We start from the raw sequence: 71886 nt of genomic DNA on the forward strand, positions 1-71886 counted from the left end.
CCTCATCAGGCCACAATCTGATATATAATCATAGCCCATATTAATTCATACAGGCCAATAATCAAATTTGTCTGCTGACTGGTCACTACGAAAATCAATACCTTTTGAACAATCCCTTTCAAAGAGTTTCCTTTTCATATAACTGACACAGGACCTGGTTATAAAAGCTTTGAATGAACATTTCACTTCAGTGTACTTCACCAAGTATTTAGCGTTTCCAAATCATTTATCTCTTAGCTGCTACAAAAGAATGCTGATGCTATTTTTAAGTTACAATAAGCCTTCTTTTTATTCTACTATGATATCACATATAAAAATCATGTGTATTTATAGAAGCAGAGCATAATATTAAGATACTACTATTACTATTTAGTTCCATTTTCCCTGATGTATTATTACCTGCAGGGATAACTTAAGAGGAGCCTCTAGAACTCCTCTTAAAGCCTTCCCAAAAGACTGCTTCCAGTCTTGGGTGTTGGGTTGTTTGCTTTTTTAGAAAACTTTCTTCATAACAACTGTATACATGGTCTTATTGTGATAGGACAAGGGGGAATGGTTTTAAACAACAATGTGGGGAGATTTAAGTTAGATATTAGGAGGAAGTTTTTCACACAGAGGGTGGTAACACACTGGAACAGGTTGTCCAAGGAGGTTGTAAATGCCCCATCCCTGGAGGCATTTAAGGCCAGGTTGGATGTTGCTCTGGGCAGCCTGGTCTGGTGGTTGGTGACCCTGCACACAGCAAGGGGGCTAAAACCTGATGATCATTGTGGTCCTTTTCAACCCAGGCCATTCTATGATTTTACGATATGATTCTATGACAAATTCTATGGTTCTCTGCACTCTTCTTCACACTTAGAAATGCAAGATATTTGTATACACAATATCACATGTATGGAAATATTAGCTTGACATTTAGGAATATTTGTTTAATTTGCCTTTAAAAAAAAGTCTTCACCAAAAGTGAAATTCTACCCACAAATGCAAATTCCCATAATTTATATGTAAAAATTATTAATTGAGAGCACTTCTCTGTACATTAAAAAGATTATTTTTAAATGTCATTCCCCTACCTACTGGTGCTAAAAATTGAGTATTTTTAGTATATTTAGCCTAAAGGAGATCCTTGGCTTTTGAAAGGAATATTTCTCATGTTTCTCACCCTGCAGCATTATAGGGTAGCACACTTTACAATCATGTAGAGACATATATACCTGGAAGAAGAGCTATCCAAGGTAGCTTCACAAGGGGAGTATTTTCAGATGAACTGCAAATGTGGAAAAATACGACCATATGAAATGTGAGCAGTGAAAAACCAGAAAACAAATGTTTTTCTTCTTTCTTCTATTGAAAGGTAAATCAATCAAACCTGGGATAGATATATCAGTACATCAGCCTATAAGGATCTAATATACAAAACTGTATTTCCTGTTGAAACAGCAAGCTGAAAGCATTAATTTCCAAGTACTCCAGATATACTGAGCCCCATTCATGCAACTGTAAAAACACATACACTGAACTATTTAAATTAGAAATAACTTATCATTTACAGTGTAAAAGTATTGCTTGTACAATGGCGTTATCATGGTATCTGTATCTGCTGGTATGTAGATACACACATAGGTAAGTGGAAAGCCATTCCAATGGATAGGTATGGTCTCACAACATATCTGTTATCACATAGTAGCCTTGCTGGCAGAAATGGTCCTGTAATGAAGCCCACTGAAGGCTGTACGTGTAATTTATGTTTTAAGTTCTGTAAACATCACCTAGCTGCTTTTGCTGGAGGCTCTGTATAAATCATTAAACAAATACATTCAACAATTTATACAGAGTCAAGAAGAAGGAAGTCTCTATTTCCATATTTAAATCTGCCTCCTTGTACATCATTATTTTATTAACTTGCCACCCCATCTGCATACAGCATTGAAGATAACTGGCTTTCTTGTATCCTACAGTTAGAGAATTTGGTATGGAACCATATAAAAATAAAAACAAGTTGCAGTGATGGTTGTAACCTTTATTTAAATAATCAGGTCAACAAAAGTCCAAGATCAATTTAATAAAATTGCTACTTACTGTAAAGAAACAAGGCAGCAAGTCACAGTCAAATTGGGTCTTGCTGAGCGAATATATAAGGTCTCTTCCAAGCTTACATGGGGCCTGTTCCAGAAAGCTCCAAGTGGTAAAAGCCATCCCTAAAATGGCTGAAGCTCTTGCTTCAAACTTAATCTAAGAAGTGACATTAGCATTAATTGAACTTACTTATTCTTGTGCTTAAACACATGTGCAAGTCTTCACAGGACTGGTATCTAAATTCAAATAGTTGGACTTCTATGGAATGCAGAAATTGTAGAATGCATAACTCTTAAGAAAAAATGTACTTTTATGGTTGATTTTACTCACCTAAACAGTTCAGACTTCTAATAAAAGGCAAACAGAATAATAGTATAAAATTATTCTTATCCCTTATTCTCAGTAGCATCAGTCAATGAGAAGAAAAGACTATAGCCTATCTATATTTAATTATAAAGAAGGTTTCTCTCTGATTAATTGAATCATTAAACATGCACAGATACATTTCATGGTATTAAATATTAGTTACCTTCCAGTATATTAAGAAGTAAAAATCAGAGTGGATTAAATGGGAAGAATTATTCTTAGTGTATGTCTTCCAGTGCATAAAACCACTCACTTGTTTCCCAGGAAACAAAAAGGAAGCACAGATATTCACCACAGAGCAGCGAAATGTGCACAGTCTGCAGAACAACTGGCAAAAAAAAAAATAAAAAAATTGGCCTCTCGTTAATTTATTTATGGTTTCAGCTATTGTACTGTTTATTCTAGCCTTTACAAAAGAACAATTCCAGCACTTCCATATTCCGTTGGCAGTTGGAGTTTTTATTAGAAATACAATAAAATACTACTTTAGGTGTTAGGAGACATGGAAGAACATTTCCAACCAAAATATTTGCAGTATATGTTTGCAATCGGGAAGGACTGATCAAAATATTTTCATTTGGAACCCCGTGTTTTAAGTAGCAAGTACCTGCTTTAACAAATACAGCACCTCAGCCCACAGAATTTTATACGTTCATAAGCACAATTTGTATTCAAAGAATTGTCTTGTATCTGAAAACTTAATTAAAAGACAATATTTAAAATAATAATAATATGATTTTTAAAATTAGGCATCACTGAAATAAATGACAAGGCTGAGCAAATAGTTTGGAGCGAAGGTTTTCCACTGCCATGCTGTGCCTTTCACAGCTGTCTACACTTCATGTCGTTAATAACCAGTAAATAAGATCTGCAGGTGGGCATATAGGGTACCCTGAGCAGAGAAGCTGAAGCTAAGGCTTCTGTCTTTGAGATGGGTGGTCAGGCTCATTTGCACAAGGCTACTTATGTTTCCATAAAGAAGGGTAACCCTACTTAGCATAGCTTCAGGGAAGCCGCCACAATACAGAGAATGCTAATTACTGTAACCAACTGGCAATGATGCATCCAAAATTAAATGGCCTGTGACTGAGCAGATGAACAATTTTTATAGCCCTAAGTTCAGGGAACATGGATATTCTGTCAAATTAACAGACAGTCTATCTGGTCTTAATAGGTAAATTGAAGTCTTTTAAAAGACATTTAGATGTGTTATTAAGTCATCAGTGTGAGTAGAGTTCTTCTAGTTTAAAGGCATCCAATTTAATCTAAAATACTCTTAGCCTATTACAGCTAAAAGCAAAACAACAGAAAAATCGTGGCCCTTATAAACTGCTTTTCCAGGAGAAGACGCAACATGGCCTCTGCTCTTACTCTAGGTTCCTGTTCATCTCTTTGTACTTGGGCAAAATTCCCACTAAAGTCAGCAGGAGTGCTTGAACAGAGGCCTCTGGGCACAAGCACTGCACGCTGCCTCCCCTGAGGTACTTGGGCTTCAGTGCCAGAGAAATGTGGGGGCTTTTTAGGAGAATACTGTTAAGATCAAAGTTATTACTTGATTCTCTACAATAAGCTTTAACAAGCAAATCAAAGCAAAGGCCAGACATAAGTAGTCCTTGATTTTGCTGATCACACTTCATGAATGAATTACCCATACATTTCAGCATGGATAATACACCGTTCCAGCTTTCCTAAGAACACTGCCCACAAATACATGGATTCATCGGTTGCCTTTACTATCCACTTTTAAGTCATGATATCTCTTCCTGAATGGTAAGAAAAAATACTTAAGAAAAGGAAAAAAAGAAGGAAAAAACAAAAAAAACAAAAAAAAAACCAAAAAAAAACCATAAATGAAATATTTACAAGAAAGTTCTGAAAAAGCATTTTTTATTGTCGTAGCATGACACTTTGCAAAGGAAGTTTTGTAGCAAGTGAAGCTTACAAAGGAAACTGTCAGGGCAGTATACCTAGCCTCATCTTCCTCCAGCTGATAAGGAGCTGGATCTAAACCCTAGTGAACTTAGGATGTTATTACAAAAAAGTCACTAAAATCCAGACTTATTCTCAGAGTTCCCTTTTTTTCATTGATCATACTGAATTGAAACACAGATGTCTCTTCATTGCTGCTTCCCAATACTAAGAATGGGAGTCATCTCAGCCGTCTTAAGACACATTTACAATGTCTGGTCTACTTGACCTAGGGTCCCTTTATAGTCAATGGAGAAAAACTAGGCACTTTTAAAATATAATTCACTTAATCTATTTCAGATGTTTATCTTAAAATATGATGTATTGTGTTCCAAAAAGCTCTGTTTCTCTGCAGTTACTCTCAGATGTGTTTGGTGACATTTGCTTTTATGTCAGTGTCTATGTCTTTTGGCTGGGTGAAGAGGAGCCTACAAAAAAACCTCTCCCTCACTTTTCAGATGCCCAAGATGAAAGCTGTACATTTTTCACAAAGGGCTCTTTATATGTTCCTTAAAAAGCAAATGTGATCTGGGAGATGCTCTTTTTGAGGACACCAGGATTTATGCAGGTTCCATCTTCTTCACCCACATGAGCATGAAGGGGTGAGGGAGCTGCAAGGATGAGGCAGCCAAGGAGTAACACACAACAGCTGCAGCCACTGTTGAAGTGGGAACTGATAGATATGGATAACATTGTCTGAATACCTCTACAGCACTCACAGTGGACCCTCTGTTCCCTTCGCTTATTGGCTGTTTTTTCCAATTTCTTCAATCTTTGCTTTTCCATTTTTCCATTTATCTCCTTACATACCCTCCCTGGATAGATTTAAAAAACAATAACACAATGCTTATAAAACTCCAGCAGTTCTTGGATATATGCTATATCCTTCCCTCCCCTTCTCTGTTGTCTATTTAAGATGTGTGTAGCAGTCTATTTCTTAGCTGTGTTTTTTCTGTAACTAGCCTCAGAAGTGAAGTCTGTGTTTATCTGAGTTTGGGGGTTGTGGAGTCTTCTCCTATGGAAATATTCAAGACCTGCTTGGACGCTTACCTGTGAGACCTGGTGTAGGGAACCTGCTTTGGCAGGGGGGTTGTACTTGATGATCTCTGGAGGTCCCTTCCAACCCTTACGATTCTGTGATTCTGTGATGTCCTCAGAACATTCTGAAGTTTCTGAAGTTGTGTCCAACAAGCTATCACGTACTAATGAAAATGGAGAGGGATGTTTCTGTTTTAATCTGACAACATTACTGTAACAAGAAACTTTACTTGAATACATTGCTCTACAGCAACTAAAAGACAGAGAAACTGGGACTGCAGATTTCAGAGCTAAGTCAACCAAGAAAGACCTACAACTGATTTGGGTCCATAGCATCTTTCATGTCCTGCTGACAAATGTTTGGTCCTGCAAGGACACACATACAATGCCTTTGTTACCAACACACTTCATAGGTCTCTGACTCTGAGCCAAGGGTAAATATACCTATCAACAAAATGCAAAGCAACATTTTTACAAGAAAAAAGTATTTGCAGGCTGCATGGGGCTTAGAGTAACTTTGTCTAGTGGGAGATGTCCCTGCCTGTAGTAGGAGGTTGGAATTAGACGATCCTAAAGGTCCTTTCCAACCCAAGCTGTTCTACAGTACTATGATTCTATGAAATCTATTTAAAAGCCTTTCAATTATCAACTGAACTTATTAAATCAACTTAATCCAATTGATAGGAAATTTAGAGAGACAGAAATATCAACTGCACATACTGGCAGGTAAGATGATATTTTTATGTTACATATATTACAAAGTTAAAATTATCTTCACGAAATATGCATCTTTGTGTATTTTGGATTAAAAGAACTCTGGGTATTTAGGGGGATATAAAAGTATTTAGGAAAAAAAAATAAAAAAGTATTTCTATAAACTAGTAGCTCAAATTCAGCTACAGGATTCATTCTCGGAAGTGCTGAAGTTGTTGAGCACTGAGTTAGTAACACAATACTTCAGCGCAAAAACTCCATTTGGGCCATTTCTGCAGGTGTTGAAGGAAAAAGCCAGGAAGAGCTGAGGCACTGTTACAGTCATCTCTCTTTATTGCTTTGCAGCTTTTCCTTTTCTTTTCTGCCAGGAAAGATTGTCCAGGATTGCTGAGTTTTGTGCAGAATGTAACACACTGCTCACATCCACAATAAGATCTGTCAAAACACAGGATAAAGAGACAGCTGGTTCATACTGCCATGCTATTGTAAAGAAGTGCTCAGCGGATATTTATTAGATTTCCTTATCACCCCTCTTATTTGAAGAGATCAACTGCAATTGAACTTGGAAACTGATCCTGACTGTGCAATACACAGAGAACACGTAGGGATCTGTATCCTTTTAAGGCAGTAACTGGAGTAACTCAGTGCATCCCCTGTTGCCTGCACTCCTCTTCTGGTGATGACTGTCCCCATACCAGGCAATTATATGTAAATATTTCTTGATTTGCCACAGTGCAAAACAAACAACTTATGCCCAACGTTTCATGGACAGAGAAAGCTAAAAATGAGTTTGATTTTGCAGCAAATAGATGAGGAGAACAGAGGTGGCAAACAGCTCTCATTTATAAGATATTATTTATAAATCTTATTTATAACTAGCTGCAGCAATTTATAAACAAATGCATTATTTGAATGCTCTCCACGCATTATATCTGACATGAGCCTCAAAGGACAGAAAAGCTCTGTGTACAACTGAGATTTAAAGAAAATGGTCTAAGAATCTGATGTAGTCTGATTCCATTTTTTAATGGGAAAAATTATTACTGTGGATATGCCAAACATATATGAGCATGCTACATTACCTTTCAGCAGAATATGTGGTAAGTGAATAGTATATTTTGACTGGGGAATACGATTCTGAAAAGTAATTTGGATCCAAAGATCTGGAACTGTGTTTTTTTTTCACTCTTAGATACATGAACAGCCACAAAAAAATGCTCAATTCTCCATATTACATGTACTAATGTGAACAAAAATATGGATTGCTGACAAGGGTCCACAAGATGCCACCTGGTACTGAAGCTGAGAAGCACAGCAGGACACTGTTGACCATTATTTGAAGCCTTCCAGAAGAGCAGTCCCAGGATAACCAGTTTTGGAATTATGACAGTAGGTGACTGGGTTTGATTTCAGACATTAAAGACAAGGCTACGCCTTATTAGAAATGTAAAACATATGGTTGCTACATGACAAAATCACTCCAAAGTCCTCACCCAGGGGAGATTTTAGGAAGTAGTGACCTATCTCAAAACACTTCTTATCAGAGAATAAAACAGAGGACTCCAACATGCTGCAGAAGCTATAGGAAGTCTGCCATTCAGATGTTCCTGTCCTGGAAAAATTGGTCATTCTCAATGTGAAGCAACGCATGCAAAGTAAAACTCAAAGCATGGTGGAAAAGGATTCATTTTCCTCAGTGAATACCTCGGATCACTCTTTAACAGAATCACAGAATCACAGAATACACCATGTTGGAAGGGATCAGAAGGATCATCGAGTCCAACTCCTGGCTCCATTCAGAACCACACAAATTACAAACCTTATGTCTGAGTGCACTGTCCAAGCACTCCTTGAACTCTGACAATCTTGGTACTATAACCAGTGCCCTGGGGAGTCCCTACATGTCATTATCTGCTAGTGTTCCTCAAGCTTAAACAGTAAGTACAAACCAAAACAGAAGATTTAATTGACAGAGAATATTAGCTGTAACCAGACCAGGAATGTTAACCAACACAGATTGTGTGTTTCTGCTTTAGTAGTTAGTGTTTCAGGTACAGGGAGAATGCTATGAGAAGGACTGTGTTCACTTCAGGTGCTGGGAAAAAAGAGTCTAGACCCTTCCTCACAACATTTCTTCTTAAAAATCCTTAGATTTTCTCTTTATAACTGTAAGTCTTTCAAAATCAAGTATTCAATTTTCAGCCAGGCACAAGAGAAGACACTGCAAGAGTCCTTCCAGGTACCTTCACCATCCTGGAATGGGTCACTGCCTCTATATGAACTCCATGACAGCTAATACAGCAGGACCAGGGCACATCTGATACGAGCACCCACAAGAACACCTACTCAAGAGGCTTGTCTGCAGCTTGGGTGAGGACAAAGAGCTGACACCACTCTGGATGGCCACCAGGAGGGCATAATTTTTCTGTAGCGGACTAAGAGGAATCAGGAACTCACTCACTGAAGGCAGGATGGGAAACCACAGAGCTCTCCTTTCTTCTCTTGAAATAAATCCACGATTACATTCCAATCACTCATTTTCCCTAAGGTGGCAGTGGCCAGCAACTTCCAACAGAAGCTTTTTAAGGTGAAGGACACCAACCAGCAGGCCTTGCTCTGGCGCACTGTGGGTACTTGGGACCCTTAAGCACGAGGTGACAAACTTGCCGAGAGGTGGCACAATGTGCAGTGACTGCATTGTTAGCGAGCTGCTCAAATTAAATTTTAATAGAACTTTTAAAAATAATTTCAGCATAAACCACAATGTATGTGAGTGAGCCTAAATTAATAAAAAAACTATCTTTCAAGAATGAAAAATAAATGTAATCTGAGATCAATATTTATGAAGCTGTGATTAATTGACTGATGACCAAATGATTACAAACTTCTGTCTGAGGCAGCTACTCAAACGTATTAGCTTTGATGGAAAAAAAAATTAAAAAAAATACAAACTGGGTCAATGAAAGAATGCATTCCTAATCAATTTTTAATAGCACTTAAGATTTTATGATTTTTTAAACTTTCCTTTTAATAATTAATCAGAAAAATGAATCTAATTTAAACAAGGTGCTGTAAGGTGTTCTGTATCTGTTTGATGGTGTTCCTAATGAAGAAATTCAATTAGGGCTGACTTTTCATTATAAATCTCTTGGTTTTAAGGAAGGTTCCAATTGGTTGGTAAACATTCAAGACGGGAAGAGTAACTGAGGAGAATCGCACTGCTCAGCACAAGCTACTCATTAAGATTTTACACTGTTAATTCCTGAGGAGGGGAGGGAAGGGAAGGGAAGGGAAGGGAAGGGAAGGGAAGGAAGGGAAGGGAAGGGAAGGGAAGGGAAGGGAAGGGAAGGGAAGGGACTCTGTGATTCTATGACTCTGTTATTTCAATGATCTGTAACTTGTCCATACTTTTTTAGTTGCAGTTCTTTGCTTCATTCCTTGATATAGACAACCTTAGTGGTCTTTTCCAACCTAGATGAAGCTATGATTCTGTGATCTCTCAGTGCATAAATCTTCAGCTAGCAGCAAACACCACAAGGTGGTGATTATGAGATCATAATGACATTTTAAATCACATGAGGGTCTATCCCACTCAAACATGTATTTTCTCAGTAACATATTTTATGGCACAAGCTCTGGTGGAAGGAAGAACATTCTGTCATAGAATGTAGAATCATTGAATCACAGAATCATAGAATTGCTCAGATTGGAAAAAACCCTTAAAGTTTATCAAGTCCAACCACAACCTAACCATCCTACCCTAACTCCAACAACCCTCCACTAAATCATGTCCCTGAACACCACATCCAAATGGTTTCTAAATCCGTCCAGGGATGGTTTCTCAAACATCTCCCTGGGAAGCCTATTCCAGTGCTTAACACCCCTTTCTTCAAATAAGTTTTTCCTGATATCCAACCTAAACCTCCCCAGGCACAACTTGAGGCCATTTCCACTCATCCTGTCACCTGTCACCAGTGAGAAGAGACCAACCCCACTCTCACTGCAATCACCTTTCAGGTATTTGAAAAGAGCAATAAGGTCTCCCCTCAGCCTCCTCTTCCCCACACTAAATAGTCCCAGTTTTCCAAGCCCTTCACAAGTCATAATGCCCTTCTTTGGATCTGCTCATGGCCAAAATATGCAGAATAATGGCCTCTGTCCTGAAGATGTTCCCTGCGTGGCCAAACAGGAGAACCTTCTCCTGTACGCAGTTTAGTAAGTAAAATAAGTGCAGGATGCAGTGTTTTTGACAGTTGGGGCTCTACTTGGTGCAGTTTGGGGTCATTTCAACCATCCTTCTCCAGCCAGCCCCCAGGCATGGCCTAGTAAGCAACACAACGCTATGTCTTTGTAGGGGTGAGTTAAGGCAATGTAGGCATGAGCAGGACTGCACCAGGTGGCCACAAGATCAAGGCACATGCCCTGATGCTTTGCTTTTAGCAGGACAAAGCTGGCTTTAGTGCATGTCTGTGTGGTGTTGCAAAGTGGCCACAAGCCTGATCTCTGCCTGGGTCTGAGTTTGGACTGAGTGCCATGCTAAGTGCAGAGACACAGCCTCTAGCACATTGTGGGCAGAGCTCAGCACAGCTACCTAAAAAGCCCATGGATATATCCTTAGGCTAAGGCATACAATTACAGGTATGTTAGAGTGTCGGCACAGCGTAATACTCCTGGAACTTCTCACCCTAGGATATCATTTTAATATAATTCAACTTTTTTGGATAAAATATTCATCTGAAAAAGAGTCTGACAGGAAATCAATCTCTTACGTGTGCCTCAAAACAAAAAACGAGGATAGCCTAATCTCTCCTAGTATGCAAGTTGCACCAACTTCAGATATATCCAGCCTTTTTATTTACATCTTTGGCTCCTTGCTGACACATGGCAAGAAATATACAAGTGTTAGAAGAGTAACATCAAAAAATCCTAACGAGGTCATAAAGAACAGGGTTTTACTGGCTTCAGTTTGGATGTCTAAGAGAAGGAGCCCAAGTCTGAGCTAGTAACTTTAAATCCCTTCATGGATAATGCAGCTTGAGAGCAGGTACATTCTACTTTGAGATGAGATAAAGTCAGGGCAGTTAAACTCAAAAAGAAAACTGAACCTATTGAAGTAATTTGTCATCTTTTATTATTTCATGTGAAGACTAATCTGCACTAAGCTTACTGTCTGTCTCAAGAACTACTAAATTGCCAAAGCAACATCTTACTCTGCCCCCAGCTCACTTACCCAAAGGGTAGAGATTCACACCCTGACCTCTGGCACTCTTTTACTTTCCAGTGGCACAACATTCTTCTACCACCAGAAACGTGACATTCTTTTAAGGAAAAAGCTGAACTTCACCTTTATTTTGAAAAGAAAGCCTAAGTGTGAGCTTACAAAGAGCAAAGGTAGTCTACAGAATAGACAGAGGGTACTTCAGAGCCAGGAATTTCTGATTGCCTCTGAACAGCACCAGGAACCAGAAAGGCAGACGCTGCTGTATAGGAGGGCTGTCACTCTGTGGGGCTTGTCAACAAAAAAATCCCCAGCACTGGGAACCTGTCACCCTTTCAGAAAGTACATGGTTTTGTGTACAAGAGTTTTTAATTTAGGCACCAGAATCCCAAGCTTAAATCCTTTACTCTTGCTTTTGGAAAATTTCATTCTGTATTCCCCTAAATCAGATAAAATCACTCGAGAAGTCCTTCATAAGATCTAAGGATCCAACCTTGTTTCTTGAACAGGAAATTCTTAATTCCAAACTCTAGCAGACTTCACTGTTGCAGAAGCAGATACTAAGAGTGGATATTCTGGCTTGGTGCAACCTGGCAGTTTCCAGACATTTCACAAAGCCAAGCATCCAAACACACATTCTGATATTTTATCAGAACCAGTACAGATGCACAAGTTACCTCTCGTTTACCACTTGGGCTAACCAAACACACTGCTTACATCCTCAGTTAGGCTCCTAGCTATCTCTGCTTGACATGCTGGTGGAAAACATACACTGAGCTACAATATAGGAAATTCACACACTTTATGTCAAAAATGCAGTGGTTTTATTCAGCTTCATATATCAAAAAATAAATAAATGAGTCTCAAGTTGAGAAGAGTTAGAGAGCTCAGTTTAGTGCTCTGACCTGTTTATCTTGTCCAAAGTTGGTTTCATCAAAAAACTTTTCTGCGATAAGTAATGTTTTATATTTTTGCCTTTTGTAGTCTCAAGGTTTCTGAAATTTCAGGAACACGTCTCAGCTATTTCACAAAGAAAGCCTTAATCCCGGGAGATCACTGGTGGTTAGGATCTTGACTTTTAACACGTTCTCTTCCATCCTTTCTCTGCAGATTTATTAGCAGCAGTGTCCAGACACCGATCTCCTGCCCATGTGTTTGATCCTTACACCCAAGTGCCCCAGCAGACATACCTGACAGAGAGAGACCAGTCTCTCTGTCTCAGCTCTACAGAAGTATTTTCCATGCTCCTGAAGAGTTGGTAACATCATCCCATAAATTTCAACTAAACCTCAGGCACCACCAGATCACAAACAATTTCTGAAATATTTGTTCACTGAGTAGGCATCCAACTTCAGCAGAAATACACTAAACAAATAAATTTAACCTCCTTAAACAGAAAATATATTCCTTTTAGCAGCTTATTCAGAGAAATAAGCTCCTTTACAAGATATTTTTGCTTAGGAGAAAATATATACATTTCAATAGATCTTGTCCTCTAACAGGTCACTTGCTAGTTACACAGAATGTTTTGAAGCAGTGGAAGGTATGCAGCTGAAAAGTTTACTGCTTCATTCCAGATTTATTTTAAAGGGTTTCGTATATCAGCTGTTTCCTTGTGTTTCCTCATTTTTTATTTCTCTTTTATGTATTTAACCTTCCTGCTCTTCAAAGTTTCAATTTCAATAAAAATCAATATGAGGATAAAGCTAAGAAAGACAATTAACAGGTTCACTGCCTCCCACATGTTTTGCTCACTGCACGATAAATTCACCTAATGTATGTCATGCTCCAGTGGCTCTCTTTAAAGCTCAAAAGCCAGTGATTTTAGATTTCTCTTGTACAAATCCTCAGAGCTCTTTCTCATCTTATTGATAGGTAGATCGTTCCAGGTCTAAAAGTGTCTCCTCACAGCTGATGCCCCCTCACTCCAGCCTAAAACAAATAACAGTATGTCTTCTGTGTCATTAATTAGTCCTCTTTCTAACTGACAAGAAGTCACTTTTCTCTGATATTTACTAAAATATATTTTATCAAGTGAATATTCAATTATTATCAAGCACACCTTATTCTGAACTATCCTTTCCCACCCAGGAATACGTTACCACCAAAGGTGCCGAGTGCCACAAGCGCTGCCATGTCAGAACGGATTAGTTTGCTCACTTTATTTGCAGTTACTCACCTATATCAAATTGAAATGCACCCGTGCAACTCAGCTGTGTCAGTCTAAGATACTTTCCTTGTTAATCATTGCATCCACAACTTTATGCTTGTTTGAATTAGCTGCTCAGCATTCCCAGCATTTATCATGTGGTGCAATGTTAAATCACTCAGGTCTGTAATATTCAGCATGCTGTGGCACATTTACAAGAAACTACAGGGATCCCGGGACTGAGGTCAAGCTAACAGACTCCTATGAGTCCTGTCCCACCAGTACTTCGGTCAGGCAGACTGCAAAGCACTAATACTACATTTGGAGATAAACTGGTGGAAGCAGGGCAGCGTACAAGTTTATACCTATGGGTTTGTTATCACAGAAGCCTCCACTGGGCTTCATTAGGCAAACATTGCTGCACTAGCAGGGCTATCAGCAGCAATTTCCCTTTTGCCCTCACAGCAGTATGGGCTGTGAAAATCCCACCAACAGGCAGCACCTTGAGACAAGGAGCAAAGGTTTTGGCTTGTGGGAGCTGCCAGCCAATGCCAGGCATGAAGACCTGGGAGCACAGGGGGAAATGGCCACCACCAGCCAGTGCTTTGGGTGGTTCACACCCTGGGGAATTTTGTGCGTGTGCAGGTGGCCAAGAAGGCCATGGCATCCTGGATTGTACCAGAATTAGTGTGGCCAGCAGGAGCAGGGAAGCAATTGTCCCAATGTACTCAGCTCTGGTGAGGCCACATCTTAATTACTGTGTTCAGTTTGGGGCCCCTCACTACAAGAAAGGTATAGTGATGTTTGAATACTTGGAGTGAGGAGCCACGATGCTGGTAAAGGACCTGGACACAAGGGTTGCGAAGAACAGCTGAGGCTGTTCAATCTCGAGAAGAGAAAGCTGAGGAGAGACCTTACAACTCTCTACAAATACCTGGAAGAAGTTCTGCCAAAGTGAGGGTCAGTTTCCTCTCTCAGGTGACAAGTGATAGGTCACAAGGAAACTGTCTCAATTGTGACAAAGGAGTTTCAGATTGGGTATTAGGAAGAATTATCTCATGGAAAGGGTCACGCATTAGAATGGCTGCTCAAAGGAGTGGTGGAATCCCTAGCTCTGGAGCTGTTATCCATATAGAATCATAGAATCATCAAGGTTGGAAAAGGCATCCAAGATCATCCAGTCCAACAGTCTACCGACCAGCAATATTTCGCACCAAACCAGGTTCCTTGGTACAACATCTACAAGTTTCTTGAGCACCTCCAGGGCTGATGACTCCACCACTTCCCTGGGCAGCCCATTCCACAGCCTGACCACTCGTGGATAAGAAGGTTTTCTTCATGTCCAACCTGAATCTCCTCACTATAAACTCGGCATTAAGAGACATACATGGTTTAGTGATAGCACTCAGTAGGTCAGGCTGACTTTTGGACATGACACTCTGCAAGGTCTTTTCCAACCTAGATGATTCTGTGATTCAAACCTCCCTGCCCTCAGGACAAGAAAGACGTAGAGCTGTTGGAGAGGGTCCATAGGAGGGCCACGAAGATGGTCAAGGGGCTGAAGCACCTCCCCTATGAGGACAGGCTGAGGGAGCTGGGCTTGTTCAGCCTAGAGAAAAGAAGGCTGTGGGGTGACCTCATTGCAGCCTTTCAGTACCTGAAGGGTACCTATAATCAGGAGGGGTGTAAACTCTTTGAAAGGTCCGATAATAGTAGAACAAGGGGAAACGGTTTTAAGTTGAAAGAGGGAAGATTTACATTGGATGTTAGGGGAAAGTTCTTTACTGGAAGAGTGGTAAGGTCCAGGAACAGACTGCCCAGGGATGTTGTGGATGCCCCATCCCTGGAGGTGTTCAAGGCCAGGTTGGATGGGGCCCTGGGCAACCTGATATAGTAAACGTGGAAGTTTGGTGGCCCTGCCAGGCAGGGGGGTTGGAGCTTCATGATCCTTGAGGTCCCTTCCAACCCAGGTCTTTCTGTGATTCTGTGGTCACCAGGGCTGAGTACAGAGAGACCATCACTTCCCTGTTCCTGCTGGACACATCATATCTGACACTGGTCTTCTTGGCACACTGCTGGCTCATGTTCAGCATGTTATCAGTTGACATCTCTCATTTAATCCACATCACAGTCTCATTTGTGATGTTTTTGAAGAGAAAAGACACACACAGAATCACACAGAATTATCAAGGTTGGAAAAGACCTAGAAGATCATCCAGTCCAACCATTACCAATACTTCCCAGCTAAATCATATCCCTCAACACAACATCCAAATGTTTCTTGAACACCCCCATGGTCAGCGACTCCACCATCTCCCTGGGCAGTCCATTCCAGTGCCTCACCACCCTTTCCAAGAAGTAATATTTCCTAATGTCCAGCCTGAATCTCCCCTGGCGCAGCTTGAAACCATTCCCTCTAGCTCTATCACTGTCTACACGAGAGAAGAGGCCGACCCCAAACTCACAACAACCTCCTTTCAAGAAGTGATAGAGAGCAATAAGGTCTCCCCTGAGCCTCCTCTTCTCCAGGCTGAACAATCCCAGCTCCCTCAGCCTCTCCTCATAAGGCCTGTGCTCCAAACCCCTCACCAGCTTCGTAGCCCTCCTCTGAACACATTCCAGGGCCTCGATGTCTTTCTTGCAGTGAGGGGCCAAGTTGGAAAAAACGCAAAGGAAGGCTGAGGGGAATTAAACGTTAAAAAACAGCCAATGTATAGCGTGGCACAACGCAAACAAAGGAACAGAATCACAGAATGACCCGGGTTGGAAGGGACCTCAAGGATCATGTAGTTCCAACCCCCCTGCCTAGCAGGGCCACCAAACATACACCTTTACTAGGTCAGGTTGCCCAGGGCCCCGTCCAACCTGGTCTTGAACACCTCCAAGGACGGGGCATCCACAACCTCCCTGGGCAGCCTGTTCCAGGGCCTAACCACTCTCCTAGTGAAGAACTTCCCCCTAACATCCAACCTAAATCTTCCCTCTTTTAACTTAAAACCATTTCCCCTAGTCCTGCTATTGTCAGCCCTTTCGAAGAGTTTACTCCCCTCCTGGGAGTAAGTTCCCTTCAGGTATTGAAAGGCTGCAATGAGGTCACCCCGCAACCTTGTCTTCTCCAGGCTGAACAAGCCCAACTCCCTCAGCCTGTCCTCATAGGGGAGGTGCTCCAGCCCCCTGATCATTTTCGTGGCCCTCCTCTGGACCCTTTCCAAAATCTCCATGTCTTTTTTGTACTGAGGGCTTCACACCTGGACACAGTACTCCAGATGGGGCCTCACAAGAGCTGAGTAGAGAGGGACTATCGCCTCCCTATCCCTGCTGACCACCCCTCTCCTGATGGAGCCCAGGATCCCATTAGCTTTCCGGGCTGCCAGAGCGCACTGCTGGCTCATGTTGAGTCTTTCGTCCATTAGGGCCTCCAGGTTTTTCTCTGCCGAGCTGCTCTCAAGGACCACTCCTCCCAGCCTGTACAGGAACGGCAGACTAGGACCCAAACTGCTCTCCCGCAGCCTCCCTCCACCTAACGCCCCTCAGGGGCCACCTCCTCCACGTGGCACAGCGAGGGCCGGCGAGGCCCGGCGCTACGCGGGGGTACGGCCGCGAGGAGCCGTGGGGCACCATAGAGGAGCCATGAGGGAGCCGCCAGGTCGGCGATAGGGCTTCCCGCTGCTCCCTCCCGCCCCCCAGGGGAGCACTTCAAAACCGCGCGCACCGCCCCCCTCTCCCCCTCCCCAGCGCCGGGCGTCACTTGGCCTCGCCGGCTTGCCGTAGCGGGGCTGCCGGCGCGCTGCCTCCCTCCCGCTCGCTCTCTCCTTCGCTCGCTCTTCCGTGACTTCCGTACAGGCGGCGCGGCGATGGCGCAGCACGGCCCGAGCGTCACGCTGTCCCTCACTCTACCCATCACCTGCCACATCTGCCTGGGGAAGGTAACGGCCCCGTGGCGGCCGCTGCCCGGCCCTCTCCGCCCGCACGTTGCTCGGGTGGGGGGAGGAATGCGGCCGGCCCGCGCCTGCTCGGAGATCCCGCCGTGCTCTATACGAACAGAGGGGGCGATCCCATCTGGGGGTGGGAGGAATCGTGGCCCAGGGGCTGCCGGCACCGTGCGGGTGGGGGGAACCCCGCGGGACGTCCCTGCGAGCCGTGAGGGCCACGGGCCCCGAGACGCCACTCCTCCCCCTTCCCTCTTCCACACACACACATACACCGCTCGAAACCCGGACTGCGGGTGTATTGCTTTCGGAGTAAAGATTTTGAGGTTTTGTCTTCTGATAGCTATGGGAGGTGGGGCAGCTTAGAATGCACGGCAGGTATGTGTGTGAGGGCGGTGTGAGGCCAGGTAGAACAAAGAAGAGGTGTAGAACCCGTTCAGCAGAATTACAGCTTTTGGAGTAAACGTGATTTTTTGGCCTGAGAGGGTCTCTGTCACATTCTCGTCTCTCTCAGAGCTGCTGGGTGTGTTTGGCTCTGAAACACCCTGGAGCCAGCTGCCATTGCTGGCTGTTTTGTGGGTTCTTTTCTTGCTCCCTATCGTTTTGTATGTTCCCTCTTAAAACACATCAGCAATCACAAGTGAAGAAATAACCTTCATGTTTGTACTGTGGTATTTACCACCCTCTTTATTCTTCCCCCACGTGGGTGTGCCTCTGAGGCCTGTTCTGCTTGCCCACGAACCAAAGAGGTGTGTTTAGTGCACGCAGCAGGTATGGCACTGGTAGTGGTAGTAGTTGGACACCTCTCTTGATTCAGCTGTCCACCTCGACAGTGCTGCTTCTGTCAACCACATGTAGTCTTTTCTTGCTTTTTCACTGAAGGCCAAGCAAGGCAGGAATGTAGTCCTTCTCTCTCCCTTATCTCTCCTTTTGAGTTTTTAATACAAACAGAGGAGAACATAAGTTTGCTGTGCATGTAATGCAAAGTGGATGCTCTTTGAAAAGTAATTTAAGTCTGATTGTGGTGATTTCCAACATAATCTAAATGTGGATGCCCCATCCTTGGAGGCATTCAAGGCCAGACTGGATGTGGCTCTGGGCAGACTGGTTTAGTGGTTGGTGACCCTGCACACAGCAGGGAAGTTGAAACTAGATGATTTTTGTGGTCTTTTTCAACCCAAGCCATTCTGTGATTCATTCATACTCTGCTGTAAGCCCACTTGCTCATTTCAAGCCATTGCTTCATTCTTTCTCATCACTTCTGGAACTGACCAGGAATTGAGGTAGTTGAGTTTGTACTGGAAGAGATTTCTGTACTTTTCTTTCTTGGTATCTCACACTTGAGATAATGTCTTGAAATTATGTATGCGAATCCAGTGATGACATCTATATTGAAGACTTTTGGATACTTCCTTTATCAGATGCATTAGGTTTTGCCAAAGCTGTCTGCTGTGGCTGTCCTTTTTCTTTTAATACAAATCTTTGTCTCCAGCTTGAAACACCACAGAAAAGAATCAGAAAATAACCCTTCTCTTTTCAAGAGTACTTTTAGAGGGGAATAAAGAGCTATCTAGCATGAATAAGGGAAAATCATACTATCTTATAGAGTAGAGCAGAAGGGGGTTCTGGGGCTTGACAGGTTTTGGTCTTTGGTATTTTGTAACATGAACTTCAAATGGGATATAAAGCCAACACTGCAGTCAGGACATACTTGTTGCTATCTCCAAAACTTGTAGAGGATTAGTGGCAAAACAGTGGTTTCACTGTGTATAGTGGTAAGGGGTTAAAAAGAGGTGTTAAGTAGAAACTCCAGTATTGTCATCCACATGCTGTATCTAAGGAAGCAGAGTTCTTTTGGGGTGAGAACATTAGTGGATTTCGTTAGCACCAAGTATATCTGCAAGATGAGTGAATAAACATAAAGAATTAACTGCTTTTTTGTAATCAATGTTCTTTTAAGGTAGTCTGGGCTAACTTCTTATATTCGTAATTGGCAAGTAGATCAGAAGCTGCATGAGTTCTTCAGGCATCCCTGTTGCAGGTTGACTGAAGGTCTCATCAGATTGATTTTAGCAGTGATTTGCTTGGGTTCAAGCATGAGGTTCTGGGTGCACTGAAATCTCTGAGGGTGTCCAGGGGTTCATTCTCTGATATCAGTGTACTTATTTTCCACATGCCTGCTCCTCAGTTCATACTGCTTGAAGGTCCAGAAGAGCCTTGAGTGTGGTGTAGATGTATATGGGATTAGATTTTGATCCATGTAAGAATCACATTGTGTGGCAGGAAAAAATAGGACAATACTCAAATTCTCCTTAGCTGATCAAGCCTTTTCAAATAAGCTGTAGCCTTTCCAGTCACTGCAGTCAATTAAGGAACTGAAAACGTGCTGTAATTCAAGTAAAATGCTTTTTAGTAATGTGTGTTGTGATCCCCCAACCCCAGGCTTGTCACATGCTCAGTCACTTTGTGAAGGGAAGTGGCACCCCCAGCTTTTATGTTTCCCGATGTCAGTTCAGCAGCAGCTCCTTCTGTTGTTGCAGGGATTGCTTTGTGCCAGTTGCGAGCTAAGACAAGTATAAACCTCAGCCCTGAGATGAAACGTGTAAATATATAAATCAGGAGCACTGTCCTCTGGAGAGTAATAATTGTAACTTACAGTTATGAAGTCAACATTTACTTGCAAGAATACATCCATGTCAAGTCTGGGGTAACTAAGGGTCTCTTGCCCCCCTGGGTAGAGACCTACACTCTTGAAATGTGTTCTTCTGTTTGGGCTACTGTATGTTTTCTTCTGCATATCAGAGCCATTCGTGTAACAATGCTCATATAATGGCTGCTTCTGGATGAAAAAGAAGAGCTACCAGAATAAATACATATTTTTTTTCTTTCAGCTGCTGGTGGAAAACTGCAGAAAGCTTTTTTTCTGGTAAAGAAAGCAGTAAATAACAAGGGTGTATTTTTATGTATCTATATTATTGAAATATTCAGATGTTTACAAAGCATTGCTATGCTAATGCTTGCATTAATCACATAAAAAAGCCTCCTTAATTAGAGGTGAAAATGTACAGATGCTTGCAGAAATCATTTAGTCTTTCTATTCACACCTTCAGTAACTTGACTTTCTGCTTGTGTATAGACAGTCCTGAGGTTCCTAGGTGGTCTTATCAGAAGTTTTCAAACTACCAATAATCCTATAGTGTGTTAGAGGCACAGAAAGCAAATTGGAGAAGGAGCTGGCAGACATGGCTCTTAATTCACATCCGTTGTATATGAGTAGTAGGTGCTGCTACCTCTGAGTATCAGAAGATGTTTACTGGGCAAATATAGTGATGAAGGAATAGCAAATATTTCTTTTATAGAACCTTAATATAGACATGAATGTCAAGTATTGTAAGATTTGAGAGTTTATATTACTGTAAGTTGTAACACATGCCTCTGTGAGGTATGGGTATAAGGAAAAGTCATTTTCTTCTATATTGTAGTTAGTCTCTCTGTCCCATACTTATTTTCAAACTGGATTTATAGTTAATCATAGAATCATTAAGGTTGGAAAAGACCTCTAAGATTCAGTCCAGCTGTCTACCTACCACCGATACTGCCTACTAAACCATGTCTCTGAGTTCTACATGTACTGTTTTCTTAAGCATCTCCAGTGATGGTTATTCCAACACTTCCCTGGGCAACCTGTTCCAATGCTTTAACTAAATGCTTTTGGAGTATAAATTATTTTTAATATCTAATCTGAAACTTCCCTGGTGTAGCTTGAGGCCGTGCCCTCTCATCCTATCACTAGTTACATGGGAGAAGAGGCCGATGCCCACCTCTCCACACTCTCCTTTCAGGTAGCTGTAGAGAGCAATAAAGTGTTCCACGAGTCTCCTCCAGTCTAAACAATCCCAGTTCCTCTCCCCAGCTGCATCTCATAAGACTTGTTCTCCAGACCCAGCTTTGTTGCCCTTTTATGGACCAGGGTCTTGATATCTTCCTTGTAGTGAGGGTCCCCAAACTGAACACAGTACGAGGCACAACCTTACCAGAGCTGAGTACAGGGGACAGTCATCTCCATGCTCCTGCTGGTTGCACCGTTTCTGATACAGACCAGGATGCTGTTGGCTTTCTTGACCACCTGAGCACACTGATGGCTCATGTTCAGATGAGCTTCAACCAACATCCTCAGATTCTTTTCCACTATACAGCTTTTCAGCCACACCACCCCAAGCTTGTAGTTCAGGACCTGACACTTAATACTGTTGAATTCATCCCATTGGCCTCAGCTCATCAATCTAGCCTATCTGAGTCCCTCCGTGGGCTTTCCTACCCTCAGACAGATGAACACATTCCATGAGCTTGTTGTCATTTGTAGTGCACTCAATTTTCTGCATCCAAATCATCAATAAAGGTATTAAACAGGATAGGCCTTAATATCAACCCCTGGGGAACACCACTCGTGAATGGTCAGTAGTTGGATTTAACTCCATTTGCTGCCGTTCTCTTGGCCTAGACATCCAGGCAGATTTTTTTACCCAACAGAGAATGTACCTGTCCAAGCCGTGGGCTGCCGGCTTCTCCAGGGGAATACCATGGAAGACAGTGTTGAAGGCTTTAATGGAGTCTAGGTAGACCACATCAACAGCCTTTCCCTCATCCACCTGGTAGGTCACCTGGTCATAAAAGTAGGTGAGATTGGTAAACCAGAAACTACCGTTTGTAAACTCATGCTGGCTGAGCCTGATCTCCTTCTGGTTGACCATGACCGGCTGTGTGATTGCATTCAAGATGGTCTGTTTCGTAACTTTCCTTGATGCCTAGGTCTGGCTGATAGGCCTATAGTTCCACAGATTCTCCTTACAAATCTTAGTGATAGGCATCACATTCATGAGTCTCCAGTCATCTGAGACTTCCCTTCTTGACCAGAACCACTGAGAGTGGAAAGTAGCTTAGCAATTACCTCTGCCACCTCCCTCAGCACCTCAGGTGAATTCCATCTGGCCCCAGATAACATGGAAGAATAATGCAAAAGTTTGTTTACTCTGTTGTTTTGGTGGGGAGGGGGGATGTTTCTTGAAAGGAACTATGTCTGATATTTAAGCTGTCCCATTCTGTTCTAATGACTGGTAGCAATACATATCTTGCAGAAGGCTTCATGAATGATTATTGGTTCATATTTCTGGTCTATATTTTTGCCCAATATTGTTTTTAAAAGTTTATTTCCATAAAGCAGGTTATATGCAGGCTAGAGATAGAATCGTAGAATCACCAAGGTTGGAAAAGACCTAAAAGATCATCCAGTCCAACCGTTCACCTATTACTAATAGCTCCCACTAAACCATGTCCCTCAACACAATATCCAGTCTTTCCTTGAACACCCCCAGGGTTGGTGACTCCACCATCTCCCTGGGCAGTCCATTCCAGTGCCTGACCACCCTTTCTGAGAAGTAATACCTCCTAATGTCCAGCCTGAATCTCCCCTTCCATAGCTTGAAACCATTCCTTCTGGTCCTATCACTAATGACACAAGAGATGATTTATGATGTTGATCATTTCAGTGATAGCTCTCAAGACCAAGTCTTGATTGTTGCTAGGAGCTCTCTCTCATTCCCTTTCTTTTGGAAATGAGTGAATGTACGTGTTTTAGTCTTCCCCTGTGTAGGAATGTGAATTCATTTCATTGATGTGGTTGGCTGCTCTTCTTCAAGATGGCTTTCACACTGTATATCAATGAGCACACAGAACTGAGGATCTCTAGTTTTGCAAAGATAGTTGTAGCTGTACTACCTCCAATAATAGGGAAATTTGGTGCTGTAAGTCAGGAGACCACTCCTAGTCAGGAACAGCAGTGTCACTTTCCTCCTGAAGTCTAGACTTGCTTTGAGAGATTGGGGTAGTATATATTTGTATTCTATTATCTGAAAGTGTTTCTAAGTATTCATAGCATCTTTCTGTTCTTTTTTTTGTTTGTTTTTTGTTTGTTTTTCTTTTCCCCGTCTTTTCCTCCTTGTTGATGCTCAAAGGTCCGGCACCCAGTAATCTGTGTCAACAACCATGTCTTCTGTTCCATTTGTATTGAAGTCTGGTTGAAGAACAATAATCAGTGTCCAGCTTGCAGGATTCCCATCACACCTGAAAATCCTTGCAAGGAAATTATAGGTAAGGACAATTTGAGGCTTTGAAATAACTTTTTAGTGTTTACTGCTGGAGAAGATTCTTTTGTTTCCAAAGATATCTGAGTGTTTTTTCCATCAAAGCATGATCTAGCTGGAAGTATGCATAGTAACTATAAGATAAATATTGCAAAGACCGTGTATAATAACAAATTGATTATTGTAAGGCAGAAAGCACCCCACCATTGCAATTTTCTTTTGCAATCATGGATTGGACAATGACCTTAACTAGATAAAATGAATGTAACTTTAAACATCTTACCTTTGTGTTGACCTAAGAGGATAGCATCTAGCCAAGAAATTGTGTACTTAAATCCATAATCTTGAAAGGGTATGTGTTCTTTTTAACTGTTGGTTGTTTTTGTGGTTTTGTTTACCATGTCTTTTTTTGCTTTATTTTTAAGAAAATGTTGAAGGTGCTTAAGAATGACAAAGCTACAGAACTTGAATGAGGATACGAACTTCCTCAGGGCTGAGAAATACTGGAATCTTGACTTGACATAAAATACCAACACTGCTATTTATTTCAAATAGAAATATATATATATATGAACAGCCTTTAGAAAAATATGCTGTCATATGCTGAATAAATGTATGTGTGTTGGTTTTTTATTCTGTACTTTTCTTCCTTTCTGTACTGTTTTTGGCTAGGATACAGTTCTGTTTCTTCCTAGGAGCTGATGTAGTGCAGCGTTGTTGATTTAGGAAGAGAATGATACTGATAACATACCGATGTTTTAGTTGTTGCTGAATAGTACTTATACTAAATCAAAGACTTTTCAACTTCTTGTGCTGCCTCAACTGTGAGAATCTGGGAGTGCACAGAGATCTGAGAGAGAAAAGAGCCAGGACAGCTGACCTAAACTGGCTAAAGGGATATCCCATACCGTGTGACATTATACTGAATGATAAAACTAGGGTTGCCCCAGGCAGGGTTTGCCTCAGAACTGGCTGGACTTCAGTCAGTGGATGGCGAGCAGTCGTGTTGTCCATATTTTTTTTTAATATATATTCTTATTATATATTTATTACTGATGTTACCAGTATTTTCTCTTCCTTTTCTGTCCTGTATAACAATCTTTACTTCAATCTGCAGGTTTTATTTTTTTTTTCCTCATTCTCTCTCCCATTCCACTGAGAGTTGAAGAGTGGGTGAACAGCTGCATGGTGCTGAGCTGCCTGATGGGTTAAGCTACAACAGTCCCTTTGGTGGCCAGCATGGGGCTCAGAGGGTTGAGATATCAATAGATCTGACTGGAGCATGTAAACACATATTTGTCACAATATTTATTTTCCTGATCTTCAAGTTCACCTTACTTGCTGTATATTAAAGTTATCATTTTGCTGTACTGTATAATACTGGCCTGTACTCTGATAAAATTACCTGTGGTGAGACTAATCTGGGTTTTGTAGTCAGCATTGCTGTCATTTCTGTATTTTGGGAGCCATCTTTCAGAAACTGTTAACAGTTAACACTCTTTACCCCTCAGTGAGCCAATCTATAGTGGAGGTAAGAGGGACACTTTCCTCTGTTCCTTCACCCTCTCTAACCCCTGCAGCAGGTCATATAGCTGAACTGGATAACCAACCCATATAAATATCAGTTATGCCTGTAGACAAGGCAAAACAATGGATGATAAAGTCAGCTCATTTAGCAAGGAAATAACTTCCTACCAAGAAGAGGAAAGAGGAGGAAGTGGATAAGACAGACTACTGTGAAGCAGATCCATCATAAGAACAGGAGGAGGAAGAGGCAGAGGTTATAAATGAGACAAGAACCACCCAATGCCTATCCCTATGTGAGTTATGTGAAAAGATTTCAGCTGTCATCAAGGTGAGCACATTGTCACCTGTCTGCTTTGAGGCTGGGATAATTGGGCCAGGAGTCTAGATTTAGTGGGCTACGAAGCCAGGCATCTGGAATGCTTCTCTAGGGAAGGGAACATTGACAAAACAATTGGAAAAGGGGAACAGACCCTAATACTCTGGAAGTGACTCAGCACTTTAAGAAAGATTACTCCAAGATTCCCATTCATCAGCTGATTCATCAGCAGGAGAGCCAAGCAGTCGCAAGCCAGACTTGCTCCCCCGTCAGTAGTCCCATATGGGCATTGCAGAAGTCCAGTGGAGTGTGGGGGCTGACTGGATTATCGTGGCCTGAGTGAAGTCATGCCACTGCTGAGTGCTGGTGTACCATACATGTTAGAACTACTATATGAACTGGAGTCAAATGCAGCCAAGTGGTATGCCACAACTGATATTGCCAGTGTGTTTTTCTCAGTCCCTTTGGCAGTAGAGTGCAGGCCCCAGTTTGCTTTTTCTTGGAGGAGCACCCAGTACACCTGCAATCTACTGTCAATGGGATGGAAATGCAGCCCTACCGTTTGTCACAGGCTGATCCAGGCTGCTCTGGAACAGGGGGAACTCTATTTAGGGTGTGTCTGAGCATCAGTCAGGAAGTGGAGAACAAGTGCATTGTGCATCATTTGCTTTCTTTGTTCTTTTATCACTGTTATTATCCCTTCTTTTTCTGTCATGTTAAACTCTTTGTCTCAAACCATGAGTCTTACCTTTTTTTTTTGGGTTCTCTGACCCAGTGGGAGAAGTAAACAAGCACCAGTGTGTGGTGTTTAAGATGCTTTCTGGTTAAACCACAATGCCCTCCCTTATATTTGTTTTAACAGTGTGGTCTTAAATAAGGCATGAATCTGTCAAGGGTAATTCAAAGTTGAAAAAATTCAAATGTTGTCTTCCTGCTGTGAGACAGGATTTTGTCTTCTAAACATCACTAATAGATTCTGTCTAAGCTGTTTTAAAAATGTAAGGTTGTAGTTTCCCATGCTAGTAGATTGATCCAATATTAGCTTTATTTGTAGCTGACAATATGAAATGCATTGCAAGGTGGATTGCTAGTAATAATAATGGTGGGTTTTTTTCTTCTGTGTTGCTTTAGGAGGAACGAGTGAAAGTGATCCTACATTTAGTCCAGCAGTTAGAAAGCACCTACGTAAAACAAGGCTTGAATTGCTCCACAAAGAATATGAGGTAAGCACACAGGAGCATTGTGACTTCCCAGATGAACTGCGACTGTTAAATTACTGTATGCAACTGGTTCTCCTGCATTGAGTCCTGGTGTTTTTAATTTGAGCAGTGCTGTATCTACATGAAACTCAGATGCATTAAAGCAACACTTTCTAGCTTAGGCTAGGGGAGAGTGTTTGTTGGCAGCTGGGTAGATCCTGCAGTGTTACAGTGATATTCTGTCTAAGCAAGAGGTAGCCAACTACAGGCAGAGGCTGTGGAAATTCAATCCCATGGTAGTATGCATTTCTTTTATGCGTATTGGATGTTGGGTACTAACATTTTCTGAATGATTCCCTGTTGCTTATGGAATCTGAATTTCTTTTTAAAGAATAAACGCTCCTGGAGTATTCTGGTGTAGGTGAACTTCATTATTGTTGCTTTATTGTGTTTTGTGAGAGTGGATGAATGCTCGGAAGTTTTTCTACTCTCTGACTGGAAAAATAAGAACAAGGTTAAGAGGCATATAAGGAATATATATATATATATAATATATATAAGGAATATGCTTAGTTTATCTTCTCAGTTATTGTTTCCTTACTAGCAGCAGTGTGAAGACTTAGCACATTTTTCAAGGAAACCTTTCTCATAGCAAGGAGGATGAGAGAAAGGAAATGGACACCATGTGTATCCTTAATGTGGGGGAAGTCTTTATGACAAGTTGGCCTGGAACTCAGCTTCTTTCATAGAGGAGTCACAAAAAAGGAGTTTCCTTTGTTTCTTTTAAGTCAACTCCAGAATCACACAAATGGACATAAAATAACATAAACCTCTTTCAAAAAAAATAGAATCTATTTTTAAATGGTTGTGAGGTTTTTTATTGTTTGAGATTTGTTTATTGGGTGGGTTTGGTTTTGTGGGGTTTTTTTTTTGGGGGGGGGGGGGAAGAGGTGTGGAAGAGGATGGTAGAGGTTGATTATTTGTGCAGATATATCCTGAATCTACATAAATGCTATAATATGACCTCTTTTAGTAATCTTAACGTGAGCAATGCAAGTATTAAGTTGGAAAAGAGTAAAGAAGACATTTTCAGGATAAATTACATACTTTTTATCCCTTTAACAGTAGGCTTTTGCTTCTCTGTGGCTTCAGATTGTTACAGCTAATAGCTTTGTTCTTTGTTTTGCAGTCTTTCCTTAAATATTTCTACTCCTGTGCAGCTGGAGCAGCCTCTTCCAGGCAGTGTTCTGTCCATTTTAAATCTCAAGACTTTCAGCATCTGAACATGTAATGTTTCAGAGTGGCTCTCTCATCTTGTTCTCAAATAACAGCAAATGAGTCAGCAGAGGATGACCTTAAGAACTCTCTTTGTACAGGAAATCCTCCCACAGAGCGCCCTAATAATAGATTAATGTTGCTGAATGCTTCGAAGCTTTTGGACTGACCATCGGTTCATTCAGGGTCCTTTATATAGTCAAGGGATTCCCTTTGCTGAAACCTTCCCTATGCCTGAGTGTGCAAATTGATTAAAATCCTGCCTGGAGCACCACACATAAGCGTACTTAGTTTCATGAGTGAAGGCATGCATCTGGGCTTGCTGAAGAACCAATGGTTCATTAGTGCTGTGGAAACTTGCCATCATTATTTAATTAATCTCTCCTGTGAATTTCTGACACCTTTAGGATGAAATAGAATCCCTGCAAAAAGAAGTGGAGGAACTGAGAGACAGAAATCTCAATTTACAGACACAACTGAAATCTCTTCTGGATCCTACAGTACCAGCTTTGTGTTGCCAAAATGAAGAAACTAGCCAATCAGCAGATGAAGCAAGTACCAGTGGCCCAGAAACCCCAGAAGAATGGAGCAAAAAGCTGAAAGCTGCCAATGATATATGTGAAAAAGTGATAGATAACGTAGAAAAGTTAAAGGAGGTAAAAAATACATTTCTTCATCCATCTTGAAGTACAGTTTTCATGTTAGTTGAAGGGGTGAGAGCTGGCATGACCTCTGGGTGCTTCATAGATCCAGGAAAAAACAGGGAAAAAATTGGATTCCAGTGGCTGTTGATGCATCATAGTATTTCCATACAGCATTTGCAAGTGTCAGATACTATTGCTTGTTTTAGTGAGCCTTACATGTGGCTCTTCCTAAGCTCTTCTGTCACTCTGTGACTGGATAATTGGATTATAGCAGTGCTTGTCACCAGTATTGATGGCCAGATTTTTCAGGCTTGCAATAATCTATATAATATATCTATTTTACAACATTCAGTGGCCAAAACACAGTACAGTTGGCTGAGGCGGATTTTGCACTATTGCCCTCCTAGCGAGCCAATATTTTTGGTGCAATTTGCTGAGACAGAGTAACTTGACCTGTTGACCAAAAATAGACAAGCTTCAGCATTTTATAACCAGAGCATCCTTCACTGGAAGCCTGCAGCTTTTTCTTGCAAAAATAAATAAATAAATTCAAGAACTGTTTTTTTCTTTTCTAAGAATTAGTAGCTTCAAACTCAGAGGTGCGCATTATGCCATTCTGTCATTGTTATGTTAGTTGTCAGTGTTAATGGAACACTCCTAGATGTGTATCTTCATAATCTAAAGGAAATTCTAGTCCTGACTAAAACAGATAAAATTTTTGAAACACTTAAATGTGACCAAAAAGTAAACTTGAGTTTCCAAGATGAGCTTTTTGAATAGTTTAGCTAGGTTTGGACTTCAGCTTTACAAGGCAGAGACACAGCTGGCCTTCTGAGAGGGGATACTTCAGAAGCTTGAGAGTAATTTCTAACTTGCTAAAGGGTATTGCCTGCAAAGAGTTCTCTGTTTTTCTTCCTTAGCATTAAAATGTAATGTCTCTTTTCTGTGGTGACAGAGGTTTATAACTCCTTTTCACAGATGAGATAAAATTAGAATGTAGCAGAGACTGGGGAAGGAAAGGTGGTTTGTTTTGATTTGTTTTTTTCCTGCAATATAACTTCAGCCTTAGCAATGAAAGATTTTTATGGAGTTTCTGATTTTGGTTAAGGATTAGATACAAATAGTGGCTTAGATGGGTTTTAGGGACCAAGTCCAAACCTCCAATGCAGTCACTTTCTTTCAGTCTGTTTCATGTAGAGCAGCTGCTCAGTTCTGGAAATATATAAAATCACTTGGCTCTTTTTAGACCACATTTGACCTGTGAAATAAGAGTGCACTGACCAAGCCCAGTCTGAACAGCAGAGACCTCTTTCCCACATAAAATCAGTCTGGAGCCAGAACCTTCCTTATTCCCTAAAATACCTGACACAGGAGCTTCAAACGTGCATCTCTTCTCAAGTGAGACAGGGTCCCTCAAAACATACTGCTGCTGTCATTCTCTAAACCAGACTGAGGGTGGAAATGAGTCACCATTATCCTTCAGTGTCCTAGGACAGAGGCTCCCGGAGTACGCACTAACTTTGAAAAGAGTCATAGCAAATCTGAAAGTACTGACACCAGCACTGTGGTAGAAATACTAGATGAAGCACATGCACTAATGACGAGGTTATGTGAATTCATAAATTTAGATGCTACTGCATGTAGATATGCCTTGCAGATTACAGGCTTGGAGGTTAGAGCAGCCTCTAGAAGAAGGAGACTGGGGAGGTTCAGTTCTGCCATGTGTCAGCAGATCCCTATGTAGCAACTTCATGCAAGTTGTTCACCTCCTATTTGACTTTGTGGTTGGGAGAACTGTGTCCCTGCAAAGAGAGAAAGGTCTTGGCCTTGATATAAAATGGTTTGATGCTCTTATTCATTACCTTCTGGATAGCTTTTTGTTTTCTTAGTTTTTTTAATGTGCAGTAAAGGGATTGACGTACTAATACCAAAGCTTTGGGCTCACCCTTCCTTCTATACAATAAATCTGTGGGGTTTTTTGTTTTTTCCTCTCTGAATATTGTAGGATTTTTTTTTGAGTTTTGTTTAGTTAATTCCCCTTCATTCCTTCCCCAACATCCCACACTACCTTAGTCTTACCTGAGAAGGTTTCTGGGAATATTTGTATGAGCGTTTAGAGCTTTTTGTCTCTCTTGTGCTGTTTGATGCTTCCAACAAAGGATACTTCATTCATGAACCTGTTTTCTTAGCCCCTTCTTCAGGTCTAACTTGAGATTGTACTTCAAGTATTCAGTGGAAAGCATTCTCTGAGTGAGGCCATGAGTTACAAGTCCTGGATTGGTGCAGTTCTCTACATACAGAGATTGAGTAGGCTATTAAGTTCAAAGAGTTCTTTCTACTTGTTAGTATGGCGGCAATCATTGTTCTGAAACACAGCAGCAGGAAAGTTCTTTCTATGAAGTACCTTGTTAACAAGAGCGTTGTCTGAACTGAGAAGAAGGATTTGACCTCAATTCGAGGAGCAGAAGAGTTGTGAATCAAGAGTCTTAATCATAAGGTCTTGGAAGAAAGTAAAGAAAAACTGCAAATAGCTTGTCATAATGGATTTACATCCACAGGATAACTACTTGAAAAACAAAAAGCCAAAACAAAAAAACAAAAAAAAAAAACAAAGTAATCTTAATCTAATTTGGGATGGAGGAAGCTGTTCAACATTAGTTTTGCTGATACCTGCACATTGTAATGTTAATGTACTTAACGTATTTAGTCATGTGGAAAAAAAACATGGAATTGCCATTAGTACATCTCCTTAATGACTTTCTGTACTAACTAACATAGCTGTGTTTATTTCCCTAGATAGGACACTTGCAGTGTATTTTGGGAATATAAATTAAAAATGTCTGTTCGCTATTCAGTTTTGCAAGCCATTTCCCATGATGATTTTTAAGTGGTGTCCCTGTCTAAAGGCTGTTTCCTGCTTTCACATTTCTAGTTCTGTCTCTTTAAAAAAAAGCAGAAACAGCTTGTCCTATAAATATTAGAAGTCATTTCTGTTTTATTGTATACTTATTGTTTTCCTTTTCTTTTCCTTAGGCAAATAAGAAACTGAGCATGGAGAACAATAGCCTTTTAAGAGAGAATTTGCGACTAAAAGCTGAAGTTGATAGTAGATCACCCCAAAAGTATGTGAATATTTTAAAAGCTGCTATATTTTATTTATAGACTCTTTAACTGTTGTACGACTTGAACCTAAAACTCTGATGGTGTACATAGCATTACATATGTGTCACAAGGCAGACTTTAGAGTTTTCATCCTCATAGACTTGGGTGACAAATGCAACTTACAGAATAACAGCAAGTCTGCTGTAAAGGAATATGTGCTGACCACAAATGGTGTTGTTCTGTTTTATCTGTCTCGTACTGGAGAACTGGAGCTATTACTTTAATCCTACAGTTAACTTATTTTTTGTTACTAAGAAATCTCATTTAAATCTTCCATCTTTTTTTTTTAAAGTAGATTTGCTCCTGTGAGCCAAGATTCTGCTTGTTTGTATTTGGTTGGTTTGAGGGTTTTTTTCTTCTTTTTGTTGCCTTCAAAATGTGTTGTATGAACTTAGGCTGGTCATTCAAGGAATGTTCCTGACAGCCTTCATCTGAGCAAGATGCATAGAATCAGGCTTCTGCAGCATAAGAGCGTCATTCCCACAGCTGATGTCTGCTTGATATTCCTGAGCAGTTAAACATCAGTGATGACCTCAAACAGCAGAAACTGTTTCATACCAATTACAACTGTGTGCTGAAGTCCATCTCCTTGAAAGTACTTTTTGATGCAAAGCAATCATATTTTTTGAAAGCTAAGAGCAGCATTAGTCAAGGGTTTCTATAGTGCTTTTGGGAAAGGGGGCTAGAGGGATCTAAGTAATGCCAGAGAAGAGCTCTCTGGATTTTGTTCTAGCTCAACTAACTTGATGGAAGATGAAATTATTCCTTTATAGAGAGCTTCCTTGCTAAGCTATTAGTCGTTCAAGGCCCCAAGAAAGCAAATGCATGATCCTTGTGCTGTAAATGTATAAAGGTACACTTTACTCTCATGTCCACTAATAAAGGAGATAGAGCGCTGTTAAAGATCTTGGCAATGAAAAGGGATTTAATGGCAAGAAATACCTTTCTCCTATAAGATTTGAGAGGAAGTTTATGAAATGGCAAACTTGAAAACAGATGCAGTTAAAGAAATCCTAGAAAAGATGAGTTAGAAGAGACCAGATCATTTACCCTTACTCTGTTTCACTAAGGTCAGGTAAACTCCCCAGTAGAAAGAATTTCTGTTCTTCTAATTTGTTTGTGTTTTAGCATCCTGCTTGTCAGAGAGATGAGATATCAAGGGAGAAAGAATGAGACTGTTGCAGGCTGGTTACTTTACCATCTTTTGTCCATGCAACCCAAAAGAATAGCTGACGACTTTCCTCTTTGCAAGCACAGGTAACAGTCAGTTGTTACTGGAAACAGGACAGAGCAGGCCTCTTTCACAGCTCTGATGCCATCTGGATTTGCCTGTTCATGTCTCTGTTAGAACTTTTTTTAGCCTCCATAATACTCACATCCTTTCTGTGTTTTAGGAGTGAATTTCTGCCCATACTAAGCATGGATCAGACTTTGACTCAGGAACAGTTCAAATGCTTCAAAAGCGTAGGCAGTTTCTAGTCTGTACTCTACTTCCATTATCTTCAACTTTGGTTTCATTTTGACCTAGCTGGTTTACTACAAGTATTTAAGTATATTCAAGGAAAAAAAAACGGGCTGAAAGAAATCCTAAAACACGTTGAACTTAATATTTTTATATGCTGTCTTTACCTATTCAGTCCTTATTTTCTAGACTGAATTCATGCAACTCTTCTAGATGTGTGACCTAGGAAAAGTAAGCATCTGATTTAGATGATGTTGCTCTACCCTCTGTTGTCTGTGGTTTTCAGGAGTTCTGATTCTTAGAGCTGGATATAAGATTATAAATGAGGCCTCAGTAGCACTGAGTAGAGTAGTCGTGTCTTGTTATAACGTTCTTTTATCTTGCAATACTGCTTTTATTGCTTCATTTTAACTGAGGCTTCTAGCATGAGTGGCTAGTGCTAGTTCTGCTGAACAGCTTCTGAAAAAGTTACGCTGCGACCTCATGTTGTATTTCTGCTGCAGAGTATGGAACTTGACCCACTTACTGGCTTTCCTCAGGTGGATGTTTTGATGTTTATGTCAAACTTTAAGTAATCACTTTGAATTCCAGTCCCATGGCAGAAAGTCTCTACCATCTTTGTGTTGCTAGCAGATTTTATGAGAGAGCTGTCTTTGATCCTTGTGGTCATTAGTGTAGTCAATATTGAGACCAGACCTAAGGGCGGACTTTGATACCCAATACTGAGGTCTTTAAACTAAGCTTTACATGCTGTGAATGGTGGTTGCAATAACTTACATTGCTTATGAAATCAGAATTTAAAGCATTAACATAAGAACACAACAACATCACTGTAATTAAACTGGTTTTGTGCAGGTACACTATTTTGCTAATGCAGTTGGTTTTGGTGTATTTTATTCAGTATTCAGGTGTTTGTTTTGGGAAAAGTTCCTGAATGGTACTCTTAATACAATTAAAAACATCTACCAAATTAGATAATTTAATGTCATGGCCGTTCTTTTATTTGTTATATTCTGTAGCGAACTTTGGGTTGCTAGATATGGATTCATGCTTAAACAACTAGCTAGCTAACGGACTGAAATTTAAATCTAATTGTTTGGAAAAGGTTCTGTCATTATTCAGTCCCCTTGACCCAGATGTAATGCAGCTTAATAATGCTGAAGCTAAATATTGCAACTAAAATCATTTGATTAGGCTTTGCTTTATAGCAAAGGAAGCACTGATAGCAAGTGAATAATCCCCTTGTAACATAGGCTCTACATCTGACATCACAGGGAAAATACAGTTAGCCTTTTTCAGTGATCAGCAGACATCTTTCCTTTTATCATAATCTTAAGTTGGTTTTTCTTTGATCATATCCATTATAACCTACTGAAAAAATGCAGCAATGGCAGATTTTTACTAAAATGTTTATTACGTTTATTGATTGTTTTTATTTATTTATTTATTTATTTATTTTTGTTTTCTGTTTCTGAAACAGTCTTGCTGATATATTCTCAGTTGGGATACTGGGAAGGCAGAGACTTTTACCAAAGTACTACATAGCTGGAATATAAACCTGAAAAGCAATAGAGATAAGTTTCTTGATCTGATTCTTATCAGAGACCTTTGTTGGTCTCCATTTATCAGGCAAGTCAGACTGTTTGGTGGTTGCTTGCTTGTTCTTTGTTTGTTCTTTCTCCCAAGGATTTTTTTGTCACTTGTTTTTTCTGGTACAAAGTGGTACAGAATAGGAAAACTAAAACTTAAGTTTGCAGGATGATGAAGCCCTGCTACTTCCAACTCTACTTAAAATAGAAGACTCTTAGGCCAATTGGCAAAGCACAGTGGAATCTAAAAGCATTTTTGGCAAAGGAATATTTGCTTTTTACCTGAAGGAATATAACTAGCAAGTCCATCTGCCCCAGGGTACAGTGCATTTTATGAATGGTTAGATTCAAATTAGCTTGCATCAGACTCTTAGGCTTCCTAGGATTCTTTTTCCTAAATATTTAATTTGTTCTGCCAGTTAAAATCCCAGTATGGAAAACATGCTGAAAATTGTAGCATTATCTGTTGAGGGTTTTTGTTTTGTTTTGTCCTATTCTGGTTGATTTTTAAAAAATTATTACCCAAATTTATTGTTTATCTTGTCTAGGTTTGTGACTTTGGGTATCTACACACTGAAATCTAAGGCTTTTGACTTTTTAGATCATTCTGCGTAACATTTACTCTTTATTCAGTTCGAATATTTCAGTTTGTGCCAGGCTATTCAATTCAGCTTGCATGTAACTGGGCCTACCAGTAGGCTTCTAGTAATCTGCATCCACAGGGCAGCTATCTTCTTGAATAGAAAGCTGGGATACTCTCTCAATCTCCCAGCAAGCTGGCTGTCCCAGAGGAGTGGCCATTTTCAAAGAACTTGTTTCTCTAAAAGCTTAGGAAATAAGCTATAGAAAGTGTTTCTCGTGTTTCCTTAAAGGAGGAGTTGCTGCATACCTTCTTCTGTGAGCCAGTCTTTTCCTGCAAAATGAAAGCAATAGTAGACAATACCCAGGGCTGTTTATTCAGTTGAACCAAATTGCATTGTTGATGCATTTTTTCTAGTTTCAGATCTGAAATAGGAAAAGAGAGAGACCTCAAGTATCTTTCTCTACTGCTTGCTTACTGTAACTGTTTGTTTGTTTCATACTCGCCTGTATAAATATCACACACTGCTTTAAGGAGATTGCATATAATTTGGGATGTTGTCAAGATGTTGCTGCAGTTGGCCTTTCATAGGTGGTGTAGAAAGTGACTGCAAAACTCATTCTTCTCCAGCTATATCTGATACATGAAAAGAAAGGCTGTAAAACATGATATTGCTTTCAGATGTTTTGTTGTTGGATTTCCTAGCTCTTACTTCCCCTCTAACTGCAAAATACAAATGAAACGTACATGTAAATGATGGAACTGAGTACAGATGTACTGATATAGCCCTAGTGTCAATCTGTGACAAGCCTTGACTGTATGTTGTCACTGCCCACTTCCCAGCCTTTATTTCTCTTGGAGGATGAATTATTCTTATGTTTCTGAGCCTCAAAGCATTCTCCATTTTGGACCATCAAGTGATTAGAACAGGAGAGTAATCTGCCATGGTATCCATGCAGTCCTAGTCTTTTGTATACGATTATATAGGAAAGCTGTGCTTCTGTTGCTTACTATACGAAAAAAAAAAAAAAAAGGTTTATAGGAAGCTGTATGGGTTTGAAGCTGATTCATATGAAGTTAAGGGTTAAACTGAACATGCCTGCAATAGTCAATGGTCGCTGATATGTGAAAAAAAACACACATATAGATACAGGGAGAAGAAACAACTGAAGACATTTTATCTTTTATAAGGAGAGAGACTACTAAAGTTTGCAGACTGTTCCTAAATTGGTATCTTCAGGAGCATTCAACCTTAATAAAGGGAGCAGCTTTGAGATAATGAAAGTCAGTTGCTCAAATATTATATTAGTTCTTGTTCACTGTAGATGAGCAAACTGCTAACTTTCTTAGTGATGGTGTCAAGTTAAAATGCTTCTAGGGTACGACTAATTGAAGAAAGGTCCTGAAATACAGGGTTTGGGTGCTCATCGAAACATTCAGTGTTACCTCAGACTCTAAACATCTCCAGTACATCTGTCCACAGCTGGCAGTTGTGATACAGGACCTATAGAAAAATCTGTCCATCAGAGAGATAACAGGAGGCCAACAGTGACTTTTGGCCATTTAAAATATCACTAGGTGCCAATTTTGGAAGATAAATTCTTACTGAAATGTCTTTATTTATGATGAATGACCATTGGCTTCTCTGGTCTTTCAGTTTTTTATAGAAAGGATATGCTTGAAACAAACGTAATGAGATACAAAGGGTTTGTTCTAAGAGATACTTAACAAGCCCCAGCACTGAAAATGCGTGGTCTGTGCAGGAGAAAGTGGAAGGGGCTCATTGTCATGTGTGTTGAATACCTGAACTTCTTTCTACTGATTGGATGTCTTATCTTGTTCCCAAGTGTGACACGATTCTAATAATTTTGGGGAAAATAATTTATCAAAAGCATCAGGCCTAATTTTCATATATTTTCATGTAACTGTTCTGTATTTTGTTATCATCGCCAAAGTACAGCTTGGGCTGAGGCACAGCTGAGTGTACATCTGAGGAGAAAAGAAGAGGAAATTGCTCAGAGTGGTTTGATTAAGGAGATAGGGAAGGTTTTGGCTTCTTTAGGCAAAAAATGTCTTCTAAGCTATGGGCCAGCCTGACGGATCACTTAGTAGAATACCTCTGTCATCCTCTGATCTGGAGTAGTTGGTTTTTAAATATGTGCATTGTACTGTGGCTCTTAAAAATTCACGTCCTTGAAAACTTAGGGAAATAAACGAATTCAAGTCTCTAAACAGGAGCAAGAAGGCATCTACTACTTCGGTGTTTAACTGTAGAGGTTTGTATTCGGTATGTCTGATGCTCCATTTCTTAAAACTAAAATTCTCAAGCACATCCCTCTACAACAATTAACATATTAGTGATGCTATTTGGCTTTGAACAGCATACTGTATTTTTTTTAACCTGAAGACACTTGTTATAAAAGTTGCACTTGAGAATACAGAGCTTCGTCTTCATAAGCAAATCTCAGGCTGTCACTAATGCTGTTTGCATTAAATAAACATATTACACAGTTCTTCCATTAAAAAGGAGTTGCCAGGTATGCACAGAAGTGTAAACATGTTTAATTTTTATGTCAAAGTATGTGTTACAGCAGACCCCATAAAATCCTGCTTATTCTGTATGATAATTTTTCCCTGTCTCTCACTTGACCCTTAAACTGATGAAGTATTTTTGTATCCTTTATTAAGCAGTATATGGAGTTGATTTCTTGTAAGGCTTCATGAGAAAGTCTGTTAGAGAAAGGCAAAATAAATACTTCTTTATATTGCTTGGACTCTTGCCATGCTGTAGAGTCTATCTCAATACTTAAACCAAAATCTGAGTTATTTTTAATGAAGGGGGAAATAAACCAAAATGAGTTGCATGTGAGGATGCTTATTTCATTGTAACCTCCTCTTCACCTGAGAATATAAGCAAAACACTGCTGAACTCTCTATGGTTCTGTTTGTATCTGGTTTCATATGGAGTAAGAAGGAAGTCTTGTACCATTTTTCTCCCTTTTCCCTGTTGAATGAAACCAGGAATGGAAAAACTGCTACAGTTAAATCAGAAAACTTGTTACACAAAGGATGAGCAGAAGAGAGACAGGCTACTTTCATTTTTGTGAAGACAGTGTTAATTGATTAGAGCTAATTTGTGGTAACTTGCTTTGATGCAAGTTCCCACGAAGCAAGTTGCTTTGGCAGAAAAATTTTTACCATGTGTCACGGAGTTATCTAGATCAACCTATGTCCAGGGCCGGGGAGGAGGAGGGGAGGGTATGCCTGTGGGCCCCCTTACCCCAGATGGGAAGGAATAAAGGGAAAGGGGTGGGGAGATGGGAGCTGGGCTGAAGGAAACAAACGGAGCAGCGGCAACCATCTAAGGAGGAAAACTTATTTTACTGACTATGATATCAGAATGCAAGGTAACACAATATAATACAGTCTAATTAAAATTGAGGCTAATAAATCAAGTAAAATAAGAGAGAGAGAGAGATTTCCAAAGACCAAGAAGCTTACTTTGAAATTGAAGGCACACGGCTTGGAAGCACACCCACGCCTGCTGCCAGGCACTGAGAGAGAGCAAGCGTCACTTCCATGACATATTTCCCTCTCTGACTGTGAGGTCCTCTGGGATGTGTAGTTCTTCTTCTCTGTGCTCCACATGTTGTTATGATGTGGAATGCCAATAGTAAAAGTTACAAAACCATAACACCACATCAACGTTCTCATTCTAAACAGTGAAACATGGAATTTAGTCTGCTTTGAATTTAAAGGTGGTCTAGTAGCAATTCTGTGAAAGAAATTGTATCAACTGTGGTGTGATCTTTACTTCCACTAAGTCCATTAAGTTACTTGCCCAAGTAACTGAGCAGTGAAATACATCAGTAGATCTGGTTTCTCATGCCCAACTTGTTCAGGGCTTGTGATGCCCCTTACTCCTTTCTCCCATTTTTGGTGTGACTGCATTGCAGTTGTAAGCACAAAACAGTCTCCTGCTGCTTTATACTGAGTTTAGTTTCTTGCTGGAAATGGATGCTAGGATTTACAGGTATTTCACCAGCATAATCATGGGCTATAGATATGCCTCCTTCGTACCTTGTTGGTGTAAAGGTTACAGTGAGAGCTTTTTATGAAAGGATAAGAATGTGGAATTAGGAAGTTTATGGGGAAAATGGGGTGGAAACAGTCTTTGTGCTGGAAGAGAGAATATAAAGTTGTGCTGTAACATGAATCTGTAAGGTGGAAAGTGAGTGATGAGCCAAAATGCAGAATTGTCATTTATTTGTGATATAAAACACAGAGTGTGGCAGAGTTTTAGGGTGGCTGCAGGTCCTTTCCACCTTCCTAATAATACCAGAACTTTAATTGTTTTACCTTTCGGTAAATTGAAAGTCTTGGATGGAGCAGGAAATTCCCTGGTGTTTACCTGTCAGTGACAGGTTAGAATTAGTCAGGGCATATAGCTGAAACCTTCACCTGCCCTCTGGGGAAGGTCAGGCTTGAAAGCTGGTGGAGGATGGGGAGGGAAGATAGGTCTGTATCTTTGCAGTTCAAAATGTGCTCAAGCTGGAAGCACCACAAACACACAATTTTAACAAACCAGAAGTGGCACTTCTTTTGTACTGGAGTTGAGAAAGAAATTAGATTGTTCCAGGTGTAAAATTTGAAGAAAAAAAAGCAGAAGTACCATCCACGCGATGACTGAGGAGAAGCTGTATATCTAACAAGAACGTAATTGAAATGTTCTGCATAAGTCTTGAAACCACCTCAAAGGAGGACTTGTGCAATTCCTGAATTTTATCTCTGCGTTTTGTATTTGACAAGGTGACATTGTGTAGGAATTGTATTGTAAAACACTGCTGTACTGCAGGAAAATGATTGAATGTAAATATTTCAAGATGTGGACCACTGTTCAAATGTTATCATAAATCTTTGCCATTGTTTTAGGGGATAATTCTTCATGCATATTTGAGTTGAATTGATGGAACCAGCCCCTGGAAGGGTAATCTGCTTGTTATTACCTTACTACCACTAATAGTTTAATTCTGGCTTCTCGGGTATTCACTGCAACCTGTACATTGTATATGCCGATTTATTTGTTTTGCTTTGCGATTAGCTGAGAACTGAAACTCGCTTTTGTTTACAAATTAACACAATAGAAGAGCACCAGTACTTTTTCCAGGTTAATGCTTTTTTTTTTTCCCTTCTTCTTCTTGCAGGTTTGGTAGGTTTACCATAGCTGCGCTTCAGTCCAAGGTAGAACAAAGCGAACGTGAAATGAACCGTCTGAAAAAGGCACTGGAAAGAAGTGATAAGTATATAGAGGAAATGGAGTGTCAGCTTTTACAGCTGAAAAGTGCAGGTGAAGGAACTCAGACCATAAGTGCTGTTAGTGAACAAGCACTTTCTGCAGATGCTAAAGGAACTGAGAGCAATGAAGACACTCCATGTTTGAAAACCCAGGTTGAGGAGAAAACAGCTGTGACTACCAGTCAGAGTCCTGACGCTCTTGAACAGCTAGCAGATAGTGGAACATGTTCAAGCTCTTTGAGTCAGGATGGTTCAAATGGTTCAAACACCCAGAGTATCCCAAAGAAAGAATTATTTCCAGGATGTCAGGGTGTCCATCTAGATGAAAATAGTACAAGTATGATGGATACTTGCTTAGAACAGCAGTGGAATAAAATTGAGGAATGTACCCCGTATAAGGATGAAGAACTTTACGATCTTCCAGCACCATGCACTCCTTTTCTGTCTCTTAGTCGCCTTCAGTTGAACACTCCTGATGGAAAAGAAAATACAGAGAAAACATCAACATTCTTGAGAAAGCTAAAATTTGAAGAGTTTTCAGACACTTCAGATGACTGCAGCAAAGATTCTCAAGAACAAAGCACAAGCAGTGAAAAGAAGCTAAACTGCTTTTCTGTGGGAAAATCAGGTTTTTGGGGCACAGGCCCAAGTAGCTTCACAGAGAACTTGGATTTTGATGAGTCGGCGCAAAATTCAGCATCTGGTCAGTCAGATGAAACATCAGCAAAGTCCAACGATAAAACAAGTTCAGGCTTGCCTAAAAGGTTACATACTCTCTGCTCTTCGGAAATGAATCGCACAAGAACCTCCAGTGAGGCATCTATGGATGCTGCCTACCTTGATAAAATTTCTGAGCTGGACTCAATGATGTCTGAATCAGACAACAGCAAGAGTCCATGCTATAATTTTAAGTCCTCTGATCTTGATAATTCTTCGAAGTCAGCAGATGGCTCTAAGCTTCTAGATGAAACTGAGAAGAAGCTGGAAGGGATGAATGAAGAACAGAGTATGAAGTGCTCAGAAACGAGCGATCTATCAGTTGACAGATCTGGATGGAAACCTGCCATGTTTTCCGTCCTAACCCCATCTAGACTAGATGTGAATGACCACTTCCCACTATTTACAGGCCAAAATAGTGAAATTAAACCTCCAAACTGTTTATTTCAAAGAGAGTTTTCCCAGAGCCTGCTATTCAGTAACTCACAGAGGCTGTTTGAGGAACAAAAGTTTGGATCATGCTTTTTAAAGATGTCATCTGACCTGCACAATCAACTTAGTCCTCCTTGGGTGCCTTCCTTTATTGCTGAAAAGAAAAATAAAAATGGCAGTCAGTCGACCAAGAGGAAAATTCAGAGCAGCCTTTCCAGTGCTAGTCCATCAAAAACTACCAAAAACTGATTCTGTGTGGAAATCAAATGTGGCTCAAAGCCATCAATCTGCAAATGTTTAATATTTACCAAGTGAACTTGCTATTTCTAATGATTTCCATGGAGTGTCTGATCCTGCTTTCTTCCAACTGAGTGGAAACTGAACATTCCCTTACCCATTACAAGCTCTTTCCTAGGGAAGAACCATTCCAAATTCTCTTCTTTGGCTGGACATTTTGTTTACTTGGAATTTTTATGGTGGTGTTTTGTTTTTTTTTAATTCTGAATTTTCAAGTTTCATGACCTTCCAGTTGCTAGCACAGTGAGTGGCTCCCTTGAGCAGGACAGTTTTAAGTGATCCTGTCACATCAGTCATTTATGTAAGAACTTGCTTTAAAGGTTATATTTTCCTTTCATGAAGATTACATTTTGTGTGTGCGAGGCAGCTACTGGCTATATATCCTATGGATTCATGAAAATGCTATAAAACAATGTCGGTTTTGCCATAAAACTTGCCTCCAAGAGGAAATCTTGCTGCTTAGATTGTTCCATGGCACTGTACTGTACCAGAACTCTTGTTTTAAGTAGGTGTAAGGTAGCAGCCTTTTTCATTTCAGGGTTACACTAGTTCAGTTAGAAAACATTGCTTCTTTAACACTTGCAAACGTGGCTTGTATTTTTTGAAGTTAAGCACAATTTTTAATTTAGTTCCCAAAAAGCGTTGTTATTCTAAATGTGTTCAGTATGCCTGCGTAGACCATAAAAATGGGTTTGTATGCTAATGACTTGTTTATCTAATGTGCACTGAACATTTTACATTAATACTGTACCATTTTACATTAATACTGCATGCTTTTCTATGTGAATTGAATAAAACATGTTATAAGCACTGTAATCCTTGATGTTGTCTCTCAAATGTAGGATTAGCAAAAAGAAAAAAGAAAAAAAAAAAAGGAATTGGGAAACTTTTTTTTAATATATAATTTGGAAGATATCTGAGTTCTGTTAAACATAAATGTAAGCTTGTTCACAAAAAATAAAATCTCCTTTTCTCCTCCTTGTTAGATGTATTACCATTCTAGTGTCAGCATCAATACAGTTGATGGAAATGGCTTTCAGCCTCTCTGGAGGTGACTCTTCCATAAAGTATTGCATAGGTCAACATAATGTGATGGCCTACTACAGGCAGGAGACCTAATTAAGCAGCAGAGCAAAATTGGTTTCTTTGCATTATTGTGTTTTAAGAGTTTTTTGTTGTTTTGTGTGGTTGTTTTTTGGTGGGGTTTTTCCGTTGGTTTTGTTTTTGTGAGGAGGTGGTGGTGGAATCTTTGAAATCTTTTGAAGGGCACTTTTCATTGTAAGATGCCAGTTTTCTTTCTTTATAGGCCTCTGGTGGCATTTTTTTTACAAACAGAAATCCTTGATTCGTCAATACACATGATATGAGAAATCCATACACTGCCTTTTGTCCCCTTGAAGAGAGTAATAGTCACCTGGAAAATTTCAATAGACTTTGTCTGGCTCATCTTTTGCAAAGTTAAGCAGTTTGAACAAGAATTACATTTGACGCCATGATGCATACATGGATATTGGTATGTTCATTCTAGATGGGTTTGGGTTTGTTGGTTTGTTTTTTTTTTGTTTGTTTGTTTTTATTCAAGAAATAACTTTAACAAAAAAAATCATTGTTTGGGCCATATACACGAGTTCCCTGTCACAGTGACGTGTAGTATGACACCGTGCTTCCCAGCTCTGCTTTCAGTAAACCACCTGAAGTTTCATCTTTAAAGTTTAGTCATTCCTTTTTCACTTAGGCTTTCATTTTTGATTTTTGGAAGTTAAAGAGTAGCATCTGTACATGAGCTGCTGCTTGCTTTGAGTAGTTTTGCTAAGTCAAAAAATGTAGCCTTGGTTTAACCCTTTCAGAGAAAAGATGAGGGTGACTCAAATACCTTTTTTAAATATCCTCATATTGCTGAACGATCTAATTAAGTGCTAAGGTCACTGTATTTGTTCCTATTGGTTTATGGAGGTGTATTTTATGTGCTTACTCCAGTACATTTCTGATGCACAAGTAGATTTCAGTGATAAGAACATGAATACAACTGATATTTTGTACTGCAGATCAAGGCTAGTAAAGGTTTTCCAGTGCTATTCCTTATCTCTTTGAAAAGGAATGCTACTTAAAGGTTTGCCCTTCTGTATGACCTTTGTTTGTCATGCATTGGGATAAAGAGAAAAAGGGAGCCTAAGGTTAGAAAAAAAATGCTGAAGGCCAAAATCATAAACTTTGTATCTCATTCTCAAACATGATCAAAAAGATGTTTCAAGGCAGGTACCAGGTGTCCACCTGCTTGGGGCTGGTAACCTCCTACACCACCACAAGAGGTGATATACTTACATGTAGTAGCCCTTTGGCAAGCTTTCTCTCAAATCTCAACTACAAATACAGTAAGTAGGCTGTGATTGCATCCAGTGCTCAAAGTAGGAGTTTATGTTTTGTGACTTTGAAAGCTGAAACAGTCGGAATTACTGTATTTTAGTTTTGCTTTGGTCAACTGTTCGTTTCTTTTGAGTGCCATTAAAGCAGCCACCCAGCTGTAGATTCATAGAATCTTAGAATGGCTTGGTTGGAAGGGACCCCAAGGATTAGTGAGTTCCAATCCCCTGCCACAGGCAGGACCACCAACCTCCATACCTGGTACTAGACCAGACTGCCCAAGGCCCTATCCAGCCTGACCCTGAACACTTTCAGGGACGGGGCATCCACAGCCTCTCTGGGCACCCTGTTCCAGCACCTCACCACTCCCACTGTAAAGAATTTCCACCTGACATCCTATCTAAACCTTCCCTCCTTGAGCTTAAAACCCTTCATGTCCTATCACTGCCTACCCTTGTAAAAAGCTGGTTCCCCTTTTAAATACTGAAAGGCTGCAGTGAGGTCACTCTACAGTCTTCTCCAGGATGAACAAACCCAGCTCCCTCAGCCTGTTTTAGGGGAGGTACTGCAGCCCTTTGATTACTAAATTATGCACTTATTTAGTTAATGTAGGTTGTATTCCTTTTGGCTTAGAGTTTGGAGGAGTAAATGATGCCATAACAAATACACATATTATATATGTGTAATTATAGCATGAGTTGGGTTGGATTGTAGAGGACCCTTGAAAATCATCCAGTTTGATCCCCCTTGCCATGAGCAGGGGCACCTTTCACTGGGTCATATTGCTCAGAGCCTCCTCCAAACTGACTTTGATGGGCATCCACTACTTCTCTGAGCAACCCTCAACGCAAAACATTTCTTCCTTGCATCCAGCCTAAATCTGCCCTCTTTCAGTTTAAAAATTTTAATAGGGTTTCTTCAGTTACAAATTTGTTAACCATATGTGGGGTTTCACTTATCTAGGTTGCATTCTGTCAGTGCTGTGCTTCCTTAATTTCTTGCTGTACTTAGCGTGTTCTCTGAATAAAAGAGCCTACACACGAGTTCATCACTGTTAATTTTTTATGGCAGTTATGTAGTAATGTAGTTATGTAGTTATCTAGTAATGTAGACTTGTAATATACAAGATCTAAAACTTAACTATTACAATTTTGAATAAGACAGTAGATTTTTCAAAGTGATGATGTCTAATGATATTAAATAGCTTGTAAAAATTTTACTTAATCTAATTATACTTACTGTACTAAATACCAAGCAACTTGCAGGCTTTAAAATAGAAGAACGCTCTCCAGGGTACTGATAGTACAGGAGAGTGCGATTGCTACCAGCCTCAGTTCATTGCCAGTGGAATCTGTTGGGTTACACCCAAGCACAAGAAAGCAAGAGTCGAATTTTCACTTCTTGGCAGGCAGATTTACCTACAGGCTGTCTAGAAAGTGACCTGTTGCCCCATGATTCCATGAAGGCCTTTTGAGAGCCCCCGTCCTCTTGCCCTTGCCTCCTTCCATGAAAGGCTTCTGCAGCACCAAAAACTGTTTGAATCTTCTTCATTTTGCACTCCCTCACCAAAATTAAAGGCAATTTGAGTCAGCTAAATGATAGAAATTCTTGGGTAGTGCTTAAGTGTGTTGCTGCTCCGTCTCATCAGCCATAGGCTTGGAAAAAAAACCTTAGTACACTTCCTCCATACTCTGGCTAAGGTAAATGCATTGCAAAATGTGAAGACACTCCTTCCTTGCTGCCTTTGATGTGGAATGGCACCACGTGAGTATACTCAGTCTTCTCCCTTTTCCAGGTTTGGAAGAGAAGAAAAGTGGCACTAAGGTAGCTGGATATGGGCACTCAGTGTTATTCCAAAGAACACCTGCAGGCAAAGGTGATCACAGAATCACAGTATGGCTTTGGTTGGACAGAACTTTAAAAATCATTGAGCTCCAACCTCGTGGCTGCCACACGATAGATCAAACTGCCCAATGCCTTATCCAGGCTGACCCTGTAGGCTTCCAGGGATGAGGCATTCACAGCTTCTCTGGGCAACCTGGTGATGTGTGATCCCCTCCAGCTGTTCACCCAGGACTTGTTCTTAGTCCTTTGCAGCCTGGTATATCTGTGGTAAGCTGTAGGCTGGGATCCAGGGAAGGACAGTCTTGTGCCTGAGGGGCCTAATCTGAAGAGTGCCATGTCTCCCATCTTTGTGGCCCAAGATCAAGCCATGGTCTAGCTAGTTCCACCAGCTGAAGGACAGAAAGCCAAGAAAAGCAGGTGGAGGGGACAGCATGCCTGTGCTCCCGCCATCATGGATGTAGCAGAAGAGGATGAAGCTGAGCTGAAAAAAAAAGAAAAAAGTTTACTATGTTTTCAGCTTTTCTTGGTAGAGAGTGCCGTCTCTAATATTCATACAGGTTAGTGGGTTGCTGTCTGCATTCTGCTTTTCAAGGAAGCCAAATCGGTGCTGTCAAGACCTCGGACAGCACCCGATGTTCCTCAGCCCGGCTATTAGGTACCAAAGGGGATCCAGAAGACCCGGACGGGATAAGAATGGTCCTTGTCCCTTGCCCGGGCCTCCTTCCTGGAGCCACCGCCGGGGCGCTCACCCCACCGCAAGTGATAGGAGGCATTTCAGGACGGGAGCGCTGCCGCTGGGCCCGGGGCTGCCCCCTCCGGCTTTGCCGGGCTCCTTCGCACCCCGTGGACAACGCCCGGGCCCGACGGGTCCCTCCCCGCGCTGGGTGCTGCCCTGCCCGGGGTCCCCCGCCCAGCACGCAGCATCCCCCCCTCCGCCATACGTTTTTCCCCGTCTCTGTTAACAAACCCCGGTGATTAAGACGCGAAACCAACAAAGAGTTTTTCTCCCACCTTAACCTTGCACACAATCCTTTAACAAATTAATTAATCCTAATGAATTAACACTTCATTTATTTAAACGCGCTACAGTTCATGAATTAAATTTTCATGCAGTGATTAAAGGCTGTTAAAATATGCATGATTTCGTTAAAATTTTATAATAAATCAGGGCAATGTGTTACATGACAAGGCAACCGCTTCCCAGCCCCTCGCTACGTGCTCGGATTCGAGTCGGGGGGGTTGGGAGGGCGGAGAGACACCGCTCCTTTCCCTCTCCGAGCACAGCGGGACGGGGCCCCCTGAAGCCCCCGGCGTCCCCCAGGGACCGAAAGAGGCCGTGGGCTGCGGAGTGCGGTGCCGGGGGCGCTTCTCTCTTGCAAGAAGCACCGAAGAGAAACTTTGCCATCAGCAGAGCGGTGCTTTCCTGCGGACCTCTCCGCAACTTTCCCAACAGAGACGCGGAGGACCGCCCCGGGACGTCCAGCAGCGCGGCGCGTTTCAATTTTTCATAGGACACCGTTCTACACTTTGGCTGCGGCCGCGGTGATTGCAGCGCGCACCGCGGTAATTAGCGGCTCTTTGCTGATGTAGGGAAAGTCTTCATTAGGACATGGAAACACTTTTTGTGCATTCACCCAAAGGTTTATTATTATTTTGTTTTCCCTTCCGAAGGCTTTTTTTTTTTTTTTTTTTTTTTTTTTTTTAACATCTAAAGGAAAAACAGCTGAGTTTTTTCCTCTTTAGAAAGGGAAAACTCAGCTGGCGCTGAGTGGGATATTGACTTTCAGTGGACGGTGCTGAGGCGTTCTGCCCGTTCTCCCTCTGATACACTGGGCAGGAAAACACTGCCACAGAGCAATGCCGGGTGGCATAAGGAGCCAGGGAGGGTCAGAGCGGGGTCCTATGAGCTTCACGGTGACTCCATGTAGAAGTCGGGATGTATGGCTGTCTGTGGTCAGGCGCGGATACTTAGTCCTTAATATCCTCATACTGATAGAATCATGTAATCATTAAGGTTGGAAAAGACTTCTAATTCTATCTAGACCAACCATCCACCTGTCTTCGGGGAATCCTAAAAAGGAAAGCCAAACACGATGCATTACAGCGATTAATTTGCAAATGGTTTCACTGTGGCCATAAGGGGTTGCTTTGGTGCCTTCTCGAGGTGGGCAGCACAGCCTATTCTAGATATGCGCCCATTTCCTGCATCTGAAACCAGAGAAATCTGCGGGACACATAAATGCATTATGTGTATATATGTGTGTATACGTGTGTATACATATGTGTGCATATGTGTATGTATATGTGTGTATATGTATATATTTGTGTATATATGTGTCTACATATGTGCGTTTATCTATGTGTATGTATGTGTGTATATATGTGCGTGTATATGTGGGCATGCATGTGTGTATATGTGTCTCTATGCCCCCCCTCCCGCCCCGACCCACCGTATCAGGGTCGCAGTGCGGCCGTCTCCCCAGGTCGACTCTCAGGCTACGTCCATCAGCACGGGACTGGGTTGGGCCCCCGAGGAACGAACACTAGGAGGATCTAGGGAGTGATATATAAAGCGTTGCTTCACGTTAGCGCCTCGGAAATAGTAATAATAACAGAGGTGTCCCAAGGAAAGTTTTTCCTTTAGGGCTTGAAGTGCTGAGGAGGCAGAGCAAGCGCTGTCTGAACTCATAACTTAGAGCAACCCCCCCACCTCCCTCTGCTTCCCCTTCTGCCTTTCCCTACGGTGCCGTTTAAGATCCGTCAGGGAAGAAGGTGGTACCAAGTCCCCAACGCTACGGCAGCGGCAGCGCCCGGCCCCAACACCGAAGCCCGAGGGGGAAAAAAAGGGTCCCGCTTCCACCCGAGGGGTGGAGGGCGTCTGTAAATAGAGAGAGCCCACCCCCAGCACAGCGGTGTCTCTATGCCACGTTGTTCATCCCCGAGCGGGGGTCCCGGAGCAGCAGCAATGCCGGAGCTCCCCCTCCCCGCAGCCCGTGTTCGTTCCCTCCTGGCCGCGGGGGAGCTGCGGAATGGCTCTCCGTAACGGCACCCTCCGCGTTCCGGAGGGGCAGAGCCTTCCCTGGCTGCTCCGAGGACCGTCCTCAGCTTTGCCTCTGAGGATCTTCGAGTCCATAAGGAAGCTAGAAGGGAAAAACTGCTCTAAAGCGGGGCAATGACCCCAAATAACGCTCACAGAACAGCCGCGGGTTTCTAACTCCACTGTCCCTCCTGAAGTGTTTCATTTAGGTTCAAAAGTATTCGATGAGCCACGAAGGGAGAGAGAACAAAAGGAAGGAGGGAAGGATTCGTTCCCCAAAGCACTTCTCCTTTTTATTCAGTTTGGAACTGTGTGAGAATCAACATTCCTGTGGCAAACGGGAGATGAAGGGGTGGGGAGAGAGGGGAAGAAGGGAGGGAAAAGGAAGAGAGAAAGAAAGAAAATAAAAGGGTAAAGGGAAAGGGGAAAAAGGAAAGGAGAGGAAGGAAGGAAGGAAGGAAGGAAGGAAGGAAGGAAGGAAGGAAGGAAGGAAGGAAGGAAGGAAGGAAGGAGAGGAAGGAAGAAGGAAGAAGGAAGGAAGGAAGGAAGGAAGGAAGGAAGGAAGGAAGGAAGGAAGGGAGTGGGAAAAAAGGAGGGAAAGAGGGGAAGAAAAAAAAAAGAGGAAAAAGGAGAGGGGGAATAAAGATGGAAATGAATAATTAGCTGTTCCGTTGGTAATTGCCTCAAACCATGCAAAGCAAACTTTGTTTTCCCCGCTCGGGAGCGGAAGGGAAATGCACAATTCCAATAGACTATGGGGAGGAGATGGGGGGAGGAACTGTGTGGGAACCGATAGCCCCTGAGTGCCTCAAACCAATGTCCGTCACATGAGTTATTCTGGAGGAAGCAGCTAATAACGGGGAAGTAACGTAGCGAGGCCGAAAGGAGGGGAAATCTCCGCACGGACCTCGGCCAAGAACGGGGGGACATTGGCGAGGGGCCGGGCCCTAGACAGCCACAGGTGCGGCCTCTCTGAGAGACGCCCCGCGCCTGCCCTGGCGATCCGTGCGCGCTGCGGGAGGTGCGGAGCGGGGAGGCGGGAGAGGAGGAGGAGGAGAAGGAGGAGGAGGAGGAGGAGGAGAAGGAAGGGGGGGAGACAGCTGATGCCTGTCAAAGCCGCAGCAGCCACGCTCTCGCGAGAGCCCGCCCGGCTGTAGCCACGGGATGCGGGGCTCAGGTGCGCGCAGAGCGCAGCGCAGCGCGCCCGGCGCCGGGCAGCGGCAAGCAGCGGAGTGAGCGGCGGGGGCCGGAGGGAGCCTCACCGCCCGCCCAGCCCAGCGCAGCCCGGCCCGACCTCGGGCGGCTGCCTCCGGCGGGAGGGAGAGGGCAGAGAGCCGGAGAGCACTTTCCGCCCTACTTGAGGAGTGTTTGTGGATTTACATGCCAAGCCTTCAAGATGATGTCGATGAACAGCAAGCAGCCGCATTTTGCCATGCATCCCACCCTACCTGAGCACAAGTACCCCTCGCTGCACTCCAGCTCGGAAGCGATCCGGAGAGCGTGTCTGCCAACGCCGCCGGTAAGGGACGGGCGGCTCCGGCTCCCCTTGCCTCCTTCTCTCCTTCCTTCTTTCTCTCCACTCTTCTTTCTCTCCTTCCTTCTTTTTCTCCTTCCTTCCTTCCTTCTCTCTCTCTTTCTTCCTCCCCCCTCCCCCCCCGTTCCCCTCTCTCTCCTGGTTGCTGCATGTCTGTGTATGTGCATTAATAAAAAAACCGCTGCGAGGCACATTCTGACAAGCGGCGCTTAATGTTTTTTTCATGTCTTCCCCTGCAATCATCGGAGCGCTGTGATCTTTTTTGAAAGCGGCGTTCGCGCGGCGCTCCGACTTCAGCCCCGCTTCGCGTTCCTTTCTATCACTCGGCCTTTGAGAGGGAGCGCGCGGTGCGTGCGTGGCACCGTTCGTGGCCAAGAGTTACAGATCCGTTTCTTCTCCTTTCTCTCCTTCCTTTTTCTCTTTTGTTTTTCACATTTATTCCTTCCCCTCGCACCCTTTCCACCCCTTTCCCCTCTCTGCTCCGTCCTCCGCTCCCCCCTCGCCTCGTTCCTCCCCATCATTCCGTCCTCTGTCCCCTCTCTGTCGCCCTTACCCTTTTCCCTGCCGCCTCTCCCCGGCCCCCCGCCGCCCCCCGCTCTGTTCTGTGTCCCCGCAGCTGCAGAGCAACCTCTTCGCCAGCCTCGATGAGACGCTGCTGGCTCGGGCCGAGGCTTTGGCCGCCGTCGACATCGCCGTGTCGCAGGGCAAGAGCCACCCCTTCAAGCCGGACGCCACGTACCACACCATGAACAGCGTCCCCTGCACCTCCACCTCCACCGTGCCCCTGGCGCACCACCACCACCACCACCACCACCACCACCAGGCGCTGGAGCCCGGCGACCTCCTGGAGCACATCACCTCGCCCTCCCTGGCGCTCATGCCCGGCGGCGCCGGCGGAGGAGGCGGCGGCGGCGGCCACGACGGGGCGGGCGGCGGAGGCGGCGGGGGCGGCGGCGGAGGGGGCGGCGGAGGAGGGGGCGGCGGAGGCGGCGGCCTCATCTCCAGCTCGGCGCACCCGCACCCGCACATGCACGGCCTGGGCCACCTCTCGCACCCGGCCGCCATGAACATGCCGTCGGGGCTGCCGCACCCGGGGCTGGTGGCCGCGCACCACGGCGCGGCGGGGCAGGTGGCCTCGGCGGCGGCCGTGGTGGGGGCGGCGGGGCTGGCCTCCATCTGCGACTCGGACACGGACCCGCGGGAGCTGGAGGCCTTCGCCGAGCGCTTCAAGCAGCGCCGCATCAAGCTGGGGGTGACCCAGGCAGATGTTGGGTCTGCGTTGGCCAACCTGAAGATTCCGGGGGTGGGCTGCCTTAGCCAAAGCACAATCTGCCGCTTCGAGTCGCTGACGCTGTCGCACAACAACATGATCGCCCTCAAGCCCATCCTGCAGGCCTGGCTGGAGGAGGCCGAGCGGGCCCAGCGGGAGAAAATGACCAAGCCCGAGCTCTTCAGCGGCGCCGAGAAGAAGCGCAAGCGGACCTCCATCGCCGCCCCCGAGAAGCGCTCGCTCGAGGCGTACTTCGCCGTCCAGCCCCGGCCCTCCTCCGAGAAGATTGCTGCCATCGCCGAGAAATTGGACCTCAAAAAGAACGTGGTGCGGGTTTGGTTTTGCAACCAGAGACAGAAGCAGAAACGGATGAAATTTTCCGCCACCTATTAGGGGGAGGGGTCGGGGAGGGGCGCGGGGGGACCGAGGGACCGAGGGACTGCGGGGAACGGAGGGAGGGAGCGGGGCAGCGCCGTCGATGATTCGCACCAAGAGGCGCCGGGACGGCCCCAGAGGAAGGACGGGGGGGGGGGGGGGGCCTCAGACTGCCGCGGGGCCGCAGCCCCGTCCTCTCTGCCCCCTTCCCAACCCCCCCCTCCCACCCCGGTAGAAGGAACAGCACCGCCACGCACCGACGGTACCGCGGCAGCCACGAACCCGGCACTGAGTCACAGCTTTCAGCAGGAAAACAAAACCGTGCCACGAGCCGAGGGCGGAACTGTCGGTGACGATGCTACGTTTGCTTTGGTTTGGGCCTCTTTTCATTACTTTGGTTTCTTTCCCTTTTCCCTTTGCTTGAGAGATGAGGACGGCGGTGCTTTGGTGGGGAGGGGAGGGCCGGTTGGGTCGGAGATGGATTTCGTGGGTTTGGATTTATTTTTATTATTAATTTATTTATTAATTTATTAATTTATTTTCCTCGAATGCGCTTTTTCACGAGGCTTTGCCCACGGCTCTGTCTGTGCTGAGCCCTGAGAGCCTCCTCTCCCCTTTGTGCGGTTCCCCCCCCCCCCTCTGTGCTGTTCCCCACTCTCTGTACCCCCCCGCCCCAGTCCCTGCGGGATAGGGCTGCGGGGGGGGGCGGGGAGGGGGATAGGAGAGGAGCGGGTAGGGGGTCCACCCGCGGGATGCGCGCAGCTCCGTGAGGCCGCGGCTCCATCGGCCCCCTCCTTCCTCTCTCATCCGATCCCACTGCGTTGGGGCAGGGACGGCCCTGGAGTGCTGCCCCCGCGTCCCTGTAGGGGGCTAGGGGAAATCGTAACGGTTGGGGGGAGGGGGTGTAAGGGGGGGGCGAGGGGGAAAGGAGGAGGTAGAATGGCATATGTTTCCGAGGAGCTGCCGGCAAAAGGAACAACATAATTTGGGCTGAAAAGTCGTTTACTAGGAGTAACAAACGTTGGGTAGGGGATGGATTTCGTGTGTGGGGGCGGGGGGGGAAGTAGTGGGGGGAGAGTGAAGGGGGGGGGTCGGTTTGCACTGTGACAGCCTCCCGGATTGCAGGCGGTAGTATTCTGCAATCCCGATGCTGACACCGATAGTCAGGGTGCAGCTTTACGAGATCGAGAAAGTAAAACGAACCGAAACGATCAAACCTCGTTAGATAGAACTGAGTGTAGGAGCCGGGGCAGGGGCCGGCTGTTCGAGTCTGAGCAGTCAGGAATCCCTGAAAACACCCACTCCCCTCACACCCCATGCCTCCCCATTTAAAACAATACAAACAATAGCCTGAAATCGTGCGTGCCCCGAACGAGGCAAAGAGGGAAACAAGGCACAGAGAGAGCCGTGACAGAGCTTCGGAGTTATTTATTTATTTAACTATTTATTTTATTATAACGATGATTAATATTAATATAATTATTATGATTTGGTGTATCATTGTTTGCAGCGCAAACATTCTATGCATTCTGAAACTGAGCACTAACTAGAATAGCGTCTGGTAGAACCTTTGTGGATGGTGTGATCTCACAGTCTGACTGCCTGTTTTCACCGGGGACACCAACATTCTTGTCACGTTCTTGTATTTAGATTTAAAAGAGGGGGGAAAAAAAGATAAAAAATAGGGGGGAAAAAAAGAGAGACAGAGAGAGAGAGAGAAGAAAGACGATTGTAAATATTTTCTTTAATGCACAGAAAACAAACAAACAAACAAAAAGGTTACAAACTGCAACCACGTGTGGATCCTGAGATGTCTCACGAATACGCTGTCCATGTGCGTCTGCTGAGCTTTCTCCTTGGTTGTGTCCTTACTCTGTTTCTTTCATTTCTATCAGAAGTATTTCCGTATGCCAAAATCCAACGGGGAGATGCGTCCCAGCATACTTACACATAGAACAAACGTGGAAACAGAATAGTTGTTATTATTGGGTGCATTGAAAAAATAACCGTAATGATAGCATTTCTGAGACACGGCTGCTAAATTGAAGGTACGGCCGTGGGCCGATGGGAGTAATTCTACCAAAAAGAAAATAGTGAGAGATGTATTTTTCTGCTAAATCCAGAAATCCTTACTTTGAGATAGCTCTTATGTGAAAATCGGTGCTCCGAATAAAATGAACTATATATTAATTAGCTGCGTGTGTTTCTTGGAGTTTATTCTATAACCGCAGACTATAAATTAAAGTTAAAAGAAAAGAAAAAAAAAAAGAAAAAAAATTAAGAGGGACTTCTGAAATATTTCTTTTCGGTTCGCTGGAAAGGATTATGCACCTGCAAAATAATAATAATAATAATAATGTATAGAGAGGGAAGAGTGGGTGGTTTCAGGAGACGCGTTGTTCCGACGGACCTAATTGCACTGAACGATGTAACGAAATGCTTTATTTTTCATGTTTGGGGTTAGTAAAGGCGAGAATCCCGAGCTGATCTCGCGCTGTACGCTCCTACGGGGCCGGGAGCCCGCAGGACGATGCCACCTACCGCCCCGCGCCTACAGCGCTGCTCTGCTCTGAGCCCGAGAGGACCCGACGGCAACGCGGCGCAACGGAGGGGATGGCGGAATCGTCCCGCGGAGAGGCACGTTTGAGCCGAATCTTTTCTTTCTTTCTTACTTTCTTTTTTTTTTTTTTCATTTCGCCGGTAAATCTGTGAATGGAGACACGTGATGTTCGGAATAGAACGATAAAGGAAAATAATAATAATAATAATAATTAATAATAATAATAATTAATAATAAAAGAGCTGTGATTTTGGACAACTGTTGACGTGACAAAATTGAGCACTGAGGGTATTTTTAAAGAGCATAAATCTCGTCCACCAGAATCGACCTCTTGCTGTTGTTGTTGACTCGAAACGTCATTGGGGTTTTTAATAAACGCATTTGTAAAAAGATTCTTTTATAGAAAAGTATGATCGGGTTTCTTTTCTTTTTTTTTTTTTTTTTTAAGAGTCAGGAATGAACAAATAAAATTAATTAAAACTTCACTTTAGCCCCCCTAACCCCCCCTTAGCCCCCTCTCCCCCCCTTCTTTTGTTTTCTGTGGTTGGGTTTATTTTCCATCTGCCCCAGAGAATTACAGCGTTACAAGCGGTGCCACGGTTGTAAATACTGTGCTGGGCAATGTTATGTAGCGAGAAGTGAAGGAGGTGGGGGTTCTTTTGCTTTTCTTTTGTAATCTCTACAATCCTTATCAGGTACGAAGGAGAAATAAAACAGACCGTGAAAAAATGAAAGCTTTGCAGAGTTTCCTATTTCTCACGGTAGGAAACTGTGCAAAACCTGAACGCTCTGCTTTTGTCGGATCAATGTGAATGTTTCATTAAAGAAAAGAAAGGAAAAAAAATAGAAGGAAATAAGAAAAGAAGAGAAAAGAAGAGAAAAGAAGAGAAAGGAGAAGAAAAGAGAAGAAAAGAAAAAGAAAAGAAAAGAAAAGAAAAGAAAAGAAAAGAAAAAGAAAAAGAAAAAGAAAAAGAAAAAGAAAAAGAAAAAGAAAAGAGAAAAAGAAAAGAAAAAGAGAAGAAAAGGAAAAGGAAAAGAGAAGAAAAGGAAAAGATACGAAATACTGGTGAGGCCTTTTAATTAAATAAACGCCTCTCTGCAAATATCTCAGGAAATAAAATTCCAAAAAGAAAAGTGCGTATAGGCATGTTCGTAGGGACGGGGCTTCGGGAGGCTAAAACTTTGGCTCCCGGAAAATAAGATTAAGGCCGAGCGTCGCACGGGCGCTGCCGCTCAACCCCCGCAGGCGCAGCCGCAGCCCCGACGAGGGCAGCTCTCTCGGAGTCCCGGGTTCGAATCCCCCTCACTGAGCGGGGTCTCCCGCCGCCCTCCTCCCCGCCGTGGTGCCGTAAGAGCCGGCCCCGCTCCCGGAATGCCCCCTCCACATTTTGCTCTCCTACGCTTTCAAATTTGATTAGGCCGTCGTAAGTGAGTAACAGACACCCACTGCCACGGCCGTATTGATTTTTGTTCTCCTGCGATGCTAAGGCTAATTCGGCCCCGCTTCAACAAGTCCGCTTTCCCCAGAAAGGAGCAGAGCCCCAGCAGCACGGCCCGACTCGTGCCCCTTCCTCCGAGCCAGGGATAGGTCTGTCCAGAGCTAATTGCTGTAACTCGGACGGACCTGATGTCACAGAGCTCGATACACCGCCACTGCCCCGCGCTGCGCTGCCGTTTCCCAAACGATTCTCAGTCCCTCCAGTTATTTATGCCTCGGTGCTCGGCAACGCTATTTTTTAAAGCCTTATTGTATTTACCTGCTGACTCCAAAGAGGAGAGCAGCCTAATTGATTTTAACAGATCGGCGGCAGAATTCCAACCCGCATGGGAACCCTCTCCCACCTGCGAGGCAGCCCAATTATTAGCGGCAATGACGTTATTTCTGAGCTGATGGAACACCCGGGTCCGACCCAGCCCCGCACTGCCGGCCCCGCACCGCCCGCACCCACTGCGGCCGTGCTGCCGCAAACACCATTACGGAGCCGCCCTGAATAATTCATGCACTGAGATTTGGAAAATTAATAAAATGAATTATAACAAGAGGCTAATTAAAAACTTTAGTAATTGTTGTCAAGACAGCTTGATGGGAGGCGTGCTGCACGACCCCCCCTCCCTTCCCCTTCTTCCCCCTCCCTATCTGCTTTTGGAAAGCTTTACTTCCCTTCTTTACAACCCCCTCTTCCGAACCCGGACGAGGCTCAGTTTGAGAGGAAAGTTGGACTGGAGGTGGGTGCATATATAGGTCAGCAGAGATGGGGTCAAAATAAAAGAACTGTGAACAGAGCTCTTGGCATCATGGCACAACGAGTGGGAGGAGTGGGGGGAGTGAGTGGGTGGATGGATGGATGGATGGATGGATGGATGGATGGATGGATGGATGGATGGATGGATGGAGGGAGGGATGGATGGAGGGATGAATGGACTGGTAGAGAGATGGATGGATGGAGGGATGGAGGGATGGATGGAGGGATGAATGGACTGGTAGAGAGATGGATGGATGTGTGGACCGATGGATGGAGGGATGGATGGAGGGATGAATGGACTGGTAGAGGGATGTGTGTATGTGGGGACCGATGGATGGATGGACTGAACCCATGGCTCAAAAGTTCATTTCAAATAGGATGTAACATCTATATAGTTGAAGAAACCAAAAAAGCAGCAGCCTCAGAAAGAGGCTTCTGCACCGAGGGCCTATCGCCAGGAGGAGAAACACCGGCTGGGGACGGGGGGGTGGCAGCACCCCAGGGCAGTAGCGCGCATTTTGCGCCTTTGCCTTTCCACCTCCATTTGCGCTGCCGCGGGGTGCTCACCTCCCTCCCTGCCCCCAGTACGGCTTTTCTCCCGTTTGCCTGAAGGCAGAACTTCCACCCGGCCCTTGCGTGGTGTTTCCTCTTCCAGAGCATCTCTGACTCTGGGGGGAAAGTTCCGAAACACTTATTTATAAAAACAGGGGCGGCGGGGGGGGATTGCCTTAAAAAATCTGATAAGAAACTAAGCTCTCTAAGAACCAAAGTACTGAAAAGGCTTTATATCAAAATTAGACCCTAGAACAGATGCTGCTGTGTTGCAGATAAATTATAACTTCTCATCTATTCATGCCGGTTCCCATATAGTCCCCTCCAACGGAAGATTTGCTCGACTCTCCCACTCTCACAGATCCGTTTCCGCGTGGAGAGAAAACGCCCTAAAACGGGGTTCAGCGGTGGGAAGGGGCTTCGTGCCGCTGAGCGCTGGATCCGGGGAGGGATGGAGGCATGCGCGCATCCCTTGGTCGGATGAAAGGAAGCAACTTAAAAGTGGAAGGCAGAGCTAAAATATGTAAAAGCTGTGGGCTTTTTATTTTCTTTTTCTTTTTCTTTTTCTTTTTTTTTTCCCTCCTTTTTTATTTTAAATAGATGTTCCTTGACGAGAGGACAGCATGTCAACATGAGCGCGTCTTTGTACAGGCTGCGCCGGGAGAAGACAAGGCGCCGATATACACAGCTTAGTCCTTGATTATGGTCATTATGCAAAGCGAATTACTAACAAAAGTTTGTTTGGTAACTAATTATAGCGCACTAAATCTCTGCCTCTCTTCACTTCAGCATAATGTATACAAACTTTTGTACACGCGGATCAGAATAAAACAAAGTGTTGACAGCATCCAGCAGTGGAAATTCACTTACACGAGACTTTTTTTCACTGAAGTGTTGACAATAAACATTTAATGAAGGCAGAGACTTGGATGTCTCCAGACAGTGTCAGAATACTTTAAACAGACCATTAGCATGGCTTCTTCTACTTCAAACAGAGCACACTATACCATAACATTATAAAAATACAAAGTACGAAACAAATAATCTGTTTATACAGATATTTTAAGCTGTTTTCACCAGCTCTGACATCCCCTGTATTTAGTAACAGAAACTTACTCATTTCAGATTACTCGCGCTTAAAAAATGTTAAATACAGTTAATGCAATATTAATCGCCCTTTGGTGATATAAAATGCAATATTTTCAGGCAGCTATCGAGCTTTTCTAGAGGAAGAGCTGATGAAAACAGTCACAGCTGAATAGTGGAGAGAAAAAAGCTCGGTATTTATTGCTTTTGTTTGGCTTTTGGCTACAGAGACAGGAACATTCTAATGGGGTAAGGACATTTATTTTATCTGCAATCTATTGCCGCTAGAGCAGGAGTGGCAGATGGGGTTTGGTGTTATATTCACGGAGTAATTTAGAGCAAATCCTAATAACTAATAATGATTTATGTTAATTTCAATCACTTATGTGACTTTATTAAAGCGCTGCTCTACGAGGAGCAGAGAGAGAGGAGAGGGGGAAAATAGAGGAGAGATGGGAGAGGAGGCGAAAGCTGTGTCTGTCTGAAAGCGAACTGCGTGCTCGAGGCTGCTGTGCTGGGCTTCAGAGAGATTTCTGCTCGAGGAAGCAGTGACTATCGTCGTGCACGGCTCTCTTTCGAACCTGTGTCTCGGTACCGCTAATTTCTTACAGAAATGCCCCGTGCAGAACCCCCATCCACCTACGAGAGACCAACAAAAATAGAGAAAGAGAGAGAGAGAGTACAAGGCAGAGTGAGCGTGCGGGAGAGACTCGTGTTATGCAAAATGTATTGATTGTGCGCTAGGAGGCTGCTGTGCTGGTGTGCCGGGCTCCCGAAAGCAGAGCAGCGAGCTGCTGGCAAAACACTAGAAAGACCCCAAATGTGTACTGGGCACAACTTTTATTCTGGACTATATCTCTCTGCTTACATTGCATCAGTTTTACTCCTTACCGCAAATCCCCGAGATTCTCCTTCCCACGGGATTCTGTTCTGTATTCTTATTATGGGGTAGGAAAAAAAAAAAAAAAAGGAGCATTTTTCTCGTATTTTTCTCGATATTTTTCACTTCCATTAACAACTGCTCAGTAATAACTATGTGCACTAGAGTGCCCACGTACACACGGGTGCACACACTGTTGTGTGTGCACTGAAAAGAGAAATGTTTGCAAAAGCGGGGGAACCTCTACCTAGTGACTGCTGCTCTGCATAGGATCAGTTTGATGTGGGAGAGTGGAATACTTACAGGATTTTGAAAGCGAGGGTGCTCTTCGCTTCTGGCAATTTACTTTTCCAGCTACCTTTATGCTTTTTTTTCTGCCTTAAGGCATACAGTCTGAAAGTAAAACAACATCAAAGCTCCTTATTAACACTATTTTCCTGAAATCAGAAGATGCAGCTACCTGAAACGTTTAATCTGGTGTTAACATTTATTTCCCAACAAAACAGCCTGAACAAAGTTCAAAAGAGAGAGGGCAGTTATCTACGGGAGGCTAAAAGGCAAGGTGCAGGGAGTGATTTATGTTTCTGTCAAAAGCTTTCAAAAGAATTAAATAAAACTTATGTTTTGCCTCATTCTCATCCACTGCATTGTGCACCATCATTCCTGTCTCTAAATAAGGTAGGGGTCATCTTCCCTCCCCCTCTACCAGGTACTGCTAAAGCCATTCTACTGCAGAAGTGCTTCTCAACTTTTTGCAGAACCCTGCTTTTTAATTATTTTTTTTTAAATTATTTTCCCCCCTGCTTTTCAGTCTGGTTCTGTATTTCAAATGTGACCATACAAAGCAATTTTTGTGTTTTCAGTAGTAGAGTATTTATTTATTTGTTTCCTAGATAGTGGGGGAGGGGAGAATCTCTGTTTTATGGTCGAGAGATGATTTTGATGCAGTTAGTTCCACACCTCCAGCAGGAAAAGACTTCCGAGTGTGTAGTTCTTGGGGAGGGACAGTGGAGACGGCGTGCTCGGGCGGCGAGGCTGAAGGTCTCCCCGCTTCAGCACCACGGACAGCTACAGGCAAGTCGTTTCAGCACCATCGACAGCTCAGATCCGCCCCGCTTCAGCACCACGGACAGCTCCGGGTCGGGCTGCGGCGCGCTGAGCGCCGGCTGAGCGCGCGGGGGCCTCTAATATGGTAATGGCCGCAGGGCACGCCTAAGGTGCCATCTCAAGCTGCTTCGCACACCATATGTCAGGCCGTTAGCCACATGGATCTATTAATCAAAGGGGGAGAGAGAGAAAAGGAGAGAGAAGGGAGGGGGAGAAAGAGAGCTTTTAATACCCCACCCTGTTTTGCCGTATACTTTCTCCTTTCATTTCTCGCAGCTGTAAAACTCAAAGCACCTCGAACACGCAGCTGTAACTCTCGTTTGATCCACTCCTTTATACCCCCGTGTAGCTTAGGCCAGCCGATGGCGAGATTTGTGGGAGGAGGAGGATATGTATTACTTCTCCCCAGGCAGAGTGTTCAGTTTGAAGGTGCTACTCAGCTTCTGTGACAACGGGGACCCCTGCCTCTCCTTTGCCTCCAAGAGGAAAGCTGTTGATAAGTATCGCCTCTTTCAGGACATCACTTATTCTCTAGAGGCTTGCTTCACGGTGGCTAAACCCGTGAGACTCCTAAAAGTACTCCCAAAAGTACCAGGAGTAGTGGCAACAGCAGTTCTTACGGGAGAGACGTATCAGAGCCCCCTTGTGCCTGAGCTTTTCTGGCTCTTTGTTGCAGCTCTCAAAACAGAATCGCCCAAACTTCTGCTGTGCAGGAAAATAGAGATGCCCTGATATGTTCAGAGCATCCGAGAAGTTGAACATGCTCCCGGGGATGCTTTCTGCCCCTTGCTTGGAAGATAGGGAGTTTTAGGAAACTTCCTCTGCAGGGTTTGCTCACACGGACTTGCAGGTGACAGGTCGGGACACAGCCTGTGCAAAAAACACCCCAAAAGCATTTCTAAGACTGCTGCGTTGTTTGACTCTTCTTTCACGATGAATGAAGATCCTCAAACAGCCCGATCTCTCTCAGAAACAAGCCGCAAAAAGTTTTGAGATTCTATATTATGTTTTAAAAAGGTGCTAGAGCTCACGGGAAAAGTTGTGTGGCGGGGGAGGGGAAGGGCAGGACGACGGCTGCAGGACAGCGCAGCACTGTCTCCTCGGGGGAGGAAGGAAGGGACCTGGCCAGGGACCTGGGAGACTATTCTGTTCGTAGGTTTGCCTAAAGAGAACAGTGTCATCTAGCTGGTTAAAATCACTTCTTGGTGTGGTGCATCACAAAGAGACAAATACGGGTGAGGAAAGGTTTGAGAAAATTTCTCAGTTGAGGGTACTATGCAGTGAGCCTACGAGTTGGGCTGTATTGTGCATTGAATGGCTTGTGTTGAAGTCAGTCTTTAAGACAGACTTATTTGCTGACCTTTTCTCCCCCTTCAGCGGATGGAAAAATAATGAGTGCATCCATGCTTAGATCTAAATCCTGAAACCATCTTCCAGAACGTTTTCTTTAATGCAAATCACATTTAACCTGAAAAAAAACCCTGCTACCACCACCACCACCAACAACAAAAAACAAGAAAAACATTTCTGGGCAATACTTTGCATCAAGACATGAGGGAAATGCTCAGGCTGACAGTTGATTCTGCATTTCCACCAAGCAAGAGAAAGCCTCTTATTACCTTTAAATTTTGGTGCATACATCACCCATCATTTTCTTCCTCTATTTAAAAGGTAACCCATATATCTGTCGTTTTAGGTTTCCAAAGACTCGTAACTTAATTCCTTCAGGCTATTCATCAGCACAGTAATTAAACTAGCAAATGGATGTAAATAAAGTGAAATTGGTTTCATGACAGATGAGCCGAAGAGGCCTCTGACATGAAACAAGCCAGGACAATAATTATTTCTGCACTGGGCTATATGAGGAACTCCATCTGGATTTATTAGGTGCTGCAAGTTATTTGCTGGGAGCAGGCAAGATAGGAGGACTCACTTTAATTTGACAGCTTTTTTTTTTTTTTTTTTTTTTTTTTTTTAATCCTAAGTAGGTTACAGAAATATAAATCTGGAAATAACTTTGGCAATACTCCGAGAAGCCTCTTCCCAGAGTAAAAACTCGTCAGGGAGAAGAGGTAACAAGAGAAAGGCTTCTGAAACAATTTCTTCCCCAGTGTTGCACTGGAGAGAATGCACCTTAAAATCCTGCTCCCGAGATCTCCCCTGTTAAATTTCAATTCAGAACGCTGTGACAGACAAGGCGTTTCTCTTTTTTACAAATTTATACGAGATACAATAGATTTGAAGAGCCTGGAAATTCTGAAGAGCTTCTCTTCAATAAAATAATTACAAATTAATCTAAAAGGTGTCTGACAAGATTCCTCCGTGCAGGAAAAGTTTATACCTGAGGAGAAGAGGGGGACAGTAAAAGGGTCTGGGAAAGGGAGGATGTGGAGACCACGAGGATCTTTAAATGGAGCCATCAGGTCCAGCTTGCACAGGAAGTAACATACAGAATAAATAGGGTGAAAAGAAGAAAGAAAAAAAAGAAAAAAAAAAAAAGGCTCTCACAGCAGGTGCAGATTAGTCCCTTTTCCCCTGAAAAGATTAGAAACTGACTGCTTTATGCTTAAACGTATTCTCAATTATTTAAGCGCCCCTTCGTGATTAGCAAGTAAAAGTAACGCTCCAAAGCGCTGAAGAAATGAAGCAAGAATAACATCGCTTTCCCACAGCTCACGTAAGCTTTCCAGCCCATGCCTAGCTCCCTGCCGGCCAGCATCGCTCATCCCTAACCTGTTAGGGGCACACACTTGTGTGTGAGTGGGAGGGTGGGAGCGAGAGGACAGATTCACCCTACCAACTCCGCTGCCTTTGTTGTGCAGGGCTGGGAGAGATCCGCTGGGATCTGTGGAGCGATTTTCTGCACTCCTTGAACCCTTCCACTGGGAACGGAGTGAAAAATCCCTCTAAAATCCCAAAAGAAAAGAAAAGAAAAAAAAAACCAACAAAAAAAAAAAAAAAACAAAAAAAAACCCCAGACAAAACAAAAAACAGCCAAGTACCCTCTTTGAATGGGCTGGAAAAGAGCCGAGGATGCCCGTGTTTGCATACGGCGGTGAGAGCAGAGTTCATCTCCGTCTGCAGCCTCATCAGAGGCGTTTTCCACCCTTCCTCACGGAAGGGACTGCAGTGACTGCAATGCCGGGGAGACATCCTAAAGGGACCGAAATCCCCTCATGTCTGAAGCCTTCCCTTTTAACACGCACCAGACTAATTATTTAAAAGTTCTTGTAAAATCAGAAGAGGTAGCCCGGTCCTTTAATTAGAATACAGTGTGAATAGGGATGGCATATGGAGGGGAATGTCAAGAAGAGGGTGCCAGGGGCAGATCCTAGGAAATCTGTATTCATTTCTGCCTCCTATTTGTTCAGTAATCTCTGCCATCCTAACTAAATCTCGGAGCACTGATGTAGTTCGAGTTGTTGTTGACTCAACGTCAAAATTCAATCACTGGGGGTTTTGCATCAGCCGGGCTACTTATTTGTCTAATAAATCCGTCATTTTGTAAGAAAAATATTTGAGCAGCCGTACTTGACCTCTTGGTATCCAGAAGCCACATTTATTCCTACCAGTTTACAAATGCAAAATGGAGATGATCATCTTAATGCCTCGAGGTGCCGTGTTGATTTCTGATTGGATTTTAGATGGAAATGTCTATTTTAAATACCCCGTGATTAAATTGTACATATAATAGAATTCATGCCTCTCCAATCCGATCCTGCATTCATTTTAAAAGAAATATTATCGAAGGGTAAATTGTTTTCCGAAATCATTTGATCACCCCCAGCGCTGAGAGTTTTTGTCATAGAGGAGATCTTTCTCTTCGAACAAAAAAAAACCTTTTGGGCCCCGGACCGCCGAGAGGTGTCGGGCAGCGACGGGACAAGCTCCAGAGGAGCGCTGGGGCCGGGCCCCTCTCCCGCGCTGCCGGCCTCCTGGAGCCGCTTTTTGGGGGGTTTATCTTGGTTAACAAACACCCCACGTCTCTTCCACGGCTTCTCTGAAGCCCTGAGCTTCCCCCTGGGCGTCTCCGAGGAAAGGAGAGCGGGCGCTGCAGGGCGGGCAGCCGTAGCCTTGGGGCCGGGCCCGCTCCCGTGGAACCCCGCGGTGAAGCGCCGGGCGGGGGGTGGGGGGAAGCGAGGGTGTTACAGAGCATCGAAAACATTAATGTTGGCTCGTAGGAATTAATGTAATGGCCTATCGTTATTAACAACTTATACAGGCTTAAATCAATATAAATTAATTTAATTATGATTTCTAATTGCATTATGCATGATCAATTTGAAACACTGCATTAAAGATAATTAGAGCAGGGTGCTAGTCTCTAATCACTTCCCTAATCGCTTAATGAAAAGGAATGTCGTGTATTACCTATGGGGTGGAACCATCAAGTCACACCTATTTTCCCATAGAAAACCATGGTACCTTCCAGTAACCATTTTGGTCTCTTTGTTGTATACACAAAACGTAATTGTGCTTTTATTTTTCACATGACCTGGCTTAAATTTTATTGGCGTAGGTGAAAATGCTGATGCCTTACCAGTCTGCCTATTGATGACCCAAAGGAAGAGTAACTTTTATGTAGAAGTATCGCTCTGTCCTCAGAATGCAGTGCCAAGAGATCGTGGGAGACGGAGGTCCTAGCTTAGCATAATGGCTTTAACATTTCCATGACATCATCAAGGAAACTGAAAAAGAGTCTAAGGATAATCAGAGTGGTCATTCAGCAGTAGAGTAAATATTTTATGAGGATATATAGAAGACAGGCAAGAAGGTGGTCACAAAGGTGAATCTCTACTTCTTCATGCTCTGTGAAGGTTTTTCACTTGGTACTAGATTTGATTGAAAATTTGTGTATTGTTAACACACACATGCACACAAAGGCAGAGTGTGACTCCTGGGGAGGTGAATTCCGATTAGTTTTTAGTGGTGATATAAACATATTGTATTCATAGTCATCTTTACAGATTATTCGCCTAGAGCAGTTAGCTTAATTTTTAGACACTTAAGACACTAGGCCTTTAACAATCCCTCATTCTCACTGCACATTGCACTCATTCAGCGGTCTGTTTCTGGTTTAATAGCAAAAGTTCATTTAACACTGAAAGCGAGCAAAATAAATGTTTACATTGTAAATAGATGGCGCGAGGCAGATTAATTGAAAATACTTTCCTTGTGATTATCTTTATTTTCATCTCTTTACCCAATAACTGAAGGGGAATTTTCAGCATATATCTTGGTTACACCCATTGTGTAATTCAGAATTTTCAGAGAACAAGTGTGTAATTAGGAAAACAGAGATTTGAGGAGAGTAGCATGTAACGCCCACATTTGTCACAGAAAGACCTGGCTGAAGAGCTTTCCTTCTTTTATAGCCTGATGGAGACGTAGAAGCCTTGGGTTCCATAGGATAGCTTCACCTGGATAAAAAATAGCCAAAAATGTCAACCAGAGTATAGCATTTTAAGGCTAAATAACTAGAAATGTACTGATTTTGCTAGATGCTTTGGTGGATGGATCAGTCCCAGGCAGACAGAGCTGTTCTGGTTTGTTGGTTTTTTTTAAACACTTATTTAAAAGTGCAGAGTAGAATAATCAGTATTTCCTCATGTCCTGCAGAAGGAAGATAGCAACAGAAATAAGCTTACTTTGAGTAACAATTTCTAGTTATTCTAGTGAAGTGGGACAAATTGCAAGATCAGCCTGGTCATTCCCTCTGTTGCTCACAGCTTGAAATGATGTGGCCTCATACTGCCAAGATCCAGTGATAAGATCTGAAAGCAACACAGGGGAAGATCTGAAAAGTTTCAGGGATCCCAACTTCCAGCTTGCTGTTTTTCTTAAGAAACAACCCTCTACAGAAGATAGATTGGCATAGAAATACATGCATTTGGAGTCTCTGACACTCATGGTTTCTTTTTCTCCCCTATAAGTTGAATGTTGTACCTGTAGAAAACCTTAAAACATAAGCTTTTCAGCCCACACAGGAGTTCGAGAAGCTTTTCCTAGAGAAAGACACAAATGGGGTGTAGTAGTAGTCATGCTAACATGACAACTTTTGAGAATATTATTATTATCATTATTATTTTATGTACAAGCACAAATAAATTCCTTACTTGTTCAGGAGACCTCTCATTATCATAGGATTTCTAGTTTTAGTGGTTGGATTGAGGATGATACAAAGTATTTTATGTTGTTCTTTCATATAGCATTCGATTTTAGCATTCTGAAGGTAGGAAGGAGAGCTGTTTATATGTCAGGGAGAGGATTGTTAGCAGTTGAAGGAAAGGTAATGACAACTGAAGCATACAGCCTTGTATCTATGGAGCTCTCCTACACTTCTTTGCCAACTTAATCCAGCAATTAATAAAAGAATTGCAGTTGTGGTTCAAGTGCATCTTTCCAAACTTATGGGAAGCTTCCAAATAATTTGCTTGTTTATAATCTTTGGCAATCCACTATAGTGCTGAGATCCATTTAAAAGATTTTTTGCCTAAGTGATTTTGGGAATATAGAATTGATATTTTGCTTCACCTAAAACTGAAAAAAAATAATTCCTTTAAATAGTTTATTTACTAAATTTGCATTCACTGTCTCACATCTCAAGGCTTCCCCTCTTCTGACTGATTTATGTGCAGCACTGACAGCTGCAGGCGAATGTTCTAGCAGAAACTTTAATAAAGTCTTCGGTTTTCATAGCTTCAAAACTGAACTGACAGTTTGGGTTCTTAATGATAGAACTAAGTATGTTTTGACCAGTGCTTGTTTTAGTGCTATGCAGATGGTATAATCATGCCTGACCATGCTGTCGCTGCGATCTTGGTGGTGAGCTTCTGTGCCCTGAATGGTGGGGTGGATTGCATTGCTATGTTTCTTCAAATTAAAACTGCTCAAAGGCTGTGCCACAACAGCAGCTAATTGGACACTGGGCATCATGATTTTTTGAAAATTCACAGAGTTGTGTCGGGGAAGTTTTTAAGTAATATGAAGCAGTAACCAGGAAGGTCTTTACAGCATCCATAGGAGACTGAAGAGGATGATACTCTTAACATGCAATTAAATATTAATAATAGAGAGAGGTTGGGTTTATTTTTATTCTCTAAAACACTGTTAATAAGTCTCAGTCTGGCACAGAAAACACCAGGCACATTGCTTGGTGTCTCACCTTTTTAACCCTGTTTGCATGTTTAAGTAAACACCTCTTAAGATCTTTTGTGTTAGTGATTGGTGACAAAAACAAGCTGTATGTTAAATCATCACTGGCTGGGCTCAGGAGAGGAGCATATTCTGGTTCAAATTCATCCTCTGAAAACTGACTAAAGAATGATAGCCACCAACTGTTCTGCCTTGTTTGTGAACTGCGCATAGTTTGGTTGTTCAAAACAAAGGGCAAGAACACAGAGCTTATACATTTCCACAAAAAAAATAAAAAAAAATTTAAAAAAATGTAGAAACATTAAAAAAAAATGGGATTAGGAAACAGATGAATATAATGACCTTCCTTACTCTCAATCATATGCTGCCAGCTAAGTGTTTGAGTCTGAAAAATTGCACTAATGAAGCTATTTGAAGGCTTTTGTGGACAACTGCTTCCTCTTTGAAGATTAAATGAATGATGTTGATGTGATTAATCTTAGTACAGGGAGTGATGCAGCAGCCAGAAAATACCTTGGTGATTTTCATAATTAAACTGAATCAACATTTCAAAGAAATGCCAGTGTTATCACTTGTATATTAGAATTACATTCATTAGACTGAAGAAACAAATAATTTGAGCAAACAAGATTTTCCTTTTGGTGTATTGAGACTTCTGTCATGTCTCAGAATATCTTGCTATAAATCATCATTACTGTTTAATTTCATCCCCTATTTTTCACTTGCTTGTTTTCTGTTTATTTTTTTCTTAAATACCCTAATGATTCAAGGTTGGTTATGCCCTTCTTATTTCTGTATTAAACAGCCTTTCCCAAATTTCTAGTTAAAATTGCCTACCCAGTATAGGATTTCAGATCATTGTCATGGAAAAAATGATGTGAATAGTTGCTTGTTTAAGTGACTAACAGTGTTGAACACTCCAGTGAGCTCTGTCTAACTCATCTATAAAGGATAGGGCAAGCCACGGAGTATATAGCAGGCAGGAGGGACAACAGCCTCTGCATGAGACCAAAAGTGTACGTAACAGTTCACAGGGATCTGTAGAGATAACAGTTTTCACCAGATTCTGAGTGTTTTAACTCTTTCCCTGGGAGTTTGTGACATTGTGATAGGACTGCATAAAGTAATAGTCCTTAGTTGCTTAATTGACATAATCTGTATTCACATAATAGAATAAATATGAGTGGTGTTTTATAGCATATAGTTAAAATATTTAAATGGCACGTACATCGTTTTCTAACATAAGGAACTTAAAATATTCAGTGTATTTCCCAAAATACTTGCTTAAACACACTCATGCACGCATGTGCACATATATACTCATAGATATAAACCTGCCATCCCATCATACAGTTTCAGCAGGGCAAAGCCAAATAGCACCACAAAACTGCGGTCAGCTGCTTCTTTAATGCAAATGAAACCAAGGGTGTGGGGTTAATGATTGTTGTATCAATACAGATTAATTGTATTACTCTTTCTATCACCATTTCTTATCATTTGAAAGGTTTTTCTGTGACTTCTGCTAACAATATTTACAGTATACTTCTAGTCATTGCATAATCTTTCCTTCCACAGTTAGTTAATAGAAAAATATCCTGATCTCCTTGTTAAACTTTCACATGGTTTCTTTAGTCATCTGACAAAAAAAAATGTACGAAGAAGGATAATTTACAACACATAGCAAAGTCCACACATAGACACATAAATGTGCATTTATATAGTTTCAAGAGCTAGAAGTATTAAAGGAGCTCAAACTGGTTCATTTGGGTGAGCTACTATATCAGTAGAGCTTCAGTGGGAAATATTTAAATTCAGTATTTTCTTCCTCTTTTGGAAATTTCTAGTTATGTAGCTGCAGTGGAAACTGCAAAGTTTATCTAATATTTCAGACTCTCAAGCAACATTCAGATTGTAGAGAGGAGAAGATCAAGGTGGGCATTTACCTGCAACAGATTGTTGCACAGAAGAATTATGACTGTTGGTTCAATTGTACTATTTATTAGGAATGTTTAGTCTGTGTGTAGAAAGGATATGAAGAATTTTGACAGCGACAGTATCTTCAGAAACAAATGCTTGAAAAAGGAGTTAAGATCTAAATACAAGAATGTTATTATTCATTGCAATTTATAAACACTGTACTCTTAAAAAAAGGGAAAGGAGTAATGAGGGATAATTTTTTTTCTTACTTTGACCACATAATGTAACAAACATTCTTACTGAATAAGAAAGAAATATCCCTACAATGTAAGCCTTAACTTTGATCTACTTAATGCTGGTTTCTTAATGTATTACTTTTATGTATAACAAACATTTTTATTTCTGCACCTGTTCTAAAACTATGAAAAAATAATATGCCTAAAATGTTATATTATAACCAGTTTTTGTTAAAATATTTATAGTAGTTGTTTATCCATAATAATGTTGTATATTTAACACAAAAATGAAAAAGGTACAACATTGTTGGCTTAAGGTAAAACTATGCATTTATATGGTTTACATTTCAGTATTAATACTTAATGAGTATACAGATGATTTTGTTTCCCCTTTAAAAGAGCTTTCTAAGATGCTTGTATTTCAAAATGACTGAAGTACTAGATTTTAGATGTTAAAATATCAAACAGCTTGTGATGAATTACATATGGCTTTACATTTCATAGCAATACTCCTTCCTTAGGTGATACTCACTCCAGGTGGTACTAATAAAAATGTTGCCATTCCAGACCTTCAAATATGTTTCATAAGTGGTGATGCAGAAGTCTTGGACACAGCAGTGATAGTTTTTTTTTTTGTTGTTGTTGTTGTTTGGTGGATTAGGAGACATTGGAGAGATTGGAGACATTAGGAAACATAGGAGGAGAGCCTGATGACATTTCTGACAAAATTGCCAACTGCCAAGTGGAGAGGCTGTAAGATAACCACCGTACCTGCATGATGCATTACACTGGCACATACAAAATAAACTCTATGTAACTTGACTTTTCAATTTACAGTTAAGCCCAGGCCTGATATCCTGTGTTATCTGGAATTCACTAGATTTTATATTTAGAAAAAGGAGTCCCTAGATGACCTGTTCTAGACATTGATATTACAAAGACGTGACTTGTACACCCAAAGAGTATTTGTATCTGTCATGGAATCATAGATTGGCTTGAGTTTTAATTCATTTCCTTCCAACCCCCCATGCATAGGCAGGGCTGCTAGCCACTAAATCAGGCACTAGGTCAGGCTGCTCAGGGCCCCGTTCAACCTGGTCTTGAACTCATCCAGGGATGGAGCATTCACAACTTCATTGGATACACTGTTCTGGCATCTCACAACCTGTAGTGAAATATTTTCCCCTAACATCTAGTTGACTATAATGGAAATCTGTAAAGAAAGTCAGTCATGTTACTTGTTTAAGACTGGTGTTCAGGTTGAGACATATTTAACCTTATCTCCTACATACCAAAGAATATCCTGTCTATGGCATCATCAGATCAGTGAGTACTGAAGTTCTTTCATTGTTTCCTGCTAGAGACAGATGAAGGTATGACAGTCATTAATTATTGGTCACAGGGAGCGAAGAAATGCTAGTATAAGTGGGCTGCTCTTTGGTAATTCCTTAGAGTCTGACCTATTCTCTTGGTATTTTTTATGAATTTTACTCAAGATATGCCTAAATTAATATAGATGCTCTTCTTCAGAAAAATATTGACCTATTCTTGTTCTTGGTTTTCTTCTTTCCAGCAGAGAACATTTGGTTCCTTAGGCCAGCAATGAATAACAGCTTCTCAGGCCTGCCTTTCCTC

At 42.5% G+C, this 71886-nt stretch overlaps 2 protein-coding genes across 2 annotated transcripts; both read left to right on the forward strand.

Annotated features, from left to right (window-relative positions):
- Positions 1-17270: 17270 nt before the first annotated feature.
- Positions 17271-42953, forward strand: OBI1 (ORC ubiquitin ligase 1). The gene is made up of 6 exons (XM_015851595.2): positions 17271-17455; positions 23470-23605; positions 26573-26664; positions 28323-28571; positions 31593-31681; positions 40557-42953. The coding sequence occupies exons 1-6, from the start codon at positions 17384-17386 to the stop codon at positions 42043-42045; spliced, it is 2127 nt and encodes a 708-aa protein (XP_015707081.1). The 5' UTR covers positions 17271-17383; the 3' UTR covers positions 42046-42953.
- Positions 42954-50477: 7524 nt separating this feature from the next.
- On the forward strand, positions 50478-52579 carry POU4F1 (POU class 4 homeobox 1). Its single transcript, XM_015851678.2, has 2 exons — positions 50478-50855; positions 51487-52579. The coding sequence occupies exons 1-2, from the start codon at positions 50733-50735 to the stop codon at positions 52531-52533; spliced, it is 1170 nt and encodes a 389-aa protein (XP_015707164.1). The 5' UTR covers positions 50478-50732; the 3' UTR covers positions 52534-52579.
- Positions 52580-71886: the final 19307 nt, after the last annotated feature.

Source organism: Coturnix japonica, chromosome 1 (genome assembly GCF_001577835.2).
Source record: "Coturnix japonica isolate 7356 chromosome 1, Coturnix japonica 2.1, whole genome shotgun sequence".
NCBI classification, from domain to species: Eukaryota; Metazoa; Chordata; class Aves; order Galliformes; family Phasianidae; genus Coturnix; species Coturnix japonica.

Excerpts from the sequence above, each read along its gene's own strand:
- OBI1 (XM_015851595.2), top strand. The coding sequence starts at position 17,384 with ATGGCGCAGCACGGCCCGAGCGTCACGCTGTCCCTCACTCTACCCATC. Across the intron at positions 17,456-23,469 it reads GCCACATCTGCCTGGGGAAG|GTCCGGCACCCAGTAATCTG; the intron begins GTAACGGCCCCG and ends TGATGCTCAAAG. Across the intron at positions 28,572-31,592 it reads ACGTAGAAAAGTTAAAGGAG|GCAAATAAGAAACTGAGCAT; the intron begins GTAAAAAATACA and ends TCTTTTCCTTAG.
- POU4F1 (XM_015851678.2), top strand. The coding sequence starts at position 50,733 with ATGATGTCGATGAACAGCAAGCAGCCGCATTTTGCCATGCATCCCACC. Across the intron at positions 50,856-51,486 it reads CGTGTCTGCCAACGCCGCCG|CTGCAGAGCAACCTCTTCGC; the intron begins GTAAGGGACGGG and ends GTGTCCCCGCAG.